We start from the raw sequence: 72,089 nt of genomic DNA on the forward strand, positions 1-72,089 counted from the left end.
TTTTGGAACCCTCCATCTTGCACCATTCCTCAAGCCACGTATTCATCTTAACTATCCATTCTTATCTAATCATAGCCAGTGAATCACCTGCAATGGCTTCTCTTCCCAACCCGCATTGTTACCTCTGGTGTTCCCCAAGGACCTATCCTTGGTCCCCTCCTATTTCTCATCTACATGTTGCCCCTTGGTGACATCATCTGAAAACACAGCATCGGTTTCCACATGTACACTGATGACACCCAGCCCTACCTCACCACCATTTCTCTCGACCCCTCCACGGTCTCTAAATTGTCAGACTGCTTGTCAAACATCCAGTTCTGGATGAGCAGAAATTTTCTCCAATTGAATATTGAGAAGACCGAAGCCATTGTTTTTGCTCCCTGCCATAATCTCTGTTCCCTAGCCACTGACTCCAACCCTGTCCCAACTTCTGTCCGATGCTGAACCAGACTGTTCGCAATCTTGGTGTCACATTTGACCCTGAAATGAGCTTTCAACCACATATCCGCAGCATAACTAAGACCACCTACTTCCACCTCTGTAACATTGCCCGTCTCCACCCTTGCCTCAGCTCATCTGCTGCTGAATCCTTCACCCATGCCTTTGTTACCTCTAGACTTGAGTATTCTAACGCACTCCTGGCCGGCCTCCAACATTCTACCCTACGTAAACTGGAGGTGATCCAAATCTTGGCTGCCCGTGTCCTAACTCGCACCAAGGCCCGCTCACCCATTACCCCTATGCTCGCTGACCTACTTTGACTTCCGGTTAAGCAATGCCTCCATTTCAAAATTCTCAGCCTTATTTTCAAAACCCTCCCTATCTCTGTAATCTCCTCCAACCACCCCCCGAGATGTCTGCGCTCCTCAAATTCTGCCCTCCTGAGCATCCCTGATTATAATCGCTCAACCATTGGTGGCCATGCCTTCTGTTACCTCGGACCCAAGCTCTGGAACTGCCTGCCTAATCCTCTCCACCTCTCTTTCTTCTTCAAGACGCTCCTTAAAACATACCTCTTTGACCAAGCCCTGCGCTAATATCTACTTATGCGGCTTGTTGTCAAATTTGTATTGCATAATACTCCTGTGAAGCGCCTTGGGATGTTTCACTACGTTAAAAGCGCTATATAAATACAACTTGTTGTTGTGCTAGTCATATATTAAAATACCACTTGCATTTATATAGTACCTTTCATGTTGAAATGCCTCAAGTGCAATACAGAATGAGTGACTTTTTGAAGTGTGGTAACTGTTGTTCTTATGGAAACCTGGCAGTCAGAGAAGAGACACTCATTCTATTTCTCTCGGCTGGAATCAAATCCAAGTTCCAGAGCTATAACCCAATATTCTATGTCTACAACATATTTTCACATCATAAACACTTCACATTTCAAAGGCACTTAGCAGCGCCCATTTCAGTTCATTCAAGGTCTAGAATTGGATTCTTTGCAAGAATTCATGGAGCCTGTATATTCCTGAGGTGCGATAGATCAGGAGGCAACAGTTCCTGTCTCCATGTTATAAAAAGGGTATCGAGACATTGGAGGAAGTGCAAAAAAGACTTACTAAGAATGATACCAGAATTGAGAGGCTATGCCATTCCGGAAAGATTGAATAGACAGGGGCTCTTTGGAAAATAAAGTACTGAGGGATGACCTGATAGAAGTCTTCAAGATTATGAAAGCAATTGATAGGGTAGACATAGAGAAGATGTATCCACTTGCAGGCGAGACAAGAACTAGGGGCCATAAATATAAGATAGTCACTAATAAATCCAATAGGGAATTCAGGAGAAACTTCTTTACCCAGAGAGTGGGGAGAATGTGGAACTCGCTACTGCAGGGAGTAGTTGAGGTGAATAGCATCGATGCATTCAAGGGGAAGCTAAATAAGCACATGAGGGAGAAAGGAATAGAAGGATATGCTGATAGGGTTAGATGAAGAGGGGTGGGAAGAGGCACGTGGTGAGCATAAACACCGGCATGGACCTGTTAGAAACGTAGAAAATAGGTGCAGGAGTAGGCCATTCGGCCCTTCTAGCCTGCACCACCATTCAATGAGTTCATGGCTGAACATGCAACTTCAGTACCCCATTCCTGCTTTCTCGCCATACCCCTTGATCCCCCTAGTAGTAAGGACTTCATCTAACTGTTGGGCCGAATGGCCTGTTTCTGTGCTGTAAATACTTTGTAATACTTTGTATTACTTTACCAGTTGCTATAGTATTTTTGAGGTAGCTTGAATATATATAAACAAAGGGAGGCATGAGACTGCCTATTGGAAGCTTAGAACCTTCAACACAGAATCGAGACCGACACACACAGTGTAATAATGAAGGAATGCTTAAACCTAAATGTCTGCCCACTCAGGTGTTCGAAGAAAAACATGGGAGTTCCCCCTGTAAGGGGGTGGGGGAGGGGCGGTGGGGGGGATTGTTGTGGTCTCTATGAGGGGGTCAGGTTCCCTTCTGACCAACTTGAGCAGTTTCAAATCGCTCCCCCTCCCTTGGGTTCTGTACTCTGGGTTTATTTGGGGGGTGTGACAAAAGTGCAGAGGACACTGGTTTGATGCAAAGAACTTTGGTTTTATTATAGTCAAGGTAATACAGGCTTATTACTCTAGTAAGAAAATACACAGCCAAACTTACAATCACTCTAACAAATAACAAGACAAGGAAAGGTACAAGGTCAAACTTATAATCACTCTAATAAAGTATCATACACCACACACATTGCCCCCTCCCAATACCTAATTCTAGCCAGGTTAGACTCCAGGGCAGGGACTTATGCTTACCAATCCTTTTGATAGTTAATGGTAGATGGTGATGTTCTTCCTTCCTTCAGGACTTCAAGACTTCGAGGCTAGAGAAGTTAGTTTTACAACTGTCACGTTGGTTTCTCTCCTTGTCTTGATGAGGTAGTAGCAACCACCTCTCTCCCTCACACTAATCTCTGTTGAAAAACAGGGGCAGTTATACGATTTCAGTGTTCTAATCTTGCCATCCAATCTGTTCACAATCCTTTGTATAATTTTGGCGGGCTTGGTTCTTCTTTGTAATATTTTGTCGGGCTCGTTAAAGTTGATATGTCTTGAGTTTTTTTAAAATTTCAAAATATACTTTATTCATGTAAAAATTTGTACAGTACATTCAAAAGCAGTTCAGTACATTTAGCTGCAGTCAGCAATCCCATACATTATATTCGGGTGCTGACGGCAGTTCCGTTCGAGACATTTCCTTGCTTTTCATTTCAAGTACAATTCGGTACAATACGGGATACATTGTAGTACATTCAACAAATTACATTACATGTGTCACTATACAGTACACGGAATGGGTGACAGTCCATTTACACTTTTCCTTTCCAACGTGTATCACGAAACAGACCTTGCATTGTACATGGCACTACATAGGTGCTCCATGTACACAAAAAAGAAGTTACAAGTACGGCCCGAGGAGGCTTTTGTACTGATTCCTGCCCCCGGGTTTACTGTGGCAGAAGGACTTTAAACTGTGGCCCTTCCCTACCGTGCTTTTGCGGCGACTGCACCAATTTTAAGTGCGTCCCTCAGCACGTAATCCTGGATCTTGGATTGCGCCAGTCTGTAACACGCAGACGTGGACATCTCCTTGCTCTGGAAGACTAGCAAGTTTCGGCAAGACCAAAGAGTGTCTTTGACCGAGTTGATGGCCCTCCAGCAGCAGGTGATGTCTGTCTCGGTGTGTGTCCCTGGGAACAGCCCGTAGAGCACAGAGTCCTGTGTTACAGAGCTACTCGGGATGAACCTCGACAGCAACCACTGCATCTCTTTCCAAACCTGCCTTGCAAAGGCGCAATCCTGAAGGAGATGGGTGACAGTTTCTTCCGCCCCGCAGCCGACTCGGGGGCCCCGTGCCGTGCTGCTGAGATGTCGGCTGTGCATGAACGCTCTGACGGGTAAGGCCCTCCTCACCGCCACCAAGCTACGTCTTGGTGCTTGTGTGACAGCTCTGGTGATGAGACGTTCTGCCAAACGAGTTCAACAGTCCACTCAGGGAACCACCCTCTCCTTCTTTCGTAGGGTGTCCAGGACGTTATGTGCTGACCGCTGTTTTATGGCCTTGTGGTCAAAGGGTTTTTTTGTGAAAAACTTTTCCACGAAGGACAGGTGGGCAGGCATGGTCCAGCTGGTGGGGGCGTTTCGCGGCAGCGTGGCCAGGCCCATCCTTCGCAACAAAGGGGACAGGTAGAATCTCAGCACGCAGTGACACTTGGTGTTTGCGTACCGGTGGTCTGTGCACAGCTTGATGCAGCCGCACACAAAGGTGGCCATCGGGATGAGGGCCACGTTCGGAACATCCTTTCCTCCACTGTCCAGAGATTTGTACATTGTGTCTCTGCGGACACGTTCCATTTTGGACCTCCAGACGGCCCGGGTAACTGCCACGGCATAGGAGTGAGACGTGGGCCAGACCTGTGCCACGTGTCGCAACCCCGAGAGCACCTCACTCCTGATGACCAGGTTCTTTCCTGCCATGGAGAGGAAGTGCAGCTTCCACCATCCCAGTTTTTGCTTCACTTTGGCAATACGCTCTTCCCAGTTTTTGGCGCACGCCCCGTCCTCTCCGAACCATATTCCTAACACCTTCAGGCAATCTGCGGACCGGCTGCGGATCCGAGCAAAAACGCCCACGTCGTCCATGTACAGGGAAGTCTTGACCTGAGCGCCTCCGCTGCCTGGGATCATCACCCCTCTAATGCCCGCATCCCTCCTGATGGACTCGGCAAAGGGCTCGATACAAGGGAGACAGGGAATTGTCCCAACTCCAGACGAATATGCAAAACCTGCTCCTGCTGCAGTCGATGGGGGTCGATGTCGCGGAGGAACTCGAAGAGGTGAAGGGCCAGCAAGCCTCGCTCTTTGCTTCAGAGTCCTCCAAGATCATCTTCCGCTCCAGAGTCCGCTCCGTCAAGCAGGATGAGACGTGTCGCGTTTCTTCTTCCAAAAGGTACACAGTGGGAGCTCTGTGATCACCAGCCTAAAGGAAGAAGACGGTTCTGTGACGTCTTCGCAGCCTGACATGCAGAGGATCAGCAAATCCTTCTATGCCGGGCTGTACGACATCAAGCCCACAGACCGCGCGGCCTCCCAGTCTTTCCTGTCGTCTCTTTCGGAGGTCTTAGATGACAGCGAGCGGGAGAGTCTGGACCACCCGCTAACTCTGGCCGAGCTGACAAAGGCCGTCCGGTCCTTCGAGACGAATAAAACTCTCGGAAGCGACGGCATACCGGTCGAGTTGTATTGGGCTCTGTGGGACTGGATAGGCCCAGACCTGCTGGAAGTGTATGGGGGTATGCTTCTGGCTGGCAGCATGTCAAAATCGATGAGGAAAGGCATCATCACCCTCATCTAAAAGCAGAAGGGGGAGAGGGAGAAAATCAAAAACTGGCGGCCCATTTCGCTGCTCAATGTGGACTACAAGATCCTGTAAAAGGTCATCGCCAACAGGGTCAAGTCTTCTGTTGAGCTGGTGATTCACCCGAACCAGACCTGCGCTGTCCCAGGCAGGAAGATCTCTGATAGCCTCGCGCTACTCAGGGATACGATCGCCTATGTGCGGGACAGGAGGGAGGATACCTGCTTAATCAGCTTAGACCAGGAGAAAGCCTTTGACAGGATATCGCACACATACCTGATGGACGTGCTCTCCAAAATGGGGTTTGGGGAGGGTATCCGCAATTGGGTCCAACTGCTCTACACAGACATCAGTAGTGCAGTTCAAATCAATGGGTGGGAAACTGAAAGCTTTCCAATCAGATCTGGAGTCAGGCAAGGCTGTCCCCTTTCTTCTGTCTTGTTGATATGTCTTGGGTAGGTTGATCTTCGAAAAACTGTTTCCTGATGGAAAAATTAGTTTGGTATGTCCTTTTATGTTTAGTCTTTCGCATAGAGGCTGGATTGGGCCTCTTTGTTATGTATATGCTGAAAATGGTTTATCCAGACCCAAGTTGATGGGAAGCTATCTCTGGGTGATACTGTGATGGTAATGTTGCTTGTGGAGGAAGATTTCCAAATACTCATTCTTCCAGACAGGTTACCTCAGTCTTCACACCCAGACCGTTCCAATAATCAAGTGGGCTTCCTTTGTTCCCTAGGTCTGCCCACAGGCTTGAATTTGTCTTGTAAAAGTTCATAACTCTATTAAAGTTCGTAGTTTCTTCCATAAGCACTTTAGAGTTCCAAACTTTTCGGTAGATAGTCCCAAATTAAATTTCCTTTCGAATGAGCCCACACACAAGGGGGAGGGCGGGGGTTCTGGTGAATTTTGCTCACTGCAGTCCCCCCTGTTGACACTCTACACTCCTTGAGTGTCAATCAAGGTAAGCAAAATTCCTGCTCCCGAGAGTCAACCTTCCCTGCATTTATATGAGCTAAACATTACCCTGCATCCGCCGTTGAAATGCAATGCGATATACAGGCGAATACAGTCATTACAATTCGGTTATAGCATAGAGGGGGTATGATGCCCCTCTTTTACTCGGTTTCCACAGTAAAATGACGGTATACAGTCATACACAACTTCAAGTAAAGTAAAATAAAAACACCTAGTAACACATTCTCAAATTGCATAAAAGGTCCATAGTCAAACACGTTTGAAGTTCAGTAAAATAAAGGTACATAGTCAAAACATTTAAGTAACACTCTTGCAACACTCGCGATGTTGCGGTTTACAGCAGGTAAAATCAAACACAAATTAAACATGGTAGTATGGTGTCACTCCTCCCTGCGCAATTCCCAAGTTCGGCCAAGGAGCGTATAGCACCCTTTGGTGCCTGACCTGATAGCCTCTGCGTTTCACTCGGCAAGTGAGACACCATAAGTAAAGTATAATCGCGAGTTGACAAATAACTAAAAGTATGGGAAGCAATTCGGATCCAGACTGGGACTTCTATATTTCTGAGGCGGAATGGTGATCTCAAGAATCTTTATCCCTATCTCATTCGTTTCTGTTCTAGAGTATAGAAGTGTTTTTGTGAGATAATTATGGCTTTTAGTAGAGCGGTAAGATGTTCGGGTAGAGGGGGAATTGCATAGCCAAAATGTACAACATAATCCTGCAGGTTTGTAATGTTTTCCTTCACAGTGAGGTAGAGAGTGGAGGGTTCAGGAATGGGGACAATGTGTTCCTGGGTCACTTGAACTGATGCCTCAGGTTTGAAGCAAAAACTGCTGTCACTTACCGGACACCAGAAGTGTCCATGTTGGTAATGGGGCGCACTGGTGGTGACACAATATGTCCCACCCCCTATGTATGCTACCTGTGGAGGGACATGGTCTTGTGTCATTACTTCCATGGTGCAGTTAATAGGCTGTGCACCAGCAGCTTTAAACCCACAATGTGACTTTGAATGGGCACTTAATTACTGGGGACACAATATTACGTATGCACCCCGGCTCCGGCACCTGGAGAGGTCAGTACCCGTTACAGCGTGCTCCCACTTTATGACATCGGATGGGACCGCTGCGAAACGAATGTGTGCACCTCCCTGAATAACTCCAATGTTCTCCACCCGTATACTGGTGCGGGTCGGGCTGTCCCACCCATGACCGGCATCCTTAATACTATCCCCATAATAGTGTGGTGAGATTTCCCACAGTCTACTGGGACAGGGTAGGCTTCAGAGGCTAGGCGGAGCTGGCACGGGCTTAGTGAATTGCTGTATGGGTGGAGGGCTGCGAGGTGCTTGTTCCTGATCCAAGAGGGGACTACACCTTGTTTTAAATCCTCCAGGTTGTTGCGGCCCTCGCCCAACACCCATGCCGCATATAGTACGCACACCTCGTTCTGTGCAGCCTGTTCAGAAGTGTTTCTATCCTCCCGTATAAGTGAATTCACTGTCTGTGCATGTTTTTCCAGCTCAGCCACTATTTCTTTTAAATGGACAGTCATAGCCTGGTCCTCGTGTAGTTCTGATCCTACTACGGTATTCTCCTGTTTTAGTATTTTTCTCAATTAGGTCTTTAAACTGTTTATCTGTGTTTGCAGCTCTATGTCATCGAGGCTATTTATTACAGAGGATGCTGTATTGTAGGTAGTGAAAACATCGTTTATGATTCCCTTTCTAGGTCTCCCTGAGCCCATGGTGTCCCTAGTGTTTAGGGTGTATAGGTCTGCTTTGTCTACATTTCCAAAGTCTAACTCATAACATTTCTTGAACATGTCTCTAAGTAGGGCCTGGTATAGCAGCTCTGTTTCCTTTGGACACCATGCAGGTAGGTGTAACTCGGTAAGGTTTAATATTACTGAAGCTACTGCATAATGTACCCCCTGATATAACACCTTTTCAGTCGGTACCAATACTAATCCGTTCCCAGGTCCCTTGGTGGTGGTAGGACATCTTTCTATTACTGTGCGTATTGGCGGGGTTGTGGGCAGGGGTTTCTTAATGTGTGCTCTTAGTTCGGTGGCGTTAATTGGGAGTGGGGAGTGTGGGACCGCGCACCCGTGTAGGCTAGAATCCCACCCCATCCCTTCCCCTTCATCTTGCCATTGCCTGGTGAAGGCGATCAATATGCCTGCAGGACAAATATTCTCTGATCCCCACATGCAAACATAAATTCCTTGTTCGGACTCCCACCATCTGTCCCAACGCACTGTCCCTTCTCCCCATGTCCCCATGATGGTGTGGTACGTATCGTTACCGAGTCTTTCCCAGTCCGATTCTTGGTCCCATGGTCCTTGCTGAGTTTTCTGAGCCACCACCATCTTCCCAGGGGAATTTGTCCTTTGCAAGTCAAACATACACGCTTTCCCTCTGTAACACTGACGGGGAGCGATGATCCGTATCCGGAGGCATGGAACTGAGACCTCCCAGTAGGTAAAACCTTCCTGGCTGGAGTAGCGGTAGAATTAGATCCCAGCCACCCTGGCCATCTTCCCTCGTGGGCGTAAATGACGAGTTCTTCCACGTCTCGGGGGCCATCCCCGGCGGTTATGATCGGTGCTCTCCCTCCTGAACACACGTAAATGAGGGATTCTTCCACGTCTCCTCTGTCGCTGCTGCTCATCCTGATCAGGGTGAGCAGGAATAGGATCCTTCTCATGCTGCTCTATCTCCTGTAGGGGTACATGAAACATTGTCTAGCCCTGAGAAAGTTCTCTGGCTTGACAAAGGTGACCGAGTTCCGAATTTGGGCTCATAGCCTTTAATTGACTGGCTGTCTTATTCAGTTCCTTGTGGACTGACTCCTGCTTTTAACTTTTATCTCACAGCAGTTTTGCTTGTTATCTTACCGGTGCTTCCTTAATAGCTATACTGGTAGATTCTTCTTACTCCCGGGTGTTACCTGGCCTGTGTCTCTTTTAACAGCTGCACAGGTAGATTCTTTTTCTTACCCAGTTAACTAATACGTATACACTTATCATTACACAGATAAATCTTACGCTATTCTAAACTTATTCACTAAACATACTTAAATTCATATTGCTAAACATACTTAAATTCACATCACTATATATGTACATCTGCCACCCGTCTCCGGGTGGCCAGGTTAATTCCTGCCTTCTCTTTTTCTTCTTCTCCCGCTGGGTGTCCAGCGAGGTAGGTGATAGATCGGTCTGCACCGTCTAACCCTAAGTACCCTGACCGGACGTGGGTTTGAGTCCCATACTATCGGGGGAACGTCCCCTCCAGTGCTGCAGCACACCGCTCCATTGGGGGTGGCTGCCTGGTCGAGGGCTATGGGCTGGGGACTCCCACTTGGTGGTTGGTCCACCGCCATCTCTTCTGGGGGTCCCTTGTTGCCCGAGGCTACTGGCTGGGTGTCCCTGCTCGCGGGCTGGTCTCTGACCTTAGGTGCCCTTTGTGGCTGCTCCCTTTCCCGGGGTTGAACCATTTAATATGGAGCACTGGTGACCACAGTGTCTTTGGCCGTGGTGTGCAGGGAGTCCTTCTTAAGGCTCCGGCTGCTGGAGGTGCATCCGAGTCCTAAATGATTGGGGGGACAACTCCTCCAGTAACACAGTCCACCGCCCCTCTAGGTACAGTCTGTGGGTCTGCTGAAACTCTTTAAACAGTTGGCCATACACTGATGGAAAATACTGGGGCTGTTGTGAAAGCCCTGAGGGAGACAGTTCCAAGTGTATTGCTGTCCCTTAAAGGTAAAAGCAAACTTGTACTGACCTTCCCTTCTTAAAGGTATGGACCAGAACACGTTGGAAATATCGAGCACCATGAAGGTGGTCGCGGATGTTGGGATACTTCCAATGAGGTCGGCGACAGCAGCAACAGTGGGTGCACAGGCGGGGATGTTACGGTTGAGTACTCGATAGTCCACCATGGCTCTCCAGGAGTTGTCCGGTTTCTTAACCGGTCACAATGGAGAGTTCACATGGGTAGCTATTGGTCTCAATACCCCCTGTTTAACCAGCAAACCCAAGGCTGTTTCCATGTCTGCCTCCGCCTCCCTGGGGAAGTTATACTGTTTCTTTGGTCGGGTCACGGGGTCCCCATCTATGCTAACCTCGACCCCATTTATTCTCCCGCAGTCGTGTTTGTGAATGGCAAAAGCTGCAAGGTTTTTCCACACATACTGTTGATATTCTACAGGGGTGTTACTGACCAGTGATTCAAGGGTCGTAACCCTCCTTTGGTTTCATGGTGCACACCGTCCCTTTTCCCTGTTTTCCCAGGATAACCTTCACCTCACTCTCTCTGTCCCGTGCAGACTGACCCCCAAAGACACTTAAATCCACTAGGATCCCGTGGCCTAGGAGGAAGTCAGCCCCCCAGGATCCCTCTCCCTTCCTGCTCCCACTTTATCAGGACACAAGTCCACTTAGTGTGGAGTGTACTTAAATGAATGGAGAGCGGAACGGAGAATGAGCCAGTCTGTTCAGTGCCTGTGAAACCCACCAAGCTGTAGGGGACCCCGTTAGACAGAGGTGAGGTGGCGGGGTTAGCTACATAGACAAGGGTGCTTGAGGCACCGGTGTCCAGCAGCTAAGTCCCTTTCACCTTTTCCACTTCCATCTGTACGGTCGGTCTCCCCCACGCATCATACTCAAGGGCACACTGGTGGACAGGCTGCGCCTGTCCTAGTTACGGTTTTGGTTGCGAGGGGGCAGATGGGATTTCGGTACTGGTGGCGGTGGCTACCTTCCCAGGGCCATCTAACATGACTCGGAGTGCAGTTAAAAAGGTCTCAAATGAGTGGGGAGGGACTGGCTTATCTGTCTCGGTCTTTTGGACAGGGGCTGGGGAATTCTTTCCTGTGCTATTCTTCCAAGGATTTTTACAATCCTTTCTCCAGTGCCCACTCTTTCCGCACCCAAAGCAGGTATGTTTTGTATCGGAGGAGTTGCCCCCCTCGAGCCGCCATTCCCTCTTGTCTTGGTTAGGTCGGATTTCGTGAACCCTTCCCTTTTGTGGGTGCTCTTCTGTCCCTCTGCCATTTCTGTAAGCTAGGGTCAGTTGCCTAAGCACTCCCTGGTCCGTGGCTTGGGGATCTCTGGGGTCGAACCAGGCCTCAGCCTTGGTTCCTATTCTGGGTAAACTGTTAGCGACTAGGCTTCAGAGCCAGTGTGCGAATTTGTCCGGGTTTAAGTGACCTCTGTCTATGTCCCCACTACAGGCACTTTTGTACACCAGCCACAGTCGGTCTGCGAAAGCCTGTGGGGTTTCTCCTGTGAACTGCACCGTTTTCTCTACTCTAGAGAAGGGACTCCCGTCATTGCAGCCCATAGTTTCTAAAATGTCCTTTTGGATGGCAGCAAGTGTTTTCTGTCCTTTTTTGCTCTCAGACTGGGCCCGGGTAGTCTACGTGAACACGTGACCATGGCCTGGTGGGCCAGGGCCACGGGCTGAGTGGGGCCTCCCTGGGGGCATTTCCCAGCTGAGAACACGTTGTGCACCTGCGAACCCAGTGTTCCAGGTCTGAGTCAATTCCCAGCCACCACACATATGACCGGGCAATGACCTTCATTAGCACGATGCTTGGGTGCTCGCTGTGGGGTTCCCTGATGAATGCTTCCCTTCCTTTCTGGGGCATTACTACCCGGCTGCCCCATAGCAGGCAGTCGGCTTGGATGGAGAGCTCCTCCATCCGTCTGTGAAACGGCCTGACCTCCTCGGGACACGCTCCATGTGCTGGCGCCCAATCCCCAGTCAGGACACATTTCTTTATCAGGGATAGGAGGGGATCTCTGTTGGTCCAGATTTTGATCTAGCGGACTATGATGGGGGACCCTGCGGTGTCGAAAGCCTCAATGGCCATGACCATCTCCGCGCTTTGTTCCGACGCCCCCTTGGTGATCGCCAGTGGGAGCCTGCTGAGCGCACCAGCACAATTTTCGGTGCCTGGCCGGTGACGTATGGTGTAGTCATACGCAGCCAGCGTGAGGGCCCACTGCTGTATGCGAGCCGACGCATTGGCATTGACAGCCTTGCTGTTGGACAACAGGGATGTTAACGGTTTGTGGTCCGTTTCTAACTCGAAGCTTCTGCCGGTGCATCTTTTTCACCCCGTACACACATGCGAGTGCTTCCTTTTCAACCATCCCATATCCCCGTTCTGCCTGGGAGAGCGACCTGGAGGCATAAGCCACAGGTTGGAGTTGGCCCTCATCATTACTCTGCTGCAACACGCACCCAACCCCACAGGATGATGCATTACACGTTAAAACCAGTTTCTTACAGGGGTTGTACAAGGTCAACAGCTTGTTAGAGCAAAGCAGATTCCGCGCCCGATTGAAAGCCCGTTCTTGACAGTCCCCCCAAAGCCATTCACAACCCTTACGCAGGAGCACGTGCAGTGGCTCCAACAATGTGCTTAAGTTCGGCAGAAAGTTCCCCAAGTAGTTCAATAGTCCCAGAAATGACCACAGCTCCGATGTGTTGCCGGGTCTGGGCGCACGACGGATCACCACCGTTTTGGATTCGGTAGGCCGGATCCCTTCTGCGGCAACCCTCCTGCCCAAAAACTCGACCTCTGGAGCCAAAAACACGCACTTGGATTTCTTTAGTCGCAAGCCTACCCGGTCCAGTCGGCGTGGAGGTGTTCCTCGGTTTCTCGACCCTTGATAAGGATGTCATCTTGGAATACGATTGTTCCAGGGATGGATTTAAGCAAGCTTTCCATGTTCCTCTGGAAGATAGCGGCCACTGACCGGATGCCAAACGGACACCTGTTGTAAACAAACAGCCCCTTGTGCGTAGTGATGGTGGTCAGAAGCTTGGATTCTTCAGCCAGTTCCTGAGTCATGTAGGCTGAAGTGAGGTCCAACTTGGTGAACAGCTTGCCATCTGCCAGCGTGGAAAAAAGATCCTCCGCTCTCGGGTATTGGTCCTGTAGTGACACTCGGTTGATGGTGGCCTTGTAGTCGCCACAAATCCTGACCAAGCCATCAGCTTTAAGGACAGGAACAATGGGACTTGCCCAGGCACTGAATTCAACAGGCGCAGTTATGCCCTCTCTTAGCAGCCTGTCCAACTCACTCTTAATTCTCTCAAGCATCACATACAGCACGGCTCTGACTTTGTGGTGCACTGGTCTGGCGTCCGGAGTGATGAGCACTACTTTGGTGCCCTTAAAGGTCCCGACACCTGGTTGAAAAAGTGTCTCGAATTTCTGTAGGACCTGTGAGCATGAACTTCGCTCCACAGATGAAATGGTGTGCACATCCCCCCATTTCCAGTTCATCTCGGCTAGCCAGCTCCTCCCCAAGAGCGCGGGGCCATTCCCCGGGACAATCTGGCAGCCGGTTCTCTGATCCATTGTGTGTGACCACCAAGTTTGCACTGCCTAGTACTGGGATGATCTCTCCGGTGTACGTCTGTAGCTGCGTGTCAATGCATTCCAGTTTGGGCCTGTTAGCTTTGAGTGGCCATAGTTTTTCAAATTGTTGGGCACTCATAAGTGACTGGCTGGCTCCTGTGTCCAGCTCCATGCGTACCGGGATGCCATTTAGTAGAACTTTCATCATCATAGGTGGCGTTTTGGTGTACGAGCTGTGGACGTCTGCCACATGAACCCGCTGGACTTCAGCGTCCATGGCTTTGCCCCAAGCACCACCTTGCCTTGCCGACCCCTCGTCTGGTTCCTCTGCCTCGTAAACTAGCCTCGCTACGGGCTTTCTGCACATTCTAGCCAGATGTCCACTGAAGTTACAGTTTCTACAGATTGTAAAGAAAAGGTTCAGCATGGACACTGAGGAACCTGAGGAAGATCATGAGTTGTCACCCATATCACTGCCAGTGAACGAGCAGCAAGGACATTCACCAGCATGCACAGTCCCTGCGGCCAGCCCGGACAGGCCGGAATCACCTCAGGTGACAGAGACGCATGCAAAGGCCCAATCACCAGAGCCCCAACTGCGGCGCTCCACAAGAGAGCGTCGACCGCCTGAAAGACTCAATCTTTGACCCAAAGACGTTGGGGGGAGGTGATGTCATGTTTGTAACCTTCACATAACTGTAACCTTTATGTAACAACACTGTACACTGTATACACCTGAGTAATGTATACCTTGACCACAGGGGGTGAACTTGTGGGAGACACTCCTCACCTGGTCATCCAGGTATGTAAAGGGAGGTCCCACGCAGGGTCAGCACTGCTTGGTCCTGGGAATAAAGGTTCAGGTCACGTAGTGACCTTGTCTGCAATACATGCCTCATGTGATTCTATAGTAAGGTATAAGGACACTACATTTTTTAAACCTACAGGTTTTCGCAGCATGTCTGCCACAGCATGAGCTGAGATTGTTGTGAACAAAGGAACTGTTAACAGGCATTCCTCTCTGATTGTCTCTTTGATTATTCCTGAGCACTCTGTTGCTGAGTGTCAATGGTCCCATCCCGGGATGCATTGTCCCTTGTGATGGTATGAATTGCCAATCCCCCTGCCATTGTCTCTGTTGCTGGCCCATCCTAGAGCCTGTTGCTGCCTGGGCGGTGTCGAATTGCTCTTGCCTGTCTGCGGGGTTCTGTGTCTCGTTTACAATGTTAACTCTCTGGTCCACATTGGAACCAGGGCTGCGCGCGTAAATTATCTTAGTCTCCTCTTCCCCTGCCATGAAGGTCTGAGCTATCAGCGTTGCCCTTTCCAAAGTCAAGTCCTTGGTCTCAATAAGCTTCCTGGAAATCCTGGCATGACCAATGAAGAAATCCCTTAACATCTCCCCCCTGCAGGTGTCTGTGAACTTACAGAGGCTGGCCAAACGCCGAAATTCCGCAACAAAGTCCGATATGCTTTGTCCCTCCCAACGCCGGTGTGTACAGAACCGGTGCCGGGCCATGTGTATACTGCTCGCCGGTTTGAGGTGCTCACCGATCAAAGTGCTGAGCTCTTCAAAGGACTTGTCCGCCGGCTTCTCAGGTGTGAGCAGGTCTTTCATCAGCGCGTTCGTCTTGGATCCACAGCTGGTCAGTAGATGCGCTCTCCATTTGTCAGCCGCTTCCTCTCCCAGCCAGTCCTTCGTGACAAAGCTCTGCTGGAGCCTCTCAACAAAATCTTCCAAGTACTCACCAACACTGTACCATTCCTCTGTGCTACCGGTGGCCATCCTCGTGGGTCGTTGATTCCCGTTTCTCATCGCCAAATGTAGTGTCCTTACACCTTACTATAGAATCACACGAGGCATGTATTGCAGACAAGGTCACTATGTGACCTGAACCTTTATTCCCAGGACCAAGCAGTGCTGATCCTGCGTAGGACCTCCCTTTATATACCTGGATGACCAGGTGAGGAGCGTCTCCCACAAGTTCACCCCCTGTGGTCAAGGTTTGCATTACTCAGGTGTATACAGTGTACAGTGTTGTTATATAAAGGTTACAGTTATGTGAAGATTACAAACATGACAATGTCCCCACTACAGGCGCTTTTGTACACCGGCCACAGTCGGTCTGCGAAAGTCTGTGGGGTTTCTCCTGTGAGCTGCACCGTTTTCTCTACTCTAGAGAAGGGACTTCCGTCATTGCAGCCCACAGCTTCTAAAATGTCCTTTTGGACGGCAGCAAGTGTTTTCTGTCCTCTTTTGCTCTCAGTAGAGAGGGACTGGTACAGTTTGCTGTCTAGAAATAGGAGAAGCACCTTTGCCATTTCGGCATCGTCACACCCATTAATATCCCCTGCCTGTTCCACTTCCATAAAGTGATCCGAAGGGTCTCCCTTTGGAGTTAGCTTTCCCAGGTGGCTTATCATAGCCCTAAGCTGGTGGGGAGTGTGAGGGACCACAAACTGACTTTCCAGGGGCCATGGACCCCCGTTAAGGGTGGGCGGGCCAAACTTCTGTTGCCGGACCGGGCACATTGGCCCTGGTTCTGGCTCTCCCTGTTCTGGCTCGCCTCCCTCTCCTCCCTGCGGCCAAGCCGAACTGAAACTCGGTGCTACAGGTGGTGGTGGTTTACTATCTCTGTCCGCCCCGCAACTGATTTACCCCTCCTGCTGCTGAACCGGTATAGTCACCGGTGCCACAGGTAGTGGCCAGGTAGTTTCTTCCTTCTCTTGCAGGTTTTCCTGGGGTGTACCCGGGCTTATTAGGCATACCATGCCTTTTGCCTCGGACAGAGCAAGGTTTAAACTTTTAATTTGTTGCTCGTAGGGACTCCCGATTCAAACCCATTAGTGCTAGCTACTTTATACGCTGCTTGCACATCTTTGAATCTTTCATGGAGCTCTTTTACTTGTAGGGTGAGGCGAGTGCTTTCTTCCCTCAGTGACTTTTCATTACTTTTGGCCTCAGTAACCTGACATTGAAAATAGTGCTGACTGTTTTTAAACCTTTCCATTATTTGGGTCCTTTCCTGTTTTAGCTTACGGAGTTCTCCTGATAATCTTTCTTCTGACATAACCCTTTTCTGGTAGCTCTCTGCACATTCCCATAACTCTGCCTGCAATGTTTCATTCATTCTGTCTAGCAGTTGGACCTGTCGCTGTAGACAGACCAACCAAATTGCTTTCTCTATTGCTTCTTTGTGATCTTTACTTGCTGTCCACTGGGCTGCAGCGTCAGCGCAATAGACTAAGCACCCATTCTTTAGTTACACTGATCTTCTTATATACATTGGAGGAAATGCTCTCTTCCATTTTGGTTCTTTGCCCCAAACCAGCACTCTCTACATCACACCCCGTGTACCAGAGTCATACCACGGTCGCCATTTTGTAAGGGGCGGGGGGGGGGGGGTATTTGTTGTGGTCTCTATGAGGGGGTCAGGTTCCCTTCTGACCAACTTGAGCGGTTTCGAATCGCTCCCCCTCCCTTGGGTTCTGTACTCTGGATTTATTTGGGAGGTGTGACAAAAGTGCAGAGGACACTGGTTTGATGCAAAGAACTTCGGTTTTATTAAAGTCAAGGTAATACAGGCTTATTTACTCTAGAAAGAAAATACACGGCCAAACTTACAATCACTCTAACAAATAACAAGACAAGGAAAGGTACAAGGTCAAACTTATAATCACTCTAATAAAGTACAATACACTACACATTCAAAGGGGGTTGCAGTAAAATTATACCTGCCACCTCCCAATACCTAATTCTAGCCAGGTTAGACTCCAGGGCAGGGACTTATGCTTACCAATCCTTTTGATAGTTAATGGTAGATGGTGATGTTCTTCCTTCCTTCAGGACTTCAAGACTTCGAGGCTGGAGAAGTTAGTTTTACAACTGTCATGTTGGTTTCTCTCCTTGTCTTGATGAGGTAGTAGCGACCACCTCTCTCCCCCACACTAACCTCTGTTGAAAAACAGGGGCAGTTATACGATTTCAGTGTTCTAATCTTGCCACCCAATCTGTTCACAATCCATTGTATAATTTTGGCGGGCATGGTTCTTCTTCGTAATATTTTGTTGGGCTCGTTAAAGTTGATATGTCTTGGTGGGTTGATCTTCGAAAAACTGTTTCCTGATGGAAAAATTAGTTTGGTAATTGCAATGTCCTTTTGTGCTTCGTCTTTCGCATAGAGGCTGGATTGGGCCTCTTTGTGATGTATATGCTGAAAATGGTTTGTCCAGACCCATGTTGATGGGGAGCTATCTCTGGGCGATACTGTGATGGTAATGTTGCTTGTGGAGGAAGATGTCCAAATACTCATTCTTCCAGACAGGTTACCTCAGTCTTCACACCCAGACAGTTCCAATAATCAAGTTGTTCCCTCGATCCGCCCACAGGCTTGAATTTGTCTTGTAAAAGTTCATAACTCTATTAAAGTTCGTAGTGTCCTCCCTAAGCACTTTAGAGTTCCAAACTTTTCAGTAGATAGTCCCAAATTAAATTTCCTTTCGAATGAGCCCAAACATAGGGGGGGTTCTGGTGAATTTTTCTCACTGCACCCCGGTGTCCTGGCCAATATTTATCCCTCAACCAACATCACTAAAACAGATTATCTTGTCATTATCACATTGCTGTTTGTGAGATCCTGCTGTATGCCATTTGGCTGCTGAGTTTTCTACATTTTTTTTTTACTCATTCCTGGGATATGGGTGTTGCTGGTAAGGCCAGCATTTATTGCCCATCCCTAATTTCCCTTGAGAAGGTGATGGTGAGCCGCCTTCTTGAACTGCTGCAGTCTGTGTGATGAAGTTACTCCCAAAGTGTTGTTCGGGAGTGAGTTCCAGGATTTTGACTCAGCGATGGGTGTTCCCATGTGCCTTATTCCCTTGTCCTTCTAGTTGGTATAGGTCGTGGGTTTGGGAGGTGCTGTCGAAGAAGCCTTGATGAGTTGCTGCAGTGCATCTTGTAGATGGTACACACTGAAGCCATGGTGCGCCGGTGGTGGAGGGAGTGAATGTTTAAGGTGGTGGATGGTGTGTCAATCAAGCGGGCCGTTTTGTCCTGGATGCTGTCGAGCTTCTTAAGTGTTGCTGGAGCTGCACTCATCCAAGCAAGTGGAAAGTATTCCATCACACTCCTGGCTTGTGCTTTGTAGATGGTGAAACGACTTCAGGAGTCAGTTGATGAGACAAATGCCGCAGAATACCCAGCCTCTGACCTGCTCTTGTAGCCACAGTATTTATGTGGCTTGTCCAGTTAAGTTTCTGGTGACCCCCAGGATGTTGATGGTTGGGGATTCGGCGGTGGCATTGAATGTGAAGGAGCGCTGGTTAGACTTTCTTGTTGGAGATAGTCATTGCCTGGCACTAGTGTGCACGAATATTACTTGCCACTTATCAGCCCAGCCTGAATGTTGACCAGGTCTTGCTGCATGCGGGCATGGACTGCTTCATTATCTGAGGAGTTGCGAATGGAACTGAACACTGTGGAATCATCAGCGAACATCCCCACTTCTGACCTTATGATGGAGGGAACAATGACTGCACTTCAAAAGTACTTCAATGCTTGTAACGGTTGTAATTGTTTGCAGTGCGTTGGGATGGCCTGAGGTTGTGAAAGGCGCGATATAAATGCAAGTCTTTTTACTTTTTAAGCAGAGGTCCACGAGCTGCATCTACTCACCTTCTCTGTCAGAAAATGGTACAGAGGAGGAGAGCAGTTAAAAAAATAATTGAAGTGGGGAAAAATATACTAAGTGGTAAAGTACCAAAGTAGAAGAATGTGTCAAGAGGAAGTGTAAGATTAGACAAATGTTCTGGAGTTTTACTGGATTTCCTGTGTGGGATGGGGGAGAAGAAACACAGCAGCACTTCCTTTAGCAGATTAGGTAGGGTAGCATGCATACCGAAGCAAATGGTGCATTAAATAAACAGGCTTGCTTCATGAGTTGGATGCCCTTTCCTGGTTTCATGCTTTCTTAGAGTCATACTTCGTAACTTTGTTTGTTTACAGGTTATGCTAGTTTAGTAGTTATGATACTAGACTAGAAACTCAGATATTGTGAGTTCATGTCCCACCATGGCAAGTTGTACATTTTGAATTCAATGCATGTGATAATTTGTGGGCTGACATATGAAAAATGACCATGAAAGCTGCCGCATTGTTGTGAAAACCCAACTGGTTCAGTTCCCTTCGGGGAAGGAGCGTGTTCTGGGCTACATGTCACTCCAATCCCACACCACACAGTTGATTCTAAATGCCCTCAGAGTACCTATGGATGGGCAATGAATACTGGCTCAATAGTATTTATTCCACATTCCAAGAATTAAAAAAAAACGTTATTAACTCAAAATTGTTTAATAACCAGTGATTATTGCTGTTGTGGAAAACATAGCAGATGGAGGGCACTCAATATATTTTAATAAACGGTGTTTTATACTTAATCTTTATTATATTACATCATTTTCATTTGGTAGACCACAAGTATAACACAGTTCCTTACATTGTATTTTTTGGCAACAACAGAATACTTTCTACATTCACCTGAAAAAGATGGGAGTGCGCGTGTAAAATATGAGAAGATTCTATCATAGAGGGAGAAAAGGCACATTGATCTACTTTTGGCCTGAATTTTCCTGACGTGGTGTTTCTAGTAAGTATCAGTGGCACAAATACAGCTATTGCACATTATACCCTAGATATTAGTGAACTAATGCTTAATGCATGCGTATGGCATTTCTCTGTCTGCTATGATAATGGAGAGTTTGACCCATTTACTTCCAGTTGCTTGTTACAGCTTCACTGTCCATACCAGAGTCAATTTCAGTGTCTGCATTTCCCACTGTTAGACCAGACTGAGAACAGGCGCTGTAATTATCAGTAGAGGCCATTCCATGTCACCACTAGCTGGTATTTATAACACCTCCATTTTGGTTTTGTCTGTTCAGTCCAAAAGCCATGAGGTAACAACGCTGGAAAATAGAATTTATTTTCACTTTTGCAAACAGTGACAAAATGAAGCTCTCTCTGATCTAGTACAGTATTGGTTACATTAAGTAAGGTGTTTTCTCTTATGTAGTTCCAACAGTACATCCCAGCAATTTTAGAAGAATATCCGGGATGAATATTTCCATTTACTTCACATTCTATACCCACATGGCCTCTCAGAAACACTGATAAATCGTTACCAGTATTAATGCTGTCTGCCTTTTCTAGATGGGACTTGAGACAGGGAAACACATTCCTGAGAAGGACAGGCTAACTACCATTTGTTCACATTTTTCTTTCCATTTAATGAGACAGACAAGCTCAAATGCAAACCCTAGTAGACTGTATGAGTACAATTATGTTGATTTTCCTCATAGTAAAAGTTTCCAGATCACATTAAGTCCCAGTAATTGCACTTTCAGCACACTTTGATAACTGTCTTCACTTATTCAGTCTTTTTGCACTTCTTCCTTGTCCCTTCATTAAGATCTTCCTTTGTCTTGGCTGTGTACGGAGACTGATTGCAAGGGGGGGAGCTCTGCATATTGTCACGAGAGCAGACACGATCATGATCATCGTATGTACCCCAGGCGGTCCCAAAGACAATGGGGCAAATGAAGGCTTCAATTGGAGCGAAAGGTGACCCTTGGGAGTGTGTTGCTGTCATGAACACCTACAATGGCAGAATGCAAAATATCAACAGCTAGTGAAATCCATTTACTTTTCGCATTGCTTATTTTGTTGACCTTATTTTCCAATCACTTGTAATTATACATAAGGTAGGAAAAGAAATAGACCATTTAGCCCCTCAAGTATGTTTCACCATTCAATTAGATCATGGTTGGTCCATTTACCTGCCTTTGATCCATATTCCGTAGCTAAGAAGAATCTATCGATTGACCCAGCATCCACAGTCTTTTGTGGAGAATCCAGATAGCCACAGTCCTTTGTGTAAAAAAGTGCTCTTGATTTCACTCGTAAATGACTTAGCTCTAATTTTAAGATTTGTCCCCTTATCTTGGATTCCCACACCAGATTTGTTGTTCTTGTATTTGAAGTGGATGACCTCACACTTCTCTCCATTGAACTCCATCTGCTATAGTTTTGCCCATTCACTCAGTCTATCTATATCCATTTCTAACTTGCTGCTCCCATCCACACACCTTACCGTGCCCTTTTATCTTAGTTTCATCTGCAAACTTGGATGTACAACTTTATATTTTTTCATCCAAGTCATTAATATATACGGGGGCCGACTTTGGTGGCCACCCATTTATCAGTGGCCACCAGGCGGGAGGTCCGATTTTGGCGCCCACTGCCGCTGGGGCCCGTCAGGAGCCGCTGTGTGGGCGGCAGCGGGAGTGGCAGTTGGCGTCAGTCGGCGGGACTCGGAGGCAAATGTCATTAGGGTGCGTCAGGTGGAGGCGTCTCCACTCGGGTATTTTCGGAAGGCCTCCACTGCGCATGCACGGAATTTTGGCCTTTTTTTTTGTAGTTTTGGTGAAGGGACCTGTCATCATCATAGGCGGTCCCTCGAACGAGGATGACTTGCTTCCACATGAGTTCACAGATATTTCAATGAAGGACCCGATGTTCCAGTCCTGAACTCCAATTGAGGGGATGGAAGATGCCTGTGCATGGATTTTTTTAACGTGTGGTGACCATTGCACATCAATCACCACATGGGCTTGACAGAGCTCGGCTTTTATCCAGTGGCAAGGGTTGAACCAGGACGGCTGGAGACCTGCTCTGCTACACGAACCTAGTGCACACACATATCGCAATGTGGGCTGGCCCGTGCTGCCCCTGGGCCCTCGTCTCTTCTGGGCCCCATACATTCATTCGCCGCATCTCCGCCCACGATGTTCCAGGGCCCGGCGCTCCAGCTCTATAGCCCCAAGGGACCTGTAGTCCTTTTGTGGCCCTTGCACGCTAAGGAAGTTCTCATGGCCATAAAAGGAGAGCACTCAATTGCATCTTCGAGGAGAGAGGAGACAGAGAAGAGAGGAGAGAGAAGACAGAGAGGAGAAAGAGGAGACTGAGAGAGAGGAGACAGGAGAGGGAGAGAGAGAGGAGAGAGTTGGAGGTAGAGAGCAGAGGTGGCATTGGAGAGGGGCCAGTCCAAGTTGCAGAGGGGGCAGTGTGACAAATTTATACCCAGACTCTTGAGCAGCCATTCCTCTCATCATAGAGATGATTGGGCAGAAATCGTCAATGAAGATTGGCAAAACCAGGCCCAGAGCTCCGTGGTTCAATAAGCAGGAGTTGGAGGAGCTAGTGACAGAGGTGGAGCACAGGTACAGCGAACTCACCCGGGATGGTCGTGGCAAGCCTCCACCAGCCCAATACCGTCATCTTTGGATGTACATAGGTCAGATGGTCAGTGCAATGGGCAACATGGAACGAGATGGGGACCAATGCCGCAAACAGTGGAATGATTTGGTGGCGACAGCTAAAGTGAGCACAAATTTATTCGTCCCTCCTGTCCAAGCCCAAAAAGGTTGTGCGTGCGATGTGTCTGTGTGTGTGGGAGTGTGTGTGGGGGGCATGAACAAAGTGGGTAAAGGCTGCAACGTTTGTTTGTGTAGAGAAAACAAGCAGCTAAACAAGCAAGCCTGAGTGCGACCAGAGGGGGCTCCACACCCGAGGATACCGGATCCTTCCTGCACCCCCAGCCCATATCACCCATGTCCACCGCTCCCACCTCTGCCACCCAGGGCCAGGAAGAAGAGCCCCTTCACCTGGAGAAGCCAGAAGTGGCTGGCATCAGCTTCCTACCAAGTCAGCCAAGTGTCCCCAGAACCTCGGATCGGGCTCAGATTTCCTGAAGTTTCCAACAGACTCAACTCAAGAAAGCTCAAGCAAGCGCAGAGGCCGTGGCTCAAAGGGAAGCAAGGCCCCACCACCTAGCAGCAGCGAGCAACCACCTGCGGATGCAGCACGGCTTGCTCTAATGAACCAGATGGTGCAGCTATCAACCACCGGTGCGTGAAGGTAGGTCGCGAGCTGCTGCAGATCATGGCTGGAATAGTTGGCAGCATCGCTACATTCACCAAGCAGGATCAAAGGAGGGAGCGCCTTCTCACAGTGTTGGAGCGCACAACAGAAAGCGTTGAGGCCATAAGGCAGGAGATGGCTTCTGCACGCGTGCTGCAAGCTCCTGACCCCACACCCTCAAAGCAGACGGATGCGGAGGAGCAGGACATCCCGGCACCTTCGGTCCCGTGCCCTATGTTCTCACTGATAAACACACGTCTGCACACATCCCGGTGCCCTCCTACACAACCTCCTCAACCAGAGGCAGTGAGGGGCAAGGAAGGGCCAATTCGTCGTGTAGGCATGGGGAGGAAGAGGAAATCGGGCATAGCTGCAAGAGCGGCGGGGGGGGGTGGGGGCGGGGGAGAGAGGTGGTGATGCCGAGTGGAGGGGTGGGTGTTGCTTCCTCGTGTAAATGTATGTATATGTCATAATATTATGTAACATTTGTCATTGTGCACTTGTAAATACACTCACATTGTTCACCCTCTGTTTGTGCGTGTGTCATTTTAATATCATGTGTGATGCGTTGCGCTAAACACACATCTGTCCCTCAGGTCATCTGCTTCATCAGGAATATCTTCCCATCCACATCTGACTGCAGTGTATAATGGGGGTACAGGGCTGTAGTAATAACCGCCCTCCTGTATGGCTCAGAGACAGGGATCACATACAATAGACACCTCAAGTCGCTGGAGAAATTTCACCAACGATGTCTCCGCAAGATCCTGAAAATCCACTGGGAGGACATATGGACCAACGTTAGCGTCCTCGACCGGGCCAACATCCCCAACATTGAAGCACTGACCACATTCGATCAGCTCCGCTGGGCAGGCCACATTGTTCGCATGCCTGACACGAGACTCCCAAAGCAAGCGCTCTACTCTGAACTCCTTCACGGCAAACGAGCCAAAGGTGGGCAGAGGAAACGTTTAAAGGACACCCTCAATACCTCCTTGATAAAGTGCAACATCCCCACCGACACCTGGGTGTCCCTGGCCAAAGACCGCCCTAAGTGGAGGAGGTGCATCCGGGAGGGCGCTGAGCACCTCGAGTCTCATCGCCGAGAGCATGCAGAAAGCAAGCGCAGGCAGTGGAAAGAGCATGCGGCAAACCAGTCCCACCCACCCTTTCCCTCAACGACTGCCTGTCCCATCTGTGACAGAGACTGTAATTCTCGTATTGGACTGTTCAGTCACCTAAGAGTGGAAGCAAGTCTTCCTCGATTCCGAGGGACTGACTATGATGATGATGATGATGATGATAATGGGTCCTGTCATCAGACAAGACGACAATGAATGCAGGAAGGCTGCCACTCAATTACTCTAGTTTACCAAGTTACAGGGCAGACCTTAAGGCCAAACATGGAGGAGTGCCACCCCTGAGATGACATGGTCATCAGTTACATTGCAGTACATTGTGCAAGACAATTAATGAATCAGCTTGGATGTACAAAATGTGAGATGTGAGATTCACTCACTCATAATAATTTTCCCTTCGCCATTGGCCTTCCCAATGAAGGACTTTCAGCAAGGTGCAATAAAAAAAGCCTCCATTAGCTTAGTCACACTTCAGTCGGTTTTATGACATCCAATTTAAACATCATCATCAGCAAGAAAGTAATGCAACATTGACCTAACTTCTTTCCAGCAGTCCCACTGATATGGTGCAGAATCCAACTGGCTGCTGTGATGTGATGGCCACCAGCACTCCCACCCAGCCGATGTGCCAGAATTGCCTCCCATTGCACTCCACCGCTGCCTATCTCCCTCCCTCCCACCCGATCTGCAAGTGCTGGCCGACTGCCGCCCAGACCTGCTTTTCCAGAGCGGGCCTTCTGGTGGGCGGCAGGTCGACAGGAGGCCAGGAAAAATAACCAAAATGGACGTTTACAGATATCCGTCAGGGGCGAGCGGGACACTGTGATGTGGGCGGAACTGGGCGGAACCTCGACGGCAGATGGGCAATTCCATTTCCGGCGGAACCTTGGCGGCTGCGGGGGGACAGTGACAAAAGTCGGGTTCATGGTGTAAAACTAGTACGTTGTCTCTGGATGTTTTGTAACTTTTAGCTGACCCTGCGATTTTTTTAATTCTTTTGTCGAAATTTAATTGAACCTGTTTTATCTGGTGCTACAGGAAAGTGGAGTTGAGGCACTTCATTCACAGGATAGCAAGCTAGTGGGAGATGTTACTTGGTTATATAATATCACTAATATTGGTTTATAAAGTGTTTAAGAGTTCTCTCAGTTTTTAAAGTGAAGAGTCAGCTGCTGCTCCATAGGAGGCATAAGGAACCTGAAGAACTGCACTGAATGAGAATGCTCCCCTTATGTCGACCATCCAAAACTTATGTAAAAACCGCCTCTTATCCAAATTATATTTCAAAACTTGTCATCCCTCAAACTACCACCACGCCAGACTGTGGGTTATAATGCCAAATTAGTATCATAACATAAGAATTAGGAGCAGGAGTAGGCCATTCAGCCCCACGAGCCTGATCCGCCATTGAGATCATGGCTGATCTTCTACCTCAACTCCACTTTCCTGTACTATCCCCATATCCCTTAATTCCCTTATTATCTAAAAAAATCTATCGATATCTGTCTTGAATGTACTCAAAGACTGAGCTTCCACAGCCTTCTGGGGTAGAGAATTCCAGAGATTCACCACCCTCTGAGTGAAGAAGTTCTTCATCTGAGAAGCTCTTCATCTCAGTCCTAAATGGCCGACCCTTTATTCTGAGACTGTGACCCCTGGTTCTAGACTCTTCAGACAGAGGAAACATCCTCCCTGCATCTACCCTGTCAAGCCCTGTAAGAATGTTGTATGTTTCAATGCGATCACCTCTCTGGCACAGCAGTAGTAGTATAGATTGATATGTCTGGTACTACGGTAGCATTATAGATTATTAAATAAATCAGTCCAGCAGTGGTATGTGTCAGTATATCTGGCAGCCTAGTGATGATCTGTATTAGTATCTCTGACATATCAGTGTTGGCATGGATTAGTATGTCTGGCAGTGGTAATGTTATGGGAATTGGCATGTCTGTAGTGCAGTGGTGATGTGCACAAATTATCTGGTCATTATCACATTGCTGTTTGTGGGACCTTGTTGTGCGCCCATTGGCTCCCATGTTTCCTACACTACAACAGTAACTACAGTTCAAAAAGTACTTTATTGGTTGTAAAGCTCTTTGGGAATATAAATGCAAGTCTTTCTTTGTTTGGTATTTCTGGCAGTCAGTGATAGTGTGGGTTGGTATCACCGACAGTCTTATGGCCTTGGCATTCCAGGTGATATGTTCCATTAGTGTCTTTGGCTTTGCTTTCGGACTGAATTTTGTGCTGTCCAAAGCCTCAATAATTGCTCACTCTAAAGGATATCATTAAGTATGGCCAGGCCCTGTATTCATCCAATTCATGCAGCATGGACTGGGACATCCCCTTGTAAACCGTTGCTCCATATTATTGGTGGGAATGCATCCACTAATAGTAAAGTGAAAAAGTCCACTTTATACTCGCAGCAGGACAATAAATCTTATTGTGCCTGATGCCCACTCTTGGTGCCAACATGTTTGCTTATTTTAAAGATCAATCAATCAAAAAAATTGAGAATTTTGTAAAGGACTCACTCACCTCCCCACTTACCTCTGCTGGACAAGTGCGGCTTACAACTGACAGTAGGTAGAAACCCCAGGGGGAAGGGCAGACCACAGTGAAAGGGTTAACATGTCTCTCTGTTTGTGTCAGTTGTGGCTCAGTGGGTAGTACTCACTCCTCTGAGTCAAAAGGTCATGGGTTCAAGTCCCACTCCAGAGTCTTGAGCCTAAAATCTAGGCTGACACTCCAAATGAAGTACTGAAGGAACGCTGCACTATCAGAAATTCCATCTTTTGGATGAGACGTTAAACCAAGGCCCCATCTGCTCTCTCAGGTGGACATAAAAGATCACATGGCACTATTTGAAGAAGAGCAGTTCTTCTTGGTGTCTTGACCAATATTTATCCCTCAACAAAAGTCACTAAAAAAAGATTATCTGTTCATCAACACATTGCTGTTTGTGGGAGCTTGCTGTGTGCAATTGGCTGCTGCGTGTTCCACATTACAACAGTGACTACACTTCAAAAGTATTTTGTTGGCTGTAAGACTTTTTTCTTTGCTTACTGGGAATGTTTTATCACCGTGTACTTATTCGAGTGCATAAAATCTCAAGCACACAACAAACAACAGGAAAATATTCTTTTGAACACTAACTTGTGCTTTACCGACTTATTTTCTTCTCACCTTAAATGTAATTCCTGTACCATGTGGCCTTGTGCCTCGATCCCAACATCTCATCACTGAGTGCATGCAGAAAACAAGCGTAGGCAACGGAAGGAACGAGCGGCAAATCTGTCCCACTCTTCCTTACCCTCAACGACTATCTGTCTCACCTGTGACAGGGACTGTGGCTCTCGTATTAGACTGTTCAGCCACCTAAGGACCCATTCTAAGAGTGGAAGCAAGTCTTCCTCATTTCCGAGGGACTGCCTATGATGATGATGGGCCTCGCAGTTGTTGCTATGCTCAGAATATAATCATGAACATTTCCAGACAATGTATAAAAACAGTAACGTTACTAATGAATAACAATTTTGGGCGTCCTCCCCTCCAAATCCAATGTACGGTAATATATTTTTCACCAGTGCAAAACTATTCTGTGTTTCACCAAAATGCTTTGTGAAATATAAGTAACAATATAATTTATACCGTTCGTGATACTGTTATATGTGAAAAGTGCCGTGTGAATCTCGCATTGTCCTTGGACATTCGGCAAAGCTCATCAGCATTTAAAGAAATTGACATATTCTCAGTCTTTTCCCTTTCATGCGTCACATATCACGGTCATATTTCATCAACAACAACAACTTGTATTTATATAGCACCTTTAATGTAGTAAAACGACCCAAGGCGCTTCATAGGTGTGTTATAAGACAAAACAAATAAATTTGACACCGAGCCACAAAAGAAATTATGGCAGATGACCAAAAGCTTGGTCAAACGGGTAGGTTTTAAGGAGTGTCTTAAAAGAGGAAGAGAGCTAGAGAGGCGGATAGATTTAGGGAGGGAGTTTCAGAGCTTGGGGCCCAGGTAACTGAAGGCACAGCCACCAATGGTTGAGCAATAGTTATTTAATATTTCCTCCATCAGTTGGAAGAATGCAATAAATTAATCAGCCCAAAGTTTACACAATTGCAAGGGAGGTTTCACTCCTCCAAGGTTGGACTAATCGCCTTGCCCTCCTTTTTCTGCATCCTAGAAATGGAGGTCTCTGTTTTTACATATTGTTTCAGCCTCATGTCTTGATACACAACACTTAAAGAACACCAAAACAAAGACAAGAAGCTTTGAGTAACAATCAAGGTTGAGTTTCAACATTTCAGCCCCTCCTGATCCTTTAGGTTGCAAGTGCCACCAGGCATCTACTTACCAATACATCTCAATGATTAGCAAAAAGTGTTTCAAGGCAATGCCTGGCGTGTCGCACTCATAAAACGTACCTTTATTTCTACGAATTGAAAAGATTTATTTACCTTCGTAACAACCATGAAAATGGTGAACAGGAAGACGATGTTGTGTTTGGAAATGGACAGCCAGTGGGTCTGCTGTAAGGTGAAGATAACTGCTCCAACCAGACTGGCTTTTGTCGGGCTGTGAGAGGACATAATAAAATTGCACAGTTAGCTTCACCGTCTGTGCAATATTCCCAATTTTTTAGTAGTAATTTTTTTGGTGAGGTTTTTATGTGGCCTCGGTCTCCTGGGCCCAAGCCACTCTTATGGCTGAAAAGGACAGAATAGGTTGCTTGCTTTCAGGTACATCCAGGAGGTTTATGACACCAGCTCATCAATGATGTTCTTCACAACTCTTCCATTCCCCTGTGGAGAGGCATCTGGCCTCTGCCACCAACCCACCCCACACCCGATCCCCCCTACTCCACTCACGCAGCAGTATAGCCGAGGCTGGGAGAACAGGACTGAACTTGCATGTATCACAGTAGTCAAAGATTTAATCACTAAATCCCCCACTCCAGAAATACTGGGGGCGGAGGTTAAATTAGTCTTGAGTGACAAAATTGTGCAGAGTCAAAAGCATGCTGCCGATTCGCTCTCGCCCATTTGTGCTGCCGCCCAACACATATTTACCCCCATTGTGCTGCCATTTTCACTTACAAGGACATGTTGAGAAACTCATTTGATTCTGGCTTCCAGACTCTACGAATTAGCTGCTCAAAGTTGGAGATCAATGCAATTCCAGCACCTGTAGGGAACAAAACAATAATGAGCACCACTAGTTAATATTCCAGGTGGCTCTGTGTTTTTTTGAGTTGACTGTACAACTTGGTTTTTCTCTCTTTACAGACATCGATTTCCAGGCCAAAAAATGGTACATTTTTTTCAAACCAACACCAGCCCCAGTGCCAACACCAATCCCATTTCAGGCTCCATCACAAGCAAATACATTTTTCTGGAGGGGAAGGCAGCCGTGCCTCTAATGAGATGCCCAATTGCTCAGATGCAGGAAGGAGTTATATACACAAAATGAATATTTAGCACTGATACGCCTAGTTTAACATCTCAAAAAATAAAGAGATAAAAGGCTACTTACCTTTGGCCCATCCAACCAAAAACATGATGATCCATCCATGGTGATAGGCATGGTGAGCATGGTCAACACCCACACTAATTTTGTGGACCCGCACCACCTCTTTCATAGCAGTGAGGACCAACTTCACAGGCATGAAGGCCACACATTTGTAGAAAAGGTTCAATGGACAGTAAAAGATGAGGTACCTAAGTTGAAAGCATGGGTTCAGTTTGTGTTGGTAATGAATGTTCACGGACTTTCAATATTAACTGCTAAAATCTATTGATTAGGTGCAGTGTAAAACCAACATTAATCTCACCAAATGTATGTTTTTAATATGATTTACTTTGATGATATTTTTCCCCCACAGCACCCTGGAGCAGTAGGACAAAGGTTCAAGCTCATGCCTCTGCTGGGCTCTGAAACTCAACGAGCAAATGAGGAGATCATAAATAGAGGAATCTTTAGTTGGAGGAAAAAAATTAAAAGGGTAAGGGAACTTAGAGAACAGTCAGACCGCTCTTATCGCCTGATTACAAAGCAGCATTGGTAGAAGTCTCAATGGAGGTCCACCACTTATCTCCTGTTGGTCCAGGAGGATGTGCGGGGAAGGAGGAATCTAAAAAGGTGTTCCCAAAATGTGTCAGCTGTGGCTCAGTCATAAGGTTCTCACCTCTGAGTCATAAGGTTGTGGGGTCAAGTCTCACTTTGGAGACTTGAGCATAAAATCCAGGCTGACACTCCTGCTTGAAGGCTCGACTGGCCGAATGGCCTACTCCTGCACCTATTTTCTATGTTTCTATGTTGCTATGATGCTATACTGAAGGAGTGCTGCATTGTTGGAGGTATCATCTTTCGCATATGACAGAAAATTAAAGCCCTGTCTGCCCTCCCAGGAACATTTAAAAGATCTCATGGATCTATCTTTGAAGAGCAGGAGTATTCTCTCCAATGTCCTGGCCAATATTTATCCCTCAACTAACATCACTAAAAAGCAGATTATCTGATTATCTCATTGCTGTTTGTGAAATCTTGCTGTGTGCAAACTGGCTGCCGTGTTTCTCTGCATTACAATAGTGACGACACCGCAAAATGACTTCAATAGTTGTAAAACGCTTTGGGACGTCCTGAAGTCGTAAAAGGCGCTATGTAAACACAAGTTCTTTCTTTTTCAAAAAAAGGGGAGACATATGGGCACAATACGCTGGAACTCGGCCCTTTCACTTTTGAAACTGGTATGAAGCAACCTAGAGGGAACCATGTTCTCCTTTCTATGATCACTGCTGCCCTGTAAAGTTCCACTTCTTTCCAGTCACGGCCACTATTTGTCTATGAAATAAAGTGAATTACCGTTAGCAAAAATCGTCATCACTAAGAATTTCAACTGTTTTGCAATCCATTTTTGTTCTTCTCAAAAACATTGTTCCCAGATCTTGGTAAGATGTGACTGTCATGTGACAGTCATTAGCACAAATCTATTGCGTTTCCAAACCTGTATCAATTGGAAATGAAACCAAGTGTGGGATACAATTGATGCAACTGAAAATCCCTTTGGGTGAACTATAAGATCCATCACTCACAATACTGTACAGTTCTGAGAGCAGAGAAGGTTAAGGGATGATTTAATAGAGATGTTCAAAATTATGAAAGGTTTTGATAGAGTAGATAGAGAGAAACTGTTTCCACTGGCAGAAGGGTCAGTAACCAGAGGACACAGATTTAAGATAATTGGCATAAAAACCAAGGGAGTCATATGGAGAATGTTTTTCCCCAGCGAGTTATGATGATCTGGAATGCACTGCCTGAAAGGGCATTGGAAACAGATTCAATAGTAACTTTTGAAAAGGAATTGGACAAATACTTGAAAAGGAAAAAATTGCAGGACTATGAGGAAAGAGCAGAAGTGTGGGATTAATTGGATAGCTCAGAGAGCTGGCACAGGCATGATGGGCTGAATGGTCTCCTGTGTTGTCAGATTCTATAAACAAATGGGTCTGAAGTACAATAATTGGAGTGAGAGGCAGTCTAGTGTTGGTGAGTCCTTCCCTGCATGTATTAGCATTTTAGTTTAGATAAAGGATACGATCTCTCCACATACAATAGACTCCATTACAGGCTTTAAATTGTGTCCCCAAATTACTCAGCAGCTTGGTCATCCTTAGCGAACATGTAACAGATCTTAATTTGTATATTAGTCTAACTGTATGTGTAAACAGTTATGCTTATGATCCATTTCCTTTAATGACTCAGTACTCTATCCATCATAGGCAGTCCCTCGGAATCGAGGAAGACTTGCTTCCACTCTTTAAAATGAGTTCTCAGGTGGCTGAACAGTCCAATACGAGAACCACAGTCCCTGTCACAGGTGGGACAGATAGTCGTTGAGGGTCAAGGAGGGTGGGATTGGTTTGCCGCACGCTCTTTCTGCTGCCTGCGCTTGATTTCTGCATGCGCTTGGTGATGAGACTCGAGGTGCTCAGCGCCCTCCCGGAAGCACTTCCTCTACTTAGGACAGTCTTTGGCCAGGGACTCCCAGGTGTCAGTGGGGATGTTGCACTTTATCAGGGAGGCTTTGAGAGTTGTCCTTTTAACCTTTGGCCCACCTTTGGCTCATTTGCCGTGAAAGAGTTCCGAGTAGAGCGCTTGCTTTGGGATTCTCGTGTCTGGCATGCGGACAATGTGGCCTGCCCAGCGGAGCTGATCAAGTGTGGTCAGTGCTTCAATGCTGGGGATGTTGGCCTGGTCGAGGACGCTAATGTTGATACGTCTGTCCTCCCAGGGGATTTGTAGGATCTTGCAGAGGCATCGTTGGTGGTATTTTTCCAGCGACTTGAGGTGTATACTGTACATACAGGAGGGCGGGTATTACTACAGCCCTGTAGACCATGAGCTTGGTGACAGATTTGAGGGCCTGGTCTTTGAACACTCTTTTCCTCAGGCAGCCAAAGGCTGCACTGGTGCACTGGAGGCGGTGTTGAATCTTGTCGTCAATGTCTGCTCTTGTTGATAAGAGGCTCCTGAGGTATGGAAAATTGTCAGGGCTGCGCTGTGGATCTTGATGACTGGGGGGCAGTGCTGTGCGGCGAGGACAGGCTGATGGAGGACCTTTGCCTTACGGATGTTTAGCACAAGGCCCATGCTTTCGTACGCCTCAGTAAATACGTCGACTATGTCCTGGAGTTCAGCCTCTTTATGTGCGCAGACGCAGGCGTCATCTGCATACTGTAGCTCGACGACAAAGGTTGGAGTGATTTTAGACCTGGCCTGGAGACGGCAAAGGTTGAACAGGTTCCCACTGGTTCTGTAGCAACGGCTCAGTACTATGTGGTGTGGTGTGTCAATGAGCAATACAAATCAGGAAAGTAAGATTCCAATCCCTAGTTTTAGTAGCATTGACAACAGAACCATTAGCCACAGAATCTTGAGTTAGGAAGGGGAAATCAGCCACACCATGAGTGGTCTGAACATCTTACTTTTACAGGAATTGACTCACACTGCCCAATATTTACTTGCACAATAGTGTAACCAGGGGAGGGGGTGTAACAATAGTACCCCCTTGTGACCTAAACACATATCTGTGCCTTTTGTACATGCACTTCTTCAATCTCTCTGAAAGTGGACCGAAGAAACACTTGGTAAATTAAGGCTTGATAAATTGTTAAGCTGCATTATTTGACAGTGAGTGAACATACAGGGTAACCGTTGTGATCAGATTCTTTTAATTCCATTGGTATAACTTGTAATTATGCATGTTTATCGAAACATTGTAGTCGAAAAATTATGAATACGCTATGCTTTCCCATATTATATAGAATTGCATAGAATTTTGCAGCACAGAAACAGGCCATTCAGTCCAACAGATCTATGCCGGTGTTTATGCTCCACACGCGCCTTCTCCCACCCCACTTCATCTCACTCTATCAACATATTCCTTTCTCCCTTGTATTTATCTAGCTTCCCCTTATATCCGCCATATCAGTGGCTTATTTTGCTTGACTTAAACAAATTCATTTCTAACTACCCAGCATTGCATCCTTTTTTCAACCTTTTGTTGGGTCTCACTGCTTCACAGCTATATCATTAAAAACCTGACCATTAGAGCAATATCCCGTTTCAAAATCCTCCTTCTGCCTCTGTTTGTCTCTGTGTATTATCTCTTGCCGTGCCCCCGAGATTAGCAACTCTCCAATACAATGGGTGTGAGTTGTTTATCATTTACCAAGACAAGCTAACAAATTGCTAGCTCTGTGGATATCTGAACGGAGGTAAAAGAATCCAGGAATTTACAGCTCGTTGGCATCTTAATTACCTATTATCACAGAGCCCTTTATGAAAATAACTTATTTGAATATATTATGCTTTAAAACACAACAATCTTTTTCAAATCCTTTCTGTGGAAAAATGGTCAAAAGATCCCAAAAAGTGATTGGAATTCATCTGAACATATGAAAAATGACGGATAGGACAGGACCTACTTATCCATACAGCCTGTCCCATACAGTTGTGATGCCTTATTCATCACAATACATACATACACCATCCTGAATCATATAATCTTCTGGGAGATATGAAAAAACAGATAAAAACCCAGGCCAATTATAGAATCTAGAATCGTTACAGCACAGTGGGAGGCTATTCAGCCCGTCGACCCCGAACCAGCTCTCTGCAAAAGCACTTCAGCTAGTCCCAATCTCCTGCACATTCTCCGTAGCCCTGCTAATTTTTTCCTTCAGGTACTTATCTAATTCCCTTTTGAAAGTCATGATTGAATCTACCTCCACCATCCTGTCAGGCAGTGCATTTCAAATCATAACCACTCACTGTATAAAAAAGTTTTTCTTCATGTCGCCTTTGGATCTTCTGCCAATCACCTTAAATCTGTCTATGCTGGTTCTCGACCCTTCTGCAAATGGGAACAATTTCTCTCTATCTACTCTGTCTAGACTCCTCATAATTTTGAACACCTCTATCAAATCTCCTCTCAATCGTCTCTGCTTTAAGAAGAACAACCCCAGCCTCTCCAGTTATCCACATAACTGAAGTCCTTCATCCCTGGAACCATTCTTGTAAATCTTTTCTGTACCCTCTCTAAAGCCTTCACATCCTTCCTGAGGTGCAGTGCCCAGAATTGGACACAATACTCCAGTTGTGGCCGAACCGGTATTTTATAAAAGTTCATCATAACTTCCTTGCTTTTTTACTCTATACCTCTATTTATAAAGCCCAGGATCCCGTAGGCTTTTTTAACAGCTTTCTCAACCTGCCCTACCACCTTCAACAATTTGTGCACATATACCCCCAGGTCTCTCTGTTCCTGCAACCCTTTTATAATTGTACCCTTTAGTTTATTATATTACCTCTCCTCATTCTTCCTACCAAAATGTATCACTTCACACTTTTCTGCGTTAAACTTCATCTGCCATGTGTCCGCCCATTGCACCAGCCTGTCTATGTCCTCTTGAAGTCTATCTCTATCCTCCTCACTGTTGACTATACTTCCAAATTTTGTGTCATCTGCAAATTTTGAAATAGTGCCCTGTACACCTAAGTCCAAATCATTAATATATAACAAGAAAAGCAGTGGTCCTAGTACCGACCACCCCCTGGGAAACACCACTGTATATGTTCCTCCAGTCCGAAAAACAACCATTCACCACTACAGTGTTTCCTGTCACTTAGCCAATTTCGTTTATATGCTGCCACTGTCTCTTTTATTCCATGGGCTTCAAATTTGCTGGCAAAGCCTATTATGTGGCACTTTATCAAATGCCTTTTGAAAGTCCATGTACACCACATCACCATATTGCCCTCATCAACCCTCTCTGTTACCTCATCAAAAAATTAAATCAAGTTAGTTAAACACAATTTGCCTTTAACAAATCCATGCTGACTTCCCTTATTTAATCTGCACTTGTCCCGGATTATCGTTTCTAAAAGCTTCCCTGCTACCGAAGTTAAACTGACTGGCCTATAGTAGCTGCATTTATCCTTACACCCTTTTTTGAACAAGGGTGTATGAAACATTTGCAATTTTCCAGTCCTTTGTCACCACCCCCATATCCAAGGAGGATTGGAACATTATGTCCAGTACTCCACAATTTCCACCTGTATTTCCCTCAGCAAGCTTGGATGCATCCCATCTAGTCCTGGTAACTTATCTACTTTAAGTACAGCCAGCCTTTCGAGTACCTCCTCTTTATCAATTTTGATCCTATTCAATATCTCAACTGCTTCCTTTATGATCACTGTTCCCTAAATGTTCTCCTTCTGACACTTGCTCCACTTGATCCACCTCATTCTTCAGCAATGCCTCCTTCCTCGTTGGGCCAGAAACGTACTGATCAAGGAAGTTCTCCTGAACACATTTCAGAAATTCTTCCCCCCCCTCTGCCCTTTACACTATTACTATCCCAGTCTATATTAGGATAATTGATGTCCCCCATTATCACTACTCTATAATTCTTGCACCTCTCTGTAATTTCCCTGAAAATTTGGTCCTCTATATCTTTCCCACTAGTAGGTGGCCTATAGAGTACACCTAGTAGTATAATGGCACCTCTATTGTTTCTTAACTCTAACCAAATAGATAATTAGGGGGTGTAAGTATTTGGAAAATTGTTCTCCATTCCCTCAGGTGATCAAAACTAGTCCAGGAGACTACCCTGGCCCTGATCAATGTTACAAGGTACCTACCTCTTGTACCAGGTGATCTCCAGAAACTAGAAACGGGTCCAGCTCTCACTTGAAGAAATTCAATTAATCCACGTTCACCGCATGAGCCGGCAACCTGTTCTACAGGTCCACTATTTTCTGGGAAAAGAAGAACCTCCTGACATCTAACCTACTTCAGCCCTTCCATAACTTATAAGAGTGACCCAGGGTCCTCCCTAACCTATTCAGTTGAAATAATTAGTCCACACAAATATATTCTAGTCCCGTCATAATTTTATAAACCTCGATCAAATTATCCCTAAATCTATGCTTTTCTAAAGTATAGACACCCATCCCTTTGAGCCTATCTGGATGCTTAAGATGCTTTAGATAGGGAATTAATCTTGGGACCCTCGTCTGTAGCCTTTCCTCAATATCACCTACCAGGACACAGTATTCTAAATGGGGGCTAACCACAGTCTTGTATAAGAATAAAAAGGTATGATTTGTTTTGTAGTGAATTGTCCTGTAAATATACCCTAGCACCCTTACTAGGACTCATCTGACCACCAACTAGGAGTTTATCACAGCCACAGCAATAATAATATATGATATTTAAACAAAGTGATTTCTCTGAATAATAAAATCTATGTCCACTCACCAAACAGCCGTTGCCAGCAAGATATGAGAAGTGTTAAAATAACGGAGGGGCGATTCTCCAAGCAGTACATCAGCCATTATATAACTGGCAAAGCAGTAAAGCATTGCACACAACCATGAAGCAATTGGATTACGGCAGGACACATCCACTGATCCTGGAAAAAAACATACCAATCAGCCATTTGTACTTGCCATTTATCCTTTTACATTTGTTGTCAAAGGTGAGATCCCTTTTTCTTCTTCTGCCTGGGTCTCCATCACACCACACACCATTTGCAGCCGAAAGGACAAGCAATCTGTTCCCTGCTTCTTCCAATGCCATCCTGAAATTGCTCGTGCGAGAGTTAAGAAAGAAAGACTTGCATTTATATAGTGTCTTTCATGACCTTAGGACATTCCAGAGCACTTTACAGCCAATTAAGTCAGTTTGAAGCATAGTCACTGTTGTAATTTTAGAAACGCAGTAGCCAATTTGCACACAGCAAGCTGCCAGAAACAGCAATGGGATCATCTTTTATTCGTGATGTTGGTTGAGGGATAACTATTGGCTGGGACACTGGGGAGAACGCCCCTGCACTTCTTCAAAGTAGTGACATGGGATCTTTTACGTCCACCTGAGAGGGCAGATGGGGCCTTGGTTTAACATCTCAACCGAAACACGGCATCTCTGACAGTGCAGTACTCCTGGAGTTTGTGCTCAAGTCTCTGGAGTGGGACTTGAACCACCAACCGTATGACTCAGAGGCAAGAGTGCTACCCGATGATCCATTGCTAATGGCTAGGTATGACTGTCCCCATTCCTTCCATTCAGGACCTAAAGTCTCAGTTGAGATTGGAAATCCAGAAGGGGACCACAAGTGTGAAGCTGTATTTCACTGTTCCCTGGAGCTGTGCACAGCCCTTTGGGTCTCCAAATCACTGTGCCAACACTTTCACATGTATTCCCCACCCCTACCCCATTTCACACTCATGTCAGTTCCAAGCATCCTACTTCAGTTTCGGATCCACAAATTGGCCACATGTCCTCTCTTCAGTCCTACATCTGCCTCTTCATTCCAGATAGTAGTTATTCCAGTCCTCATTGGTGACCTTGAATGATAGAATCACAGGGGGGGATTTTAACCTCAAAAAACGGGTAGGTTGAGATTAGTTGGGTGGATAAAGTGTTAAAAAACTGAATCCTGACACCAACTTCCGGTTTTAACGGAGTCGGGGCGGGGGTGAGGGGGAGGGCGGGGATGGGGGGGGGCGGGTGCCAACCCGATCCCAGAAGGCGGGTTGGCACTTTAAATATGATAATGAGGCTGCTAGTCTTGGATTTAACCTGCTTTGCAGTTTTAATTGTAGCCAGCCGCCGGCTGGGGTTCCCAGGCCTTGGGAATCCCGGCAGATGCAGCGAGGCGAGGACAGCCTCGGGGACCAATCCTTGCAGGCCAGGAGTGCTTCCCCCTGCTCCTCAAGCTCCCCCACCACCAGCCCTCCCCATACAAACCCTAGCCCTCTCCTGGATCGGTAAACGGACTCCCCAAGATCATACCCACCAACCCCCTCCCGAGGTCAGGGATTGGACACTCCCCCCCACGATCAGACCCACCCCACCCCCGGGAGCGAGCCCCCACCATGGGGTCGGGGCCCGCACCTACTGGGGTTGCGGCCTCTTTTCCAGCGTTCCCCATCCAACTGGAAGCCAAGCCAAGCTGACTTCTGGGTCCTGCGCTCTACCAGGCCCACTTCTATTAGATCTCCCTTTAACCTTCTCTGCTCTAAGGAAAACAATCCCAGCTTCTCTAATCTCTTCATATAACTGAATATCCCTTACCCTTGCAAGCTAAGGTCGCTCACAATCACCAGGAACAGGAGCAGACCAGTGGGAGCCAGGCTGACATTGAACCGCTGAGCCAGCTGGAGAGTCGAGTGTTGGAGATCATTGGCTGCCTGGTCGTTGGCACCGTGGCCACCAGTGACGTTGACCTCGCCTTGTGTAAGTCATTTGAATGTCTTTCTTGTTATGAAAATGGAAAACATTTCCTCGTGTAGAAGATATTGCAATCAAATATCCCAAACAATGTTTTAATGACTTCAATATTGAAAGGTCTCTGTCTCCTTCCTCCCAAAAAACGTGTGTTGCAATTAAATTCAGTTAATTATTAAAATTACTCTGAGGGATACTTTTTGTTGATTTTATGTAGAAATGTTATGTTTCTGATGTCAGTGAGCACTACTCTAATTTCTAGTGTTATTGATGTGATTTGCTGACTTCAGTTAGCATGAATTATTGAAAACCAATTTCCTTACATGTGACTGCTTTTTAGCAAAGTACTATATTCATATCTTTGCGCGCTAGGTCCGTGCAGCAGAGCTGGTCTCCAGTCGTCATGGTTAATCCTTGCCACTGGACCAAGACCTAGCTCTGTCAAGCCCGTGTGGTGGATGGTGTGAAACGGTCACCACACGTTAAAAAAATCCACGCACAGGCATCTTCCACCCTTCAAGATGTAGTTCGGGATCTGGAATATTAGGTCCTTCATTGAAACACGTGTGAACTCATCCCTTTTTGCCGTGGAAGCAAGTCATCCTCGTTTTGAGGGACTGCCTATGATGATGATGACGATGATGCCCCCTTAGGGACATCAATGGTATGTTCATTCCTAATTCCTCTTCTCACATCGCACTTCCCCCTCAGCCCACAACCTTTTATCACTTTCAAGCTGGCTTCCTCGCCTCCATCCCCTCACCATAACCCAATTAATAGAAACATAGAAACATAGAAAATAGGTGCAGGAGCAGACCATTCGGCCCTTCGAGCCTGCACCGCCATTCAACAAGATCATGGCTGATCACCCATCCCAGCACCTCCCCCCCCACACCCCCTCCACACCCCCCCGATCCCCCCAGCCACAAGGAGCACATCCAACTCCCTCCCGAACACACCCAATGAACTGGCATCAACAACTCTCCGCGGCGGGGAACCCCACAGGTCAACAACTCCCCGAGTGAAGAAGTCTCTCCCAATCCCAGCCCCAAACAGCCCACCCCCCATCCCAAGAGCGTGCCCCCCCCCCCCCCGGCTCCGGACCCATCCAACACCGGAAACACTCCCCCCGCACCCAACCCGCCCCGGCCCGTCAGAATCATTCCCAAATGCCGAACACCCCCGGATGTCGAGCCCCCAGCCCCGGCCACCCCGGAGTCACGCCCCCGCGACAGCAACCACACCACATCCACCAACCACCATCTGCGCAGTCAACCCGTCCACCCCACTCTGAACACTCCCCGCACCGAGGCACAGAGCCCCCAGGCCCGCCCCTCCAACACACTTCACCCCCCCCAGACCGCCGCTGCAATGTGGCCCCTCCTGTCCCCCGCCCTGGGTTTCTCTGCCCCCCCTCCTCCACCACTCTCCCCTCCATCCCCCACCCTCATCTCCCCTCATCTTCCCTCTGCCTCCCCGCACAGGCTCCCATCTTGGGGGCGGTAACCTCCTGTGGCAGGGAATTTTAGCCCCCAGCGTGGAAGTCCTGCTCCCGCCGCAGAATTGGCCTTACCACCCCTCAATAGAAGCGAAGTGCAACTTCCCACACTCCACTTCCTTTGGGGGCAGTTACCGAGGCATGACTGGATGCTCCTGTGACAGTTTGAACTGATACTCTCCACTCTCTGTCCTGTGACAGTTGGAACTGGTGCTCTCCACTCTCCCGTCCTGTGACAGTTTGAACTGTGCCTTTCTGCTTTCAGATAATCAGCAAGCACCCGAGCAGCCTGTTCCCAAGGACACCGCAGAGAGCGAAGAGGGAAAGAAGGAGGAGGAAGAAGACACTGCATCTCTCAGTCGCAGACACCAGCTCAGATACTGGCACTACCAGTTCTTTAGAGGCCAGTGGAGTAGAGGGATCTGCACAGGGTGAGGCACCGGGCACGAGTGGGCTGTATCAAGACCAGGGGGAAAGGGTAGCTCGAGGGTCACTGTGAGTTCTGCTGCACAGGATTCAGATGAGGACCTCGATGGGGAGGCCTTCAGAAGAAGGAAGATGGGCATGCATACCAAAATGGTTGGTGCAATGGCAAAAGGCTGCCAGACAGTTGCTCGGCAATGTCAAGGAGTGTGGAGGAGTACGCCTCCAACATTGCACGGGGCTCTGCGCAGAGCATGGAGCTCAGGATTTCCAGTCTGGAAATGATGGTACACTCCCAGAGAGACCGTGGCGAACCAGACATGATGGCGCGCATGATGAGCGATGTCGTAGCTTCCATTGCACAGGCGGAATCGACCCAACATCTTCGTGCTGCAGCAAAAGCTCAGATTGCCCTCATGCAGTCTCTGCATCCATGCTCTGACTTTCACAGTGCCGCAGCAGGTCAGCAATCTGTGCTTCAACAGATTTCTAGGAATACTGAGGCAGTGGGTCAGTGGAGCAGGAACCTGCTGTCCTCTTTCAGGATGACAGCATTCTTACATCCACCACTGCCACTCCTCCATTGCCGTTGTTGTTGTGCCCTCAAGATGGCCAAGTTGTGGAGCATGCAGCAGACCACCGCAAAATGGGACACCTGCTCAGCCGAGTACTGGAGGGTCCTCCCGAACAGTCAAGCCAGCGGAACCGTTGCTTCAGTAGGCCAATGATGCTCGATGATGTTCCTGGTGGCAGCATGGCTCTCATTATATGAGTGCTGGGCACAAGTGTTGGGGTTGCGAAGGGTAATCATGAGTCAGGTGGAGAGCAGATAGCCCTTCTCTCCGAGCAGTGACCCTCGAGCTTGACGTGGTGGCTGGAAGAATGTTGGCACACTAGTCTGGAGCAGGATAAAGGCATCATGGCTGCTGCCAGGATAGCAGGCATTGATATTGAGGATTCACTGTGTGTGGTCACACACCAACTGCACATTAAATGAGTGGTAGCCTTTGCAGTTATGGAAGATCTCAGGATTGTTATGCGGTGCCCGCAAAGCCACTTGGGTGCAGTCGATGGCGCCCTGCACCATGGGGAAGGGAAGCCCGCTATCCTATTTCTCTGGTGATCGGAAAGCCCATGGAGTCCCTTCTTCTGGTGTAACGAGCCTCGGTGACCTCACGGATGCAGCAATGGACGGCGAACTGCGAGATTTTAGATATGTCTCCCGCTGCAGACTGGAAGGATCTGCTGGCGAAGAAATTGAGGGCCACAGTGCCCTTGACTGCCACTCGGAGAGCTGTGGTCACCCTGGTCTGAGGCTGGAGGTCTGGTTGCAGGAGGTGGTAGAGTTCTATGACCACCTCCTTGGTGAAGCGAAGCCTCCTAATGCACTACTCCTCCTGTGCTGCCGCCACCGCTACCTGTCATTGCTTTCTCCAACCGGTAACTGCAATGGCCAAAACGAAATTGGGAGATTGGGCGTCAAGTGAGTGTTGCACACTCACTGACGTCATGATCTCAGTGATTGCGATGTCCCCAGCGATCGAGCTTAGCATCAGCGCTACCGGCAACATGGAAATGGTGTGCGCCGCTGAAACCGCCATCAGCTAGCAGTAGATTCTGTATCTCAGTCTGCGTGTTTCAGTCTGTGTATCTCAGTCTGTGTCCCTCAGTCTGTGTCCCTAAGTCTGTGTATCTCAGTCTGTGTATCTCAGTCTGTGTATCTCAGTCTGTGTCCCTCAGTCTGTGTCTCTCAGTGTGTGTCCCAATCTGTTTATCTCAGTCTGTGTATCTCATTCTGTGTCTCTCAGTCTGTGTCCCTCAGTCTGTGTCCCTCAGTCTGTGTATCTCAGTCTGTGTATCTCAGTCTGTGTCCCTCAGTCTGTGTATCTCAGTCTGTGTCCCTCAGTCTGTGTCTCTCAGTGTGTGTCCCAATCTGTGTATCTCAGTCTGTGTCTCAGTCTGTGTGTCTCAGTCTGTGTCCCTCAGTCTGTGTCCCTAAGTCTGTGTATCTCAGTCTGTGTATCTCAGTCTGTGTCCCTTAGTCTGTGTATCTCAGTCTGTGTCCCTCAGTCTGTGTCTCTCAGTGTGTGTCCCAATCTGTGTATCTCAGTCTGTGTCGCTCAGTTTGTGTCGCTCAGTCTGTGTCGCTGTCTGTGTCTCTCAGTCTGTGTCTCCCAGTCTGTTTATCTCAGTCTGTGTCGCTCAGTCTGTGTCGCTCAGTCTGTGTCCCTCAGTCTGTGTATCTCAGTCTGTGTCCCTCAGTCTATGCCCCTCATTCTGTGTATCTCAGTCTGTGTATCTCAGTCTGTGTGTCCCAGTCTGTGTACCTCAGTCTGTGTCCCTCAGTCTGTGTATCTCAGTCTGTGTATCTAATTATGTGTCTCTCAGTCTGTGTATCTCAGTCTGTGTCCCCCAGTCTGTGTATCTCAGTCTGTATCCCTCAGTCTGCGTATCTCAGTCTGTGACCCTCAATCTGCGTGTGTCCCAGTCTGTGTATCTCAGTCTGTGTCCCTCAGTCTGTGTATTCAGTCTGTGTCCCTCAGTCTGCATATCTCAGTCTGTGTCCCTCAATCTGCGTCTGTCCCAGTCTGTGTATCTCAGTCTGTGTATCTCAGTCTGTGTATTCAGTCTGTGTCCCTCAATCTGCATATCTCAGTCTGTGTCCCTCAATCTGCGTGTGTCCCAGTCTGTGTTTCTCAGTCTGTGTCCCTCAGTCTGTGTATCTCAGTCTGTGTATCTCAGTCTGTATCCCTCAGTCTGTGTATCTCAGTCTGTGTCCCTCAGTCTGTGTATCTCAGTCTGTGTATTCAGTCTGTGTCCCTCAATCTGTGTGTGTCCCAATCTGTGTATCTCAGTCTGCGTGTTTCAGTCTGTGTATCTCAGTCTGTGTCCCTCAGTCTGTGTATCTCAGTCTGTGTATCTCAGTCTGTGTATCTCAGTCTGTGTGTCCCAGTCTGTGTGTCCCAGTCTGTGTCTCTCAGTCTGTGTCCCTCAGTCTGTGTATCTCAGTCTGTGTGTTTCAGTCTCTGTCCCTCAATCTGTGTGTGTCCCAGTCTGTGTATCTCAGTCTGTATATCTCAGTCTGTTCCTCAGTCTGTGTGTCCCAGTCTGTATATCTCAGTCTGCGTATCTCAGTCTGCGTGTCTCAGTCTGTGTCGCTCAGTCTGTGTATCTCACCTTTTGGCACTAACGTGTGGCGCTAAACACTCTAATTTCTCCCCCAATAACTTTTAAGAGAATAATTATGTGAGTTTATTTGGCTATTGGGTTTAAAGTAAGTTGGCAGATGAATTCACAATGCACATGAATGGATGATTAGGATTAAATAAAAATGATAAAGCATCAATGACTCCAATATACAGGCTGAGACAATGGTCTGAATGAAAGCAGATTAAAATTTCACTCTGTGGTAGTTGTGTTCATTTGAATAGTAACATAACCAATGCAAATATGTAGTTCTTGTATCCTGTAGGTTTTTGTGTCTCTGAAGAGGATTGCGTGTGATGCAAACCTTGTCTGTCCTGTGTGGTGCTGTGAATGTAATTCATCGTAGTTAAAGGTGAATGGCTAGTTATATCATTCTGCTCCCCCATCTTCACCTCCAACACCAATGCAAGGAGCCCATGATTTTCTCATCTCAACGATTGAAGCGATTCACGTGGTTGCCTCCGCCCCCTCTTATTCCCCCCACCCCTGAACTCCCATATCCTTGCATTTACCTCCACCTCCTCCCTCCCTCCCCGCAATCAGCATCTCCCTCAGGACCTCACCAGGCTGATCTATATGAACTGCATCTCCTGTGCAGTTGTTCCCCTCCAGTCCAACTTTTTAATCACACAACTACCCTTGTTTAGCTCAATGTTTGTTGACTATCAGTGGTCCCTCGCTTCAGACTGTGTCCTCCCCCACCCTTAATGATTGCCAACATTCATAAAACTCTTTAATCTGGTTTCTGAGCGTGTCCCGGTTAAAGTGATGAATATCCTTTGTTACTGCAACCACACTGAAATATCCCACCTCATCTCCCTTGGCCTCGCCATAGTGTTTGATACTTTATTCTCCTCCACCTCTGGCCTTTCTCTGCAGCCCTGCCCTAGTTTGTTTTCGCTCCTACCTGTTCCAACACATATCTCGTGGTGGCTTCTCCTCCTGTTCCCACATGGACACCTCAGGGGTGCCTGAGGGTTCTATCCTTGGTCCCTTCTTTTCCTCATTTACATGCTACTCCTTGGCAACATCATTCATAGGCATGGAGGCAACTTTCACATGTTGACGGTATTTGCTCTAACTCCCTATCACCAGCCTTGACTCCTTGACCACTACTGTGTTGTCTAACTGATTAACTGACACTTAGGCCTGGATCAGGAAGTAATTGCTTCAGCTTAACATCAGGAAAACTGAAGCCTTCATGTTTGGCTCCTACATCTTAGCCTCCAACTCCATCCCTCTCACTTTGGCAACTTCCTCAGTTTAAATCCAATGGTGCACAGCCTCAGAGTTTTGTTTTACCCTCAGCTGTCAGACTGCACATCTTAGACACCACCAATATTGTCTGTTTCTGTCTCTGCAAAATTTCCCCTCTCCATGCATTTGTTACTTCAAGAGTCAATGACTACAATACGCTCTCACGAGCCTCCTGAATTCTGACCTTCACAAATTGCAACACACCCAATACCTTACCATCTGCACCTTAACCAGCACTAAATCCTCATTCTGCTTGCCTGTCATCCCTGCCCTCGCTGACATTCATTGGTTCTCTATCCCCCCAAATTCTTGTCCTCATCTGCAAGTCTTTCCATGGCCATGCCTCTCAACTCACCAACCTCCTTTAGGCCTATATCCCTGAGTGCACCCTCCACTCTTCCATCTGGCCTATTTAGCATCCCGCTACCCGCCACGCTTCTCCGTCCCCTCCACTGCTCCACATTTAGCCACAGATCCTTCAACCATCTTTGCCTAAAACTCTGGAATGCTTGCCACGCTACCTCCCTTCCCTCCTTTAAAAACCTCCTTGAAACATATTTCTTCAATTTTATCTTCAGAAACCAGCCCTAACCCTTGTCCAGCCAGCACTTGGTGACCGTTTTTTTCAGCTTTGTGAAGCGTTTTGGGACATTTTGGCCTAGATTTTCGGACCCAGCACATTCAGCTGTAGGTGGCGGGCTTCCAGTAGTATCCCTGCTGTTGGCTGATGACCCAACTGAGGTAATTGGAATTGGTTGTGCCACAGTGTGGTATGGCCGGCAGTGCCAGCTGAATATATATATAGTTCTCATTTATTTTATTGCATAGAACAATGTGACCCTTTATTAACTTTTAAAATGCCCCTCCCCCATTGCCTATGCAATGGAATTCCTGATACCCAGTTTTGCCAAGTGGTTAATGACAGGAAATACGTAGGATGACATTTCCAATATTAACCTATTTTTTACATACACCCATATCTGCCGACACTTGCAGCGGAGAATCACAGCTGGAGTGGAGGCTGGGGAGCTGGCAAACAGGGAAAAAAATGAGAGAACCTGGGCCATCATTACATTAAAGACATGTCAACCTTGGTTCCTCTCTTGCCTCTGAATCAGAAGATCGTAGGTTGAAGTCCCACTCCAGAGATTTGAGCCCATAATCTAGGCTGGCACTCCAGTGCAGTACCGAGGGAGTGCTGCATGGTCACTGGTGCCAACTTTCAGATGAGATGTTAAATCAAAGTTCTGTCTGCCATCTCAGGTGGACGTAAAAGATCCTATGGTGCTATTTCGAAGGAGAGCAGTTCTCTCCAGTATCCTGGCCAATATTTCTGCCTCAACCCAACGCCACCAAAAAAAAGTTTATCTGGTTATTATTATCTTATTGCTGTTTATGGGAGCTTGCTGTGTGCAAATTGGCTGCTGCGTTTCCTACATAACAGTGACTACAATTCAAAGATTCTCATTGGTTGTAAAGTGCTTTGGAACATCCTGAGGTCATGAAAAGATTTTCTATTTAAGATTTTCTATATTGTTGTAATTTTCATTTATGTTATTCTTCCCCTAAAGATCTTGGCTTGAAGGGACCAGTATGCTATGAGAGGGAGCATTGTCCAATTTCCCCAGTACTTTATGCACCATTTGATGACTGACCAGATTATAGCAAATGAGACAGAGCATGTCATTATTTTCCTGTCAGGAACCGCTCCACATGTTTGCCCAGCTGGCTGCCTGTTGCAGGTGGATTGATGTCATCCAACTTAAGCCTCATCTGTTTTGAAAATAGTCTCATGAACCGCTAGTCTAAGGGGCTGCCCTGGTTATTGTGTCACTTTCTACTGATGATCAGGGGAGACGAACAGAAGACGGAGAATAAAGGTACAAATGGTAATGGAAAAGTTAACATAAGAACGTAAGAAATATGAGCAGGAGTAGGCCATTTTATCTGCTTGAACATAGGAACATGACATTGGAGCAGGAGTAGGCCATTTGGCCCCTCGATCCTGCTCCGTCATTCAATAAGATCATGGCTGATCTGGCCATGGACTCAGCTCCACTTCCCTGCCCTCTCCCCATAACCCTTTACTCCCTCTGTCTTCCAGTTCAGCACTCAGGAACCTGTTACTTCTACAGGTGGGCAACACTCCATTCACAATGTTTTCAAGAGTGCAACTTCGACAGAAAGACTGACTCCCAGGTTCCCTGTAACTTTTGAATAAATTGTAAGACCAATATAGATTTGAAGTATAAAACCCTTCAAGAAACAATTGAGAGACATCAATAAATGTACAGGTGATTTTGTTTATAACCTTTAGAATTAGGGGCAACTCAGTACCATAAACTTTTCCTTTAAGTAGTACTTAAATATGAAGTTCAGCCTCAGCTCAGTGGTAGCACTCTTGCCTCGGAGTCAAAAGGTCATGGGTTCAAGCCCCACTTCAGTGATCTGAGCACATAATCCAGACTGACGCTCTAGTGCAGCACTGAGGGAGCACTGCACTATCAGAGTTGCCGTCTTTCAAATCACATCTTAAACCAAGGCCTCGTCTGCCCTATAGAAGAGTCTGTGATCTGATTTGAAGATAAATATCCTGGTCAATATTTATCCTTACATTACCACAGTGACTACACTTCAAAAAGACTTAATTGACTAAAACGCTTTGGGACGTCCAGTGGTCGTGAAAGGCGCTATAGAAATGCAAGTCTTACTTTCTTTTCAACCAACATCACCAAAGCAGATTGATTGCTTATTTATCTCATTGGTGGGATTGCTGTTTGTGGGATCTTACTGTGTGCAAGTTGGCTGTTGCGTTTGCCGTGTTCTAAGGAAGTGAAAGGTGTAATGTAAATTCAACTCCTTTCCTATTTAAAAACACAATTCATCCTCAAAATTTCCACGTTGACTAGGCCCGGCATTAGTGTGGTGTGCCGCCCAAGCAGCTGCAGCCTTCATTAGCTTAGTAATAATTAAATGTTATGACCTCATCAATTTAGCAAAATAATTTGCTATAGCCTGATATTAGATCATTATGTTACTCTGCCCAACCCCACCCAACTGTATCTTCCCACCCACTTTCAGCCACTATCATGCCCTCCATGAAATGCGGAGACCTCTGTGACTGCTTTATATATTGATCAACCAGAAGACAAATTTAGAGGGCAATTTTTTCATTTTTCCAAACACTCCCTTCCCTCCCAAAATAACATGTTTCACCTGATGTAAAGCTCACACTTAAAGGGGCAATCATTGCAATCATTTCAAACACTAGGTCTGGAGGATTTGAAAACATTGACTCATTACTTGGTGTTTGGAGATGGTGCTCTTTTTCAGATTTACTTTTGGGTCTGAGTGCCAGTGAATTTCATTTGTACACAGCAGCTGTATAAATATCAGTGGAGGCTGGGGCTGAAATGACATGCTCTAGTTGGAATTCAGTGCTGACCCCACAGCTATATTAGTTTATTTCAACTGTTTGTTTGATAGTGTTGGACATTATAATTAAGAAAGCTAATACAGACTCATGGTTCACACTGTAGACTTTATGCACCTAACATGGCTGGAACTTGACCTGGATTGCGAGCTACACCAAGAGATATTATCATTGGAGTCCATTTCCTGATGTAATGCTGATCTAGGTGGAAAGGAGGTTTGAGTGAGCGTTACTTGGGTTGTGGGAGGGCAGGTGCCATTTGATAATCACAGCCTCCACTGATTAGGAAGACAACAGTAGCTAATTTTTGAATGCCAACGACAATGTACGAAGATTAAGATATGCAAACGTGTTGACAGAAGGTAAGAAGATTGGTGAGGCTACAAAGCGTGGCAGCCAACTAAATACTTTATTTCAGAAATCACTACCTGGAACAGATAAACAAGAAGGAAAGTCCTACAATGTGTAAGTTCTCACTCTCAACCACATTTTTAAAACCACACAATGACAGAGAAGAAATCAAGAGGAGTGGGACAAGAATGGATTGTAAGACCAACATTGCACAATATTTGAAGAGACTTTATAGATTCAATATAGCTGTATGTTCCTCTGCCCTCTGGATGACTGGAGGTTGAGGTTTCTGTGAGATATGGAGGAATGCATTAAAAAAATGCAAGTGCTGAGGCTTGGAGTTAGATCTGCAAGAAGGAGCACGTGAGAGGCAGTAGGCCTATGGCTTGGGTTACAGAGGGAAGAGCAGGTGGCGTGAGTTCGCGGGCATAGGTAGTGATTTGCATTAGAGGGTGTAAGGTGATGCCAGTTGGTTAATGCTGCCCACTGGGTGTTGGCAGCTGGGGAGTTTTACACCTCAATCAGATATTAATGGAATCTTGCGTGAAGGGGAAGATAGGGAAAGGGAAAAGCAGACATGGCTTATGCACGCCCAACCATCTACCAGGCAGTTATAGAGCAACAATGGCAGGACTCGTCACTGTCACTAGTTACAGGTAGATACGGATGTAGAGGATAAAAGAATTGTTGGTAAACAAAGAAAGAAGAAAATAATTTATTTTTGTGTTGAAAAAGGAGGGCAGGGCTTGAACAGTGCTGATTTTTGGAGGTGGCCAGTTGTATGACAGTACTTTGCAATCAATGTTCTGTTACTGACTGCTCCATTTTTGATCGGGACAGAGGAGCGGTGAGAGATTGGGGCCCAGGAGCGTCGTGATCGGGGCCCAGGAGAGGTGAGGGCCCAGGGGCAGCATGGGCCAGCCCACACTGCGATCATATGGATAGTAGAAACATGTGTGCATACTAAGTCCGTGCAGCAGAGCTTGCTCTCCAATCTTGGTTAACCCTTGCAACTGGATCAAGACCTAGCTCAGTCAACAGTCACCTGACATTAAAATAATCCACGCACAGGCATCTTCCACCCATCAATATGTATTTCGGGACCTAGAATGTCAGGTCCCTCATTGAAACACCTGTGAACACATCCCTTTTTGGTGTGGAAGTGGGTCAACCTGAATACGAGGGACTGCCTAATACTACTACTGCTTTACAATGCAAGGAAATAGACCCGCAGTCTCAGATCTGCATTCCTCTGCACAATGTGCTAACACTTGTGGACACAATGAAGAAAAATGGGGGTGTTTATGTCTGTGTGTATGTGTGCACACATGCGCCCTCTATTGGCACTTGTCCTGTCTGGAGCAGATTGCCCGTCTGCCATCTCAGACGGGGAGTGACACAGGCAGGGTCAGCATTAGAGGGCACGATCCCTGTGTAACTGCCTGGATCAGATCTTTTGATGCCTTAAATATTGATAGTATTACTCTTCAATCAGCAGATGTTCCAAGTCAATCGTTCTCTGTTTTAATACCCTGCCCCACAGCAGTTTTAGGGGGTTTAAAAATTCAACCGCTGACCAGGAATATTCACAGAGCATGAAGATGTATTTTTTCCTTTCAGATTCCGGCAGTCCTTTTGTGGTTAATGCGGTTTTTATTTTCCTTTTTAGTCCCCTTCTGATTGGGAATAGTCTGGTGCTGAAGTAGATGTGGAAGTCAAGTTTCCTGCATCTATATTAAGAGCAGCAGTGTGCCCTCATTGCGCCAACTCTGGGGATTAACAGGCACAAACCACACAGCTGCAGTTATTCTTGGACATTTCTATTTATTCTCTCCTCTTCTGACACATAAGGAGATTTCTGGAGGTTCTCATCCCTCCAAATGTGTCATAAATACCCTGTCCGCTGGTAGTTTAAGGGGAGGAGTTGAACAATAGGAGAGGGAAGTAAAAAAAAAGTGATTTAACTCGCATCCCAGCGATCACTGAGATGAACAGGAAAGTAACATTCCTCGTTGTAAATAGTTGCATGGAGATAAATCTGATTCGGGGATGTACAGGGGCACAGACTGCGGTACTGCACTCACTGCATCAACGCAGAGTCTGGCTGCCCTCTATTTCTGGGGTTACTCCTCTTCTTCCTTACAATCTGCTGCCGTTCTGATGAGCAAGTTTCATTCGTCTAAATATATAGGTACAGAATCGCACGTTAAGGTGTGTCGCTGTCAGAAACTGGCCCTGCCCAGAATTCAGGTCAAAACGCCCGCTTGCATTGCTAAGCAGAATTGAATTAAGCAAATTCTGCACACACATCTGGTCACACCGGCTGCGAACATCGAAATAAGGATGTGATCCTTGTCCCCGCCTCCCCCCCCCCAAAAAAAAAACAATCCCCCCCAATACAGCAAAAAGAGTGAAATGCACAGACCTGGTTCGTATTTCAGGTAGAGAATGGACACGATGTAATAAGCCAAGTCAAACAGCGGGAACATGGACATATTAGAAAAATAAAGAGCGACTTCGCTCAGGTTCAGCACCGCCAGGATATCCATGCTGAGGGAATTCGGCGTCTGCAGCTTCTGATGGGTGCTTTGGCCAGGTGGCTCTGAATCTTGTCTCCGGTTCCTGGTCTCTTTGTCTGTCTTTTTCCCTCTCTCTGTCTCTCTATATCTGTCTGTTTGCCTTTTCCCAGCTGCGGTTGACAGGGTAACTGCCCCTAACCCAGCCCCTTGAACTATAACAAATAACCCCCTGACGTCACCAACACAACACACAATTGCACTGCCAAAGTCTGATCAAAGCCAATCAGAGACTTGGAACTGCAGCCTACACAGAATAAACAGCACACACACACACACAAACACACATAGCCCTAAAAGGCAGGAGAGGAAGCAGTCATCCAGGCACAGCCCAGTGAGAGGCAAGGCTTAACAAAGTGAAACTGTCCCCACAAACTGTCAGCATTGGGCTCTTGGAGGTGCCCTGCCCTGCCCTCAAGGTCTAGATGTCATCAGAATTACCCGGGATTAAGCAGAAGGCAGCAGGCCGGGCCCCGCACACCCAGACTTCAACTCCTTTAAACCTGAATCCAATATGCACCTTTGACAGGTCACCCAGGACGAATGAGTCTACTTGAAACATGCATTCCCCCAGGATTCAAGGGCACCAGCACTCAAATACTCTCCCTCTCACACAAAAACACAAGCACAAACAGACATACACAAGTACACACAGACATAAACACACAACAGACATAAACACAAACACGAAAGAAATATCACCCATTTTGGTTTAAAAAAGCAACCTATATTTCTGACAAAGATTCCCACCTGAAACATGCACTCATCTATTCTCTCCACAGATGCTCACTGACCTGACGGAATATTTCCAGCATTTTCTGTGTTTTTATTGAATTTAAAATAATTACAGCTCCTCTGCTTATTTTTAAATGACGTACAATATCATAGAAATTTACAGCACGGAAGGAGGTCATTTCGGCCCATCGTGCCCGTAAAGAACTTGAATTTATATAGCGTTTCACATCCTCAGGACGACCCACGCACTTTTTTTTAAAGTGTAGTCACTGTTGTAATGTAGGAAACGCAACAGCTAATTTGCACACAGCAAGATCCCACAAACAGCAATGAGATAAATAAGCAGAAAATCTGTTTGGGTGGTACGGATTATTGGGATAAATATTGGCCAGGATATCTCACTTATGTGCTTGGAATACATAGGAACAGGATTAGGCCGTTCAGCCCCTTGAGTCTGTTCTACTATTCAATTAGATCAGGGCTAATATGTACCTTAACTCCATCCACCCACCTTTCTTCCATATCCCTTAATATCGTTGCCGAACAAAATATTAATCTCAGTTTTGAAATTTTCAATTGACCCCCAACCTCAATAGCTATTTGGGGAGAGAGCTCCAGAATTTCACTGCCCTATGTGTGAAGAAGTGTTTCCTGACATCATCCCTGAATGGCCTTAGCTCTGATTTCAAGGTTATGCCCCCTTGTTCTGGACACACCCACCAGAGGAAATAATTTCTCTCTTATGTATGTAAACTTTGTAATAGTGTAAGACTTGCCACCAGGGGGCGCACCTGTTGGAAACCCCGGGTCACCTGCACACCTCGTGTAAGCAAGTATAAAAGGCTATCTGCCATGCTGCTGTTGCACTCTGGAGTTTGATTAAAGAGACCAAGGTCACATCAGTTTGAACTTACAGCATACAGTGGAGTTATTCTGAACATAACAATTGGCGCCGAGTAACAGATCATGAACTTTCAGGCGGTTATGGCTGCCATTGGTATTCTTGAGAAATTTGTTGAGGGTGATGATTAGGAAGCCTTCGTTGAGCGTCTTGACCAGTACTTTGTGGCCAACGAGCTGGATACAGACAGTAACGCGGTCAAACGCAGGGCAATTCTCCTCACCGTTTCTGGGTCCACGATATATGGCCCGATATAGGGCAGCACGAGCCAGCCCATACTGCTATATATGTGCGCACTCGGTCTGTGCAGCAGAGCTGGTCTCCAGTCATCTTGGGTAATCCTTGCCACTGGACCAAGACCTAGCTCTGTCAAGCCCGTGTGGTGACTTATGTGCAACGGCCACCACACGTTAAAAAAATCCAAGCACAGGCATCTTTCATCCTTCAAGATGTAGTTCGGGATCTGGAATATTAGGTCCTTCATTGAAACACCTGTGAACTCATTCTTTTTTGGCATGGAAGCAAATCGTCCTCGCTTCGAGGGACTGTCTGTGATAATGATGACTATGGCCTCATCAAAAATCTGCTAGCACCAACGAAACTAATGAACAAGACATATGCAGAGTTGTGTACGCTGGTTCGGGAACACCTCAAGCTGAAGGAGAGCATCTTAAAGGCCAGGTATCACTTTTATACCCACCATCGCTCTGAGGGCCAGGACGTGGTGAGCTATGTCGTCGACCTAAGTTGCCTTGCGGGACCGAGCAAATTTGCTGGATTTTGGGGGGAAATGTTGTGGGACTTTTTCATGCTTGGATTCGGCCACGAGGTAATTCTTCGCAAACTGCTAAGTGCCGAATCCCTAGATCTGAGCAAGGCCATCACGATAGCCGAGGCTTTCATGCCCACGAACGATAACACTAAGCAGATATCTTCTCAGCATCGAAGCTCACCGGCAAGTATTGTGCATAAAATAACGCCTTCAGCAGGCAGAACTGTACATAACATGTATGGCAGGGCCTACGCGCCTGCAGAGGCCAGAGCTAGGATGACTCAGAGTCTGCTGTGGGGCATGAATGCGAATCCATTAACACTATGTTGGCGCTGTGGGGGTAATCATAGAGCCTATCAATGTCGATTCAAGCACTACATGTGCAAAGGCTGTGGAAAAATGGGGCACCTCCAACGAATGTGCAAACGTGTTGCGACTCACCACGTGGCAGAGTCGGCAGAAGATGACTGATCCGGCGCGGATCACACTGAACGAATAAGAGAGGCAACTCAACCCAAGGCTGAAGAGGAAGTGTATGGGGTACACATCTTCACCTCCAAAAGCCCTCTGATAATGTTGAAAGTCAAATTAAACGGCATTCCAGTTTCCATGGAATTAGACAGTCAGTCAAGTATGAGCCAGAAGGCCTTTGAGAAACTGTGGGGCAACAAGGCACAAAGGCCAAAACTAAGCCCAATTCATACAAAGCTGCACACTTACACCAAAGAGCTCATACCAGTAATTGACAGTGAAGGTATCGTACGATGGAGCTGTGCATGATTTATCACTATGGATTGTACCAGGTGATGGCCTAGCGCTGTTCGGCAGAAGCTGGCTAGGAAAGATCTGATGGAACTGGGAGGACATCAAAACGCAGTCTTCGGTCGATGACGCCTCGTGCGCTCAAGTGCTAAACAAATTTCCGTCATTATTTGAACAAGGCATTGGCAACTTCACAGGCGCCAAAGTGCAGATCCATCTAGTCCCTGATGCGCGGCCTGTTCATCACAAGGCCCAAGCGGTTCCATATATGATGCGGGAGAAAGTCGAGATCGAACTGGACACACTCAACGAGAGGGAATTATATTGCCAGTCGAGTTCAACGAGTGGGCCAGTCCAATTGTTCCGGTGCTGAAAAGCAATGGCACGGTAAGAATCTGCGGAGACTACAAAGTGATCAACGGGTTACAGGACCAGTACCCACTACCCAAAGCGGAGGACCTGTTCGTAGCGTTAGCAGGGGGAAGTCGTTCACCAAGCTGGATCTTTCCTCTGCTTACCTGACACAGGAGCTGGCTGAATCTTTGAAAAGATTGACAAAGGATTGTTCATTTACCACAGATGCCCTTTTGGGATTCGTTCGGCTGCTGCCATCATCCAGAGGAACATGGAGAGTCTGCTGAAATCGGTTCCGCGCACCGTTGTGTTCCAAGACGACATCCTGATCACTGGTCGTGACACCACCGAACACTTGCACAACTTGGAAGAGGTTCTAAAGCGACTGGACAGAGTGGGACTCAGGCTGAAATGCTCCAAGTGTGCTTTCCTGGTGCCAGTGGTCAAATTTTTGGGGAGAAAGATTGCGGCAGGTGGCATCAGAACCACGGACTCTAAGACAGAGGCCATCAAGAATGCACCCAGACCACAGAATGTGACAGAGCTGCGTTCATTCCTGAGACTCCTCAACTATTTTGGTAACTTTCTATCCGGGATGAGCACTTTGCTGGAACCTTTGCATTTATTGCTACGTAAGGGTGACGACTGGGTTTGGGGTAAATCTCAAGGGACAGCCTTCGATAAGGCCCGAAACATGCTGTGTTCTAACAAGTTACTTGTATTGTATGACCCGTGTAAATATTTAGTACGAGCTTGTGATGCAGCTTCATACGGGTTCGGTTGTACATTACAGCAAGCCAATGTGTCAGGCAAACTGCAACAGGTTGCATATGCGTCCAGAAGTCTATCTAAGGCTGAAAGAGCCTACAGTATGGTTGAGAAACAAGCATTAGCATGCGTATACGGGGTTAAGAAAATGCACCAATACCTATTTGGACTCCAGTTCGAGCTCGAAACCGACCACAAACCGCTCATTTCGCTGTTTTCAGAAAACAAAGGTATTAACACCAATGCTTCATCCCACATCCAAAAATGGGCACTAACATTATCTGCGTATGACTATGTAATCCGCCACAGACCAGGCACTGAGAACTGTGCTTATGCCCTCAGTCGGCTACCATTGCCCACCACCGGGGTGGAAATGGCGCAACCCGCAGACTTGCTTCTTGTAATGGATGCTTTTGAGAGCGAGGGGTCACCTGTCACAGCTCGCCAGATCAGGACCTGGATTAACCAGGACCCTGTAGTATCACTAGTAAAAAACTGCGTCCTTAATGGGAGCTGGTCGGCTGTTACCGGGGAAATGCAAGACAAAATTAAGCCGTTTTACCGATGCAAGGATGAAATGTCCATCCAATCGGATTGTCTCCTATGGGGGAATTGCGTGGTTTTGCCAAAAAAAGGCTGGGAAACGTTTATACGCGACCTACACAGTACCCACCCAGGCATAGTCATGATGAAGGCTATTGCCAGGTTTGGTGGTCCGGCATTGACTCAGAATTGGAGTCATGCGTACACCAATGTAACACTTGCTCACAGTTGACCAATGCACCAAGGGAAGCCCCACTGAGTCTGTGGTCATGGCCCTCCAAACCGTGGTCCAGGGTCCATGTAGATTTCGCTAGCCCCCTTCTAGGAAAGATGTTCCTAGTAGCAGTGGACGCTAACTCTAAATGGATTGAATGTGTAATAATGTCATCATGTACGTCCACTACCACCATTGAAAGCCTCTGGGCCATGTTCGCCACCCATGGTTTGCCCGACATCCTTGTTAGTGACAATGGACCATGTTTCACCAGCTCGTAATTCAACGAGTTCATGACCCGCAATGGCATCAAACATGTCAGGTCTGCCCCGTTTAAGCTCGCATCCAATGGTCAAGCGAAACGGACAATCCAAACTATCAAGGAGAGCTTGAAATGCTTGATGGACGGTTTCCTGCAGGCCTGGTTATCTCGGGTTCTGCTCAGCTACCGGACACGATCCCACTCGCTTACCGGGGTTCCCCCAGCAGAATTGTTAATGAAGAGAGCACTCAAAACCAGACTCTCCTTAGTCCACCCAGATCTCCACCCGTGATCATGTAGAAATCCGGCGTCACCAGCATAACATGTACCACGATCGCGCGGCTATATCATGTAACATTGAGGTTAATGACCCTGTATTTGTTCTTAATTACGGTCATGGTCCCAAATGAGTTGCTGGCACTGTTTTAGCCAAGGAGGGGAATAGTGTTTGTTGTCAAACTTCTGAATGGGCAAACGCACAGAAAGCATTTGGATCAGACCAAACTGCGATTCACTGACAACCACGAACAGTTTGAAGAGGACATTACCATAATTGATCCACCAACACACACCCAACCAGCAATCGACCTCGCTGTTAATCACGAGGATGAACCATCGTGCCCGACAGTCTGATCAGACCAGCCGCGCTGCAGTGCAGCAATGATCCGACCAACTCACCCATGCCAGGACTTCAACTCAGGCAATCAACCGGGAACGAAGAGCCCCTGATCGCCTCAACTTGTAAATAACTTGTATTTAAGACTTTGGGGGGAGGTGGGGGTGTGACGGGGGGTGGGGTGCGGGAGGGAGGTGCAGTGATGTTATGTATGTAAACTTTGTATTAGTGTAAGACTTGCCACCTGTTGGAGACCCAAGGGTCACCTGCATACCTCGTGCAAGCAAGTATAAAAGGTTGTCTGCCATGCTGCTGTTGCACTCTGGAATTTGATTAAAGAGACTGAGGTCACATCAGTTTGAGCTTACAACATATAGTCTTGTTGAGTTATTCTGAACATAACATTCTCTATCTACCCTATCCACTCTTTTAAACACCTCAGTTAGATCACCCTTTAATCATCTATACTCAAGGGAATACAAGCCCAGCCTCATAATTTAACCCTTTTAGTCCTGGCATCCTTCTGGTAAATCTGCGCTGCACCCCCTCCAAGGCCAATATATGCTTCCTGAAGCCCGGTGCCCAGAACTGAATGTAGTTACTCTAAATGGGGTCTAACCAGAGCTTTATATAACTGTAACATAACTTCCGCCCCTTTCTATTCCAATCCCCTTGAATTAACCTTTCATTCCAACATTCCATTAACCTTTTTAATTTTTTGTACCTGTCCGCTAGCTTTTACTGATTTCTGTACTTGTACAGAATGTGATCTTTTACATGCACCTGAGAGGGCAAACAAGGCCTCATATAATGTCTCATCCAAAAGACAGCACCTCTGACAGTGCAATACTGCCTCATTATTGCCCTAAAGTGTCAGTCTATATGTTCAAGTCTCGAGAGGGGCTTCAACCCATCATCTTCTGACTCAGAAGCAAGAGTGCTACCACTGAGCTATCTATACATCTGTACGTACTTCTTGTCTACAAAATGTTACTTCCGGTTGTAAGTTTTTGAGTCAGTTTTTTCTCGTACACTTTATATAATGGAAAGTGCCTATGTAAAGCTGACACACTGTAATTAGATCCTCCCACCATCCATGGCATTGTAGCACCTCAGTTTTGCACTTCCCAGTTCCTCAGGGCCATGGGATCTTTTACGTCCACAGTGCTGCACTTTCTCAATACTACGCTGAAATGTCAGCCTACATAGTTGTGATCAAGTCTCTGGAGTGAAACTTGAATCCACAACCTTCTGACTCCAAGGCAAACAAGCACTGAGCCATGGCTTACACTCAAAGTCATATTTGATAAACTGAGTAAAGTTTTTTTTGAAGAAGTGACCACTTTGGTAGATAAAGGGTATGCAGTAGATATTGCATATATGGATTTTCAGGAGACATTCAATAAATTGTTTCACAGGAAGTTTGTTTGAAAAATTCAAGCATATGGTATGAGAGGAAATGCAGCAGTATCAATAGAAGGTTGGTTGAACATAGGAACAGAAGTAGACCATTTAGCCCTCGAGCCTATTCCACCATTCACGACATCATAGCTGAACTGTGACCTAACTCCCGCCTTTTCCCCATATCCCTTAATACCTTTGGTTAACGAAAATCTATCAATCTCAGATTTAAAATAAACAATTGATTCCAGCATCAATTGCCAATTGAGGAAGAGAATTCCAAACTCCTACAACCCTTTGCATGTTGAAGTGTTTCCCAATTTCACTCCTGAAAAGGTCTGGCTCTAATTTTTAGACTATGCCCCCTAGTCCTAGACTCCCCAACCAGTGGGAATAGTTTCTCTCTGTCTACCCAATTAGTTCCGCTTAATATTTTGAAAACTTCAATCAACCCTTAACCTTCTAAATTCCAGGGAATACAACCGTAGTTTGTGTAATCTCTCCTCGTAATTTATCCCTTAGAGTCCAGGTATCAAAGGTAGTAATCTCCGGATTACTCCCAGTGCCACGAGCTAGTGAATACAGAAATAGGAGGATAGAGCAGATGAATACGTGGCTGGAGAGATGATGCAGGTGGGAGGGCTTTAGTTTCCTGAGGCATTGGGACCGCTTCTGGGGGAGGTAGGATCTGTACAAGCCGGACGTGTTGCACCTCAACAGAGCCGGGACCAATATCCTCCCAGGGGGCTTTGCTAGTGCTGTTCGGGAGGGTTTAAACTAGCTTGGCAGGGGGATGGGAACCTGAAAATAGATTCAGTAGGGAGGGGAGTAAAGCTGGAATTAGCAAGCAAAAATAAAGAAAGTGAGTTTGAAGGAGAGAGGAAGCAAGCAGGAAAAAAAGGTAAAAAAAATCAAACTGAAAGGCACTTTGTCTAAATGCACAAATCATTTGCAACAAAATAGATGAGTTGACGGCACAAATTGAGACAAATGGGTATGATCTGATAGCCATTACAGAGACGTGGTTGCAAAGTGACCAGGACTGGGAATTAAATATTCAGAGGTACCAGATAATCTGTTTGATGTTGGTTGAGGGATAAATATTGGTCAGAACACTGGGGAGAACTCCCCTGCTCCACTTCGAATAGTGCCATGGGGATCTGTTATATCCACCTGAGAGGGGAGACGGGCCCTCTGTTTAACATTTCACTAGGAAGACGGCATTTCCAACAGTGCAGCTATCCCTCAGTACTGCACTGGGGAGTCAGAGAATGGAATCATGGAAACATAGAATAATTACAGCACAGAAGGAGGCCATTCGGCCCGTCGAGCCGGTGCCTGCCTAGATTATGTGCTCAAATCCCTGGACTGGGACTTTGACCCATGACCTTCTGACTCAGACGACAGTGCTACCGTTGAGCTACAGGCTGCATACATTCATTCACATACATGCAGCAGCTGGAGGGAGCATTGAACATAAGCGTCTCCCTGACAATGGAGGCAGCTTGAGCCTGGAGCTATTACAGGTCCTGTCAAGGACAAAATGAGAAATAAAAAGTAACAATTATGACATCACAAGGATGTAGAACAGTGGTTCTTCCAGATCAATTGAATCACTGGATAGGGAATGAATCTTAAAGGCAACTAATAACTGATTTAATTTCCTTCAATTGCTGATTTTCTTATTTTAACAATTTATAATTATGGTATATATTTTTTAATTTTGTTTAATTATAATTAATCTTATACTGATTTTACTATTGTACACTCCTTTTTGTACTATTTACAATGTAATTTGAATATTTTTTAATAGTTTTTTCGCCTGTGTCTATCTGCGTGCACATTTTGGCTGCCGTTCGGACCCGAGTCTTTAACCTTTTTTTACATGTCCATCTCACGCTTTTTCTCTCTCTCCTTCAATGGTCAATATCTAACGTGGTGTAAAATTGTTGTGAAGCTCCTTGGGACATTTTACTATGTTAAAGACACTATATAAATTTGTTGTTGTTGTTATTATTCTTGGACGACAACAACAACAACTTGCATTTATATAGCGCTATTAATGTAGTAAAATGGCCCAAAGAACTTCACCGAAGTGATTATCAAACATAACTTGACACTGAGCTGCATAAGGAGATATTTGGACAGGTGACCAAAAGCTTACGAAACATATGAAAAATTACGGATAGGTAAAGACCATCTGGTCCATCGAGCCTGTCCCACACAATTGCGATACCTTGTGTATCACAACATATACACTCCACCCCACCCCAAACCATATGATCTCCTGGGAGAGGAAAAAAACAGATTTAAAAGCCCAGTCCAATTTGGGAGGGGGGGGAAATCTGGGAAATAACTCTCCGACCCATCTAGGTGATCAAAATGAGTCCAAGAGATCACTCTGGCCATTACATTCCCTGAAGTACCCCTCTTCTGTAAGAGGTCATCTCTGCCGCAGCTAGAAATAAATACAGCTTTTGCTTGAAGGAATTCAGTGAGTCTACATCCACCACATGAAACGGCAGGTCTACTATTCTCTGGGAAAAGAAACCACCTCCTGACATCTAACCCAGATCTAGCCTTATACATCTTAAAGGGGAGGATCTCAATGTCCCTGACTGACAGAATTATAAACTTACAGCACAGCAAGTGGCCATTCAGCCTGTCATGCCAGTGCTCCCTTCCTGCAAGTGCAGTCGTGCTTGGTCCCACATCCCTGGATTTTGTCCGTAACCCTGTTAAGTTCCTCACCCTCGAGCACCTGTCCAACTCCCTTTTTAAAATTATTTATGGAATCAGCTTCTACCACCTTTTCAGGTAGAACGTTACGGATCCTGATAACTGAGTGAAACATTTCCTCCACATCTCCCCTCTAGATCTTTTGCAAATTATTTTTGAATCTATGGCCTCTAGTTATTGACCATATTTACTCTTATCAAAACCTCTCATCATCTTAAATCTCTATTGGGTCACCTCTTGACTTTCTCTGTTCCAAGGAGAACAGTACTCTCCTCATAACTGAAGTACAGGTGCCTCATCCCTGAAAAGCCACCTCTGTACCCTTTCTAAGGCGTTGACAGCTTTCCTGAAGTGTGGTGCCCAGATTTGTCCATCATGCTCCAGCTGTGGCCTAACCAGTGATTTATAAAGTTCTAGCATGATCTCTTCACTTTTATATTCTATTCCTATATAAGTAACCCATATGCTTTTCAAACCACCTTATCAACTTGCCCTGCTACCTTTGAGGATTTGTGTATATGCACACCAAGGTATCTCTGCTCATCTACACTTTTCAAAATTGTGCCATTTATAGTATACAGTGTTTCCATATTAGCCCTCCCAAAGTGCATCACCTCACACTTCTTCACATTGAATTCCATCTGCCATGCTTCTGCCCATTTGTTTCTGAGAGGGGATCTCATAGAAACATATAAAATTCTGATGGGATTGGACAGGTTAGATGCAGGAAGAATGTTCCCAATGTTGGGGAAGTCCAGAACCAGGGGCCACAGTCTAAGGATAAGGGGTAAGCTATTTAGGACCAAGATGAGGAGAAACTTCTTCACTCAGAGAATTGTGAACCTGTGGAATTCTCTACCACACAAAGTTGTTGAGGCCAGTTCGTTAGATATATTCAAAAGAGAGTTAGATGTGGCCCTTTACAGCTAAAGGGATCAAGGGGTATGGAGAGAAAGCAGCAATGGGGTACTAAAGTTGCATGATCATATTGAATGGTGGTGCAGGCTCGAAGGGCCAAACGGCTTACTCCTGCACCTATTTTCAATATTTCACCATCCTGTCTGTCATCCTGAGCCTGTAACTATCCTCCTCACAATCATCTACTTTGCCAAGTTTTGTATCATCTGCAAACTTTATAATGCTGCCCCCTGCACCCGAGTCTAGGTCGTATATAAAAATTACAAATGGATCCAAAACTGACCCTTGGGGAACACTGTTGCAAACCTCCTCCCAGTCTGAAACACATCCATCCACCATCACCCTTTACTACCTGTCACTGAGCCAATTTTACATCTATACTGTCACTTTCCCCTTAAATTCCATTGGCTTCCATCTTAATAAGCCTGTGTGATACTTTGTCAAATGACTTCCGAAAGTCCATACGTACAACATCTACTGCCCTACCTTGATCAATCTTCTCTATTACCTCATCAAAGAACTCAATCAAGTTCGTCAGACACAATTTACCTTTAACAAATCCATGCTAGCTCTTCTTGATTAACCCATTCCTTTCCGAATGAAAGTTTATTTTGTCCCTGATGATGGTTTCCAATAACTTCCCCACCACTGATGTTGGGCTGACTGGCCTGTATTTTCCTGGTTTATCCCTCTCCCCTTGAACAGTGGTATAACATTTGCATCCCTCCAGTCCTCCAGCACTGCTCCTGTATCCAATGAGGATCGAAAGATTGGGACCAATGCCTCTGCTATTTCTACATTTGCTTCTTTCAGCAACCTGGGATGCATTCCATCTGGACCAGATGACTTACCAACTTTTAGTAATGCTCATCTTTATAGTACTTCTTCTCTATTATAATCCTGCCCATAACTTCCCCCTTCTCTTTTAGTGTAACCTTCACAACATCCACTTCCTTTGTGAAGACAGATACAAAGTAGTCATTTAATACTCTAACCATGTCCTCTGCCTCTACAGGAAGATTTCCCTTTGGGTCCTTAATAGGCCCAACATTTTCCCTAGCAAACTTCTTACAATTTATTTGTTTATAAAATGTTTTAGCGTTCAATTTAATGTTGCTTGCTGATCTTTTCTTGTAACCTCTCTTTGCCTTTCGTATTAACTTTTTCAATACCCTCCTGTACTTCCCATAATCTTCCTGGTTTTTAACAGAATCTTGCTTCTGACATTTTTCATAAGCCTCCTTTTTCTATTTTATTTTAACTTTTATTTTTCATCCTGGGCGCTTTTGCTTTGGATACTCTACCTTTTCCCTTCAAAAGAATATGTCTAGTTTGCACCTGAACTATCTCTTCCCTGAATGCCCTTCATTACTCTTATTGCTTTATCCTGCAATCGCCTTTTCCAATCTACCTGTGCTAGGTTCCTTCTTAATCACTGAAATTAGCCCGTACTCAGTTGAGCATTTTTATCTTTGATAGTCTCTGGTTTCTTTCCATAATTACTTTAAACTAAATTATGTTGTGGTCACTGTTAGCGAGATGATCTACTGTAACACACTCCACTTGTTTATCCAGTCATTGTTGTGACTATGATTCTTTTCTCCTCCTTTTGTACTTTTTAACGATTTTGAATTTTCTGCTCATTTTCTTCCATTAGTATTTGTCAAGTTCCAAGTTCCATCGCGAAGATGATCACATCCTGTATTGTTTTTGTATTGCGCTGTCGGTACTGCCAGTACCCACTACACACCCTCAACCCTTGAGGCTGGAAACTCTTGCAGCATCATTACCTCTCCCTCCAACATTCCAGGGCAGACTGTTGCAATGGATGATGTGACAACCAAACAAACCAAAAGCTAACAATTGATTCTAATCTGACTGGGATGGTATATTTAGACATCATGCTATGCAGCTGTGCTTTGAAAGCTGTGCAAACTCTTCACTTTGTATCCTGTAGTTTTCCTGCCTAGCACTTAGTGCATGTTCTTCAAGAGGTGTTATTTATATATTTTTCAGTAGTTCTAATTAAGTTGATATACTGTCCAGGGGATCCAGAGTTAAGCATGTTGTCGTTTCATCTCCAGGACCTAGGTTGAAAGACAGATGCAAGAAATAAAAAAAATTGCATTTGTATAGTGCCATTCATGACTGTGGAATGTCCCAAAGTGCTTTACAGCCAATAAGTATTTTTGAAGTGTAGTCACTGTTGTAATATAGGAAACGCAGCAGTCAATTTCTGTACAGCAAGATCCCACAACAATGACTGGATAAACTTTTTAGTGATGCTGGCTGAGGGATGAATATTGACCAGGAAACTGGGGAGAACACTCTTCTTTCTCCATTAGTGCCATGGAATATTTTATATCCACCTAAGAGGGAAGACAGGATGTCTTGTCTGAGAGGTGTCACCTCTGACAGTACAGCACTCCCTCAGTACTGCACTGGAGTATCAGCCTAGATTATGTGCTCAGGTTTCTGGGTTGGGTCTTAAACCTACAGCCTTCTGACGCAGAGGCGAGAAGGCTACCAACTGAGCTACGGCTCATACCTCTGTAAAGGTTCCCCCTAGGTGTACAACGGCAGCAGGAAACAAATTGCTGGCTTCACTCACAGAGCACCAGCATGGCTGTTGTGGAAAATAAAAAAAATCACATTGGCCCAACAGCAGCATCCTTCTGAAGTAGGAGTAATGGAGCCTTCCACAACATCCACCCTGTGGTATATGTGACGGTGGGTACATGCAGACACTGAGTGCAAGATGTGGACCAAAGCAGATTGATTGCCTTCCCCAGTGATCAGGTAACCTATTTGATGTTCAACCTTGAAAGTGAAGTTAAGATTGCTTGAGGCAAGTGGGACATGTTTTGTTTCCAGCGATGCTATCCTCATTTTAAGTCGGCGTGAAAAGACCCAGGCTGAATAATTCTTGAGGGACAATGTATTGGAATTGTTCCCAAATCCCAGTGTTGAGACAAGCCTTTCTGTTGCTTAGGAGTTGGAGAGGGGAGGGGAGGGGAAGGGCGGGGCGATGACAGCAGTGGGGAGGCGGACTATACAATCGAACCACTGAGGCAATGGTGGCCTCACCATTATTGGTTTGCTTCTCAGGTGATAACGTCAGAGTTCCTGCTGAGTCTGCGATACTTCCGCATCTTCATCGCACTGTGGAATATCTTCATGATGTTCTGTATGATTGTGTAAGTCCAGAAACTGTGCCATCTCTCTCTCCGTGAAATGTTTGTTTAAAAAAAATCAAAACAGAAAATGCTGGAAATACTCAGCAGGTCAGGTAGCATCTGAGAGCAAGAGTTAACATTTCAGGTCTGACAAAAGGTCATTGACCTGAAATGAAGAGCAGATTTCCGGCATGTTCTGTTTTTATTTCAGATTTACATTATCCGCAGTATTTTGCTTTTATGTTTGTTTAAAAAAGCTGTTTTAGGCTGAAATATTTAAACAGCTTTATAGGATTCTGCTTCAAGCCTCTCTGCAATGGATTAGCAGTAAACTAATAAAACAACCTGCACCATGTCAACTGACCCTGAATCTTGTTTGGCTTTCACTTATTAAAAGTTGTGTTAAATTATCTTCAAATCCAACAGAGCAGCGTGTGCTATACTGCTGGGTGTCTGTTGTAGAAAGTTACTGACCTCGGTCTTACTGCTGTATCTGATGGGATAGCCGGGTCCCAAGTTCCTACAGCTGGGAGGGAGCCTCGTAGTGTCTTCTTCCATTGGCGGCCGTGCCTTCAGCTGTCTAGGCCTTGAGCTCTGGAATTCCTTCCCTAAACCTCTCCGCCTCTCTACTTCTCTTTCCTCCTTTTAAGATGTTCCTTAAAACCTACCTCTTTGACCAACCTCTTTGGTTACCTGTTCTAATATCATCTTATGTGGCTCAGTGTTAAGTTTTGTTAATGCGCCTGTTAGGTTTTATGTGAGGGGGGCCTTAGGGCATTTTACTACATTAAAGGTGGTGTATAAATGCAAGTTGTTGCTGTGGTTCTGAGATAATCCCACAGCCCGAGTCAGTACCCACTATCCTCTGCGTGCCCAGTCCCTAATCCCAACTACGATGAAGCGCAGAGCAGAGAACGCGTCTTCCAGCGTCTGATTCAGAGTACTGTTAGCAGAAGCTCAGCCAAGGGATCAAGTGTGCTGCGGAGAGACCCGAGGAGAGATGGGGGGGGGCGGGGTGGGGGTGAATACCTGGGGCCGCATTTCACCCACAACCTGCAAAAGATAGTTGGAATTCTACCAAATACAAATATTTATCAGTTCTCGGTCCAAGCTGAGCCCAAATAACACAGGCTATGGGTTAAAGACTTGCAGATTATTTGATTTGGGTTATCGAGTGGGAGTGTTCATTGTGACCTTGTGTGTCCAACCACTGAGTGAGATGTGTGACATTCTGCCCTGACTCACTGTCCAGTTCCTACCTTGCCCTATGGATGTTCAAAATAAGGCTCCGCTTAAAAATCGGTGGTTTGCCACATGCCATGACCAATGGTCTTTAGATGCCTTATCAATCAAAGATCCCTGTCGCTTTTCGGTGCCTCCCCTGCTAATCGGGCCTGTCCTGCACATCCAGTCCTTGGCTCTTTTTGCTTAGCTTTTTAATGCCCCAAATAATTTCACACAGTGCAAATATCCAGATTGTTATCTGACAACATGGATGCAGACTGGCTGCTTGGGTGTGGAGCAGGGAGAGGTGTAAAGTTGCTGCTGTTTGTTGCAGAAAAGGAATAGTTCATAACCCCTGCCTCCTCCCATCAAACTTAAAAGTTTGGTATTGCCTTGCAGAGAAAGGTACATGAGCCCACGTGTCACCATTACGCCTTGATTTGTGTAAGATTGTTCTCGTCAAGCCAAGTTGTTTAAAAGTGGTCAACTTTGTCAAAAAATGGCTGATCAATTTCTTTTTGTTTCCAGGCTATTTGGATCATGAGACCTATCGATGCTGTGGAAATTTAGGACCACCCTTGGACTTGGATTCTTCGCAGACTCTTTCCCTTCATTATAATTTCTACATTTGTTCAGCTATGAGGGTCAGGCATGTGTTTTTCCATACTTACAATTGCACATGTCCAAAGTCTTCTGATTCTGTAACAGCAGCTACAGAGGAGCTAGCAGCCGTCCAGTCTAACTATCCCAGAATTTTCCCCACGCTCCTTGGACAGATCATGTGTTCAGGAAGTTTTCCACACACCTTAGCACTGCACAGTTGGAAGCGCTGGGTCGCTAGTACTTATCCACATAGTTCTACTTTACTTCACTCTAGATAAAAACTGATCCTGATCTAAAACTTCTGGCTCTTTGACATGTTGCAGAAATCTCCCAGTATAAAAACTCTTTTCGAATATTAAAATTATGTTGAATACATGACCAGGTTGCTGCTATCTTAACAAATTTATTCTGCATTTGGAGAGTTCTTAAACAGGACAGTTGTGTTTGATATTAAATAATAATGCTTGTTTTTGTACAGCTAGCTGGTACTGACCGCTATCCCAGTGTACACCTCCCGGTCACAAGAGCTGTATGAAACATAAAAATCTAAGTTTGGAAAGCACTGGTCCTGGCTAGCATAGAAATAACAGCTAATTAACCCACGGCATTTGGTAGACTCCAGAGATGGTGAGGTTCTTCTGTGCCGAAGTCTATGCTGATCAGTAACTTGCACTCTCTTTTAATGTAGATTTTTTTTTAAGGTAGCAATGTGACATTGTATGCCGTGAGAGTGGGAGAGAAAACACAGTAAAAGTGATTGATGAAACTGCAACACACAAAATTGATCCTGTTGAATTCTCGCGAATAGAAATTTGTTTAAATTTAGTCTAATGGCCTGTCTGTAACCATTAATCTGCCGCATGCACACATACTAATCATGTACATATTCTATCGGGAGGTATATAGCCAAAGTGGGACAGTACCCCAAGGGGCAATTCTGATTAGACTGAAACTTGCTACCAGTACTTGTCCTCTAACCTGGAGCTTTTTTAACCAGATTTAGCCGACATGAGTCAGTGAAATGAACACTTCAGTCACATTGAAACTATAGCCCACCGAAGTGTTCATCACTCACTCAATACTGTTCCCTACAATAAAACAATGAGAACAGTGAAAAGGTTCCCGACCTATGCCTGTGTATTTTTGTTTATTCCATACCCAGCCCCTGTTCAGCTGCTACATTCACGATTAGTTTATATCCATTGCCTGTTTGGATTCTCATTAGTGAGAACATTAGCTTAAGTACATTTAAGCTACAATACTGTCCTCTGGTTGACCAGTGATCTGTGCAGCAGTGGTGTTCACAGGCTTTTGCTGGAAATAGTGCCTATTTGGGCACTCGTAATCCTCGGCAATAGTCTACATCCAGTGAACATTTATAGAGTAATGAGTAATATTACCATCTGTCGAAAGGATAATGGCTACACTATGATGGTATCTGAATATGAAGTATTGGGTGCACCATCCTCTACAGTTAGGGGAATGGTAAAATAAGTTAGAGACGCAGCCTCTCTCAGGTGCTCAGAGTGGGCACCATCATGTCTTTAGTACAGGAATCAGTAAGTTGCTCACCTGCCCTCTTATCCGGGCCAGGGTGTGAATGGAGAGAAAGTGAAATATTATAAATTGGAGATGGGTGCAACAAGCTATAAATCTGGCTTTATCACCGTGACATTTGCAGCATTCTCCATAAATGTGTTGCCATTTATGCCACTAAACTGTGTCCCAATGAAACTCAACTTGAAGCTGTAAACTTCTATAGTGAATACAAATTGCAATACAACAAACCTATCAACTTGATTTAAAATCTCTAGTTCCAAGAAAGCTGCTGAAATGAGCTGAAATCAGTGAGTATAATCTTGCTATCTATTTGTCTGCAGGTTGGTTCTGATTTTTTTTTTGTGTGTAACTCCACTAATAATGAGATGGTGAAGACTGGGCATGTGGCTCATGGAGCACAGTGCATCCGATACTTCATGTCCAGACACCAACGCAGTGCACCATAGTTGTATCACACAAACTAAACCTAAAGCAAAAGTGGTTTCTCAGTGAAATGTTTTTTTTTAAAACTGCACTTGTATGTTGTGTCTCGGTGCAAATGTTAACACTATTTGTATTTAAACTACTTGTAACTTGCCTCCATTTTTGAATTCTTGCGTATGTTGATGAATTGTTACGTTTGCCATCTGTATTAACTTTTAGACATCACAATTTTTTGTGGAATGGGGGAGAGGAGTAAAATTGGGAAATTGAAATACATTGGTTTGCACGCTTGAATGGAGCATAAATGTCCAGGCCCTATTTAGAGACTGAGCTCGCAGTACAAAAGACCACAGCAGCATCCTTGTATTTCTTGTGCCAGTGGTTTAATTTGTACTGTGATGCCTGTTTTTTTTCTCATTGGATATTTTTTCTGTGTCTCTTGCCTCTCTACATGGACTCCCTCATTTCTGTCAAACCTCTGTGCTGTTTAGCAATGGCCAGAGGGAAAGCTGCAGCCAATCCAGTCTCTGGACAGCCGTCTGGGCCAACCAGGATTGCAGTTTTAGCATTTGGTGGTTTGACTATAAATCTCGGTGTGGATAATTGGGATTCAGTTCTGTTCAATGTGTGAAGTGGCAGTTACTGTTTCCTTCAATGTAGACATGCTTGCACGGCATTCCTTCCTAATATCTGCTGAAGTATTGCAAGTAGAATGTGACAACTTTGAATGCTTGGATTTGAATTGTATAATGTGAGACTATGGAGGAGCCCTGGATTGTACTTGACCCATGTTACACTTGGTCTAATAATGCTTACTGGAACAACTGGCTGTGTAAAGTATAATTGGAATGAATTGGGTTTCTATACCAGAATAGTGGGCAGGGGGAGAGATGATATCCATGTGTTTCAAGCTGTTCAAAAATCCTTATTTCAACATAGAAATCACTTGCGTATTTATTATCATTGCCATTAACAGGTACTTTTGCACTAAAGGGGTGCAACTGACTGCAAATGTGCAGTTCTTTCATCAGCTGCATCCCATATTGTAAATGATCTGATGTTTGGGGAAGCACGACAGTGAGTGTTATCAGCTTGGGGCTAATAGGTTTTGTTAAAGTAAATGCAGGGAGATGGTCCACAGCCAGACTGCTGGGTAGATCGATTCCTCCTACAGCTGCAAGGCTCCAATGTAAAGTGAATTTCAGCTGTTTCCTAACCTGCACTGTACCAGTCCTGGGAGTGCTTAATGTTAACACTGTCCAAAGTAGAAAGATATTTCATTCACTCATTAAACACAACTGTTTCACTTTAATGTAGCAATTAATAGTTAGAAACTTCAATAGTGTGTGTGTGTAAGGAATGTGGAAGTTCAGTGCTGATTAATGCCTGCTTGCTACTCCGGGTAGTTTGATTATGCAGTGTAAACACCAGAAACTAAGTTGTTTCATTTACCTTTTGCTTAGTGACAAGTAAATCATTCACACATCCAATTTATACCAAACTCTTCACACATTAACTCCTCATCCATTTTTTTTTAAAGATACCTTTTTTGGGTTCTGTTTATGATGGGAAGTTTAACTGGATAGTTGGCTGTTTTTGTTGTGCTACCTCCATGCTATCTGCAGCCATTCCCTGCATGAAGCTTCTCTTCCCTCCCCCCCCCCCCCCCCCCAAATGAGTATACAGTGTGTT

The 72,089-nt window shown here is 46.1% G+C and overlaps 1 protein-coding gene across 1 annotated transcript; it reads right to left on the reverse strand.

Annotated features, from left to right (window-relative positions):
- Nucleotides 1-20,520: 20,520 nt before the first annotated feature.
- Nucleotides 20,521-52,498, reverse strand: LOC139250586 (trimeric intracellular cation channel type A-like). Its single transcript, XM_070872985.1, has 6 exons — nucleotides 52,276-52,498; nucleotides 37,711-37,864; nucleotides 30,420-30,604; nucleotides 29,984-30,071; nucleotides 29,345-29,462; nucleotides 20,521-21,406 (listed from the first exon to the last, which is right to left on the reverse strand). The coding sequence occupies exons 1-6, from the start codon at nucleotides 52,397-52,399 to the stop codon at nucleotides 21,179-21,181; spliced, it is 897 nt and encodes a 298-aa protein (XP_070729086.1). The 5' UTR covers nucleotides 52,400-52,498; the 3' UTR covers nucleotides 20,521-21,178.
- Between the last annotated feature and the right edge of the window lie 19,591 nt (nucleotides 52,499-72,089).

This window comes from Pristiophorus japonicus, unplaced genomic scaffold, assembly GCF_044704955.1.
Source record: "Pristiophorus japonicus isolate sPriJap1 unplaced genomic scaffold, sPriJap1.hap1 HAP1_SCAFFOLD_395, whole genome shotgun sequence".
Classification (NCBI taxonomy): Eukaryota; Metazoa; Chordata; class Chondrichthyes; family Pristiophoridae; genus Pristiophorus; species Pristiophorus japonicus.

Bases quoted from the DNA above. Each gene is read 5' to 3' on its own strand.
- LOC139250586 (XM_070872985.1), bottom strand. From the start codon at position 52,399: ATGGATATCCTGGCGGTGCTGAACCTGAGCGAAGTCGCTCTTTATTTT. The intron at 37,865-52,275 runs GTCTGTGCATTT...GTTTTTTTCCAG, and splicing joins CTACCTGAAATACGAACCAG to GATCAGTGGATGTGTCCTGC. The intron at 21,407-29,344 runs GTAAATAAATCT...CTGCCATTGTAG, and splicing joins TTTTCATGGTTGTTACGAAG to GTGTTCATGACAGCAACACA.